Raw genomic sequence first — 64441 nt, forward strand, 5'->3', positions numbered from 1 at the left:
GAGATTCATTTGTTTAACTGTACAAATGCTACTCAATGATTGGCTGGAATTTCAGTTAGTAATCTCATTATTTTTCTTCTAACCTGTTTTGTTTGTTAAATTGTCAGCGTGAAAATTGCAGGTAGAACAATCATTAGAATGCCATTGCTAATTTCCATAAATGTAAGACTTGCAATGTGTAACATGCATGAGCAGAAATAGTAATATGTAACCATTGTTGCAAATATCACCTGATGAAATGACATGCCTGGACAAAGTGGATGATTTGGAAGAAATGGCCTGATGATACAATGCAAAACCTACCTTTCCACATTCTTCACCAACGTGGAGAAAACAAGTTTGAAAACAGAGGCGTGTTCAAGGTTAAAAGGGAAAATCTCTATTTCTGAAGAATGTTTTTATTCACTATTCTAGAACAGTGACATTCTCACACATTTGCCAGTGAGTCATAATTTCTCACTGTAACAAATATTCTGTCCAAGTTTTTCTTTAGTTGTTTTCTATAAATACATTTGACACCTTAATTTGTTTTTTGACCCTTTTATTTTGAGAAAAAGTTGAAATTAAAAACATGTTATGGTGACATCTTAATTTAACCTAATGTGGATGTAGTAGGATGGTGGACGTGGATCGCCCCCTAATATTATCAGTTGTAACGTTTGATCACCTGTGAAAATTGCAATAAAACCCACGAAAGAACAGCAACAAAGTGTAGGGATCAATACAAACCTTGAGGGGTTTGACAAAAACCTAAAAGCCAGAATATTGTAAAGACTTGGAAGAGATTTCATGTATTCATAATTAATAGTAGAGCATATTTCAGTGTGCACGCGCATCTGTCCTCTTCACAACACCATCCCTCCACCCATAATCTCCATTCTCTGCAGAGGACAGAAAAGGCGTGAGTAAGATTTCCAATGTATTCATTACACATGACAAATAAACCTGAAAACCATTATATAAAACACAAAACAAGTGCTAAAACAGGAAACTGAATTTAACAGCATAGCAAAAAATCTCACCATAGGCGGTTCTATGAAAGCGAGCCAATCAGAAGAGTGCGTTGGGAGGAGCCCCATTGATTGACACTTGTAGATAGCCAATGCAGAGCCAAGCAGGTTTCCTACAGAATAGACCAGCCCCTGAAGCCACTGCTGGTTAGAGTTCTCCAACAGCTTGAACGCTGAGAGGAAAGGCAACAGTGAGCAGTGGTAACATGCTTATAAAATACGTCAAATGAAATTGTATGTCACATGCGCCAAATACAACAGTGAAATGCTTACTTACAAGCCCTTAACCAACAGTGCAGTTAAGAAAAAGTATTTACGAAAATAAACTGAAGTAAAAAAAATAGAAAAATAACAGTAGCGAGGCTATATACAGGGGGTACCGGTACAGTCAATGTGCGGGGGGAACAGGTTAGTCGAGGTAATAATTCAATTATGATATGTAGGTTCAGGAGCTCAGGAGCTCCAGGAGAAAGGTTGACAACATTTGACATTTTAGTGATTTAGCAGACACTTGTCCAGAGTGACTTAGTTAGTGCATTCATCATAAGTAGCTAGGTGAGACAATCACAGTAAGTACATATTTCCTTAATAAAGTTGAGGTGACCACTACTGTAGTCTCAGAGGGCAAGGTAGAGCTACGCTTTTGCCATTTTGTGTATTTGTACAGATGTACAGTTGAAGACGGATGTTTACATACACCTTAGCCAAATACATTTAAACTCAGATTTACAATTCCTGACATTTAATGTTAGTAAAAAAAAAGATCTAGAAAAAAGAAACGCACACCTATAAAGGCGAGGTGCTGGCTAGCGGAGCAGAACACTAGAAAATAAAGGAAAGCCGCACACTCTAAGAGCTCAGATGCAAAAATTTTAATAACCAACGTTTCGACAGCTAAGCTGTCTTCATCAGGGTATCATCACAAACACTGAGAGATGAGTCATTTATATAGTGTCAAGAGACACACAGGTGTTTGTAATCATGGCCAAGTATGGCCTAATATCATTGGTTAACTGAAATATTTAAAAAATGGTATACAAGGAACATACAAAAAGACAAACAAATGGATAACATATGATCATAGCATTTGTAGTCTAAAAAGTATCTAACAAACAATTACAATGGCAAAATCACAATAATCACAAGAATGGCTTCAGATCAAAGTCTATGTTGAGACCGAAGGGAGCAAGTGTCTTTAAATTAAAGATCCAGGCAGCCTCTCGTTTTAACAATAAATTATCAACACCTGTGTGTCTCTTGACACTATATAAATGACTCATCTCTCAGTGTTTGTGATGATACCCTGATGAAGACAGCTTAGCTGTCGAAACGTTGGTTATTAAATTTTTTGCATCTGAGCTCTTAGAGTGTGCGGCTTTCCTTTATTTTCTAGTAAAAAAAAAGAACCCCGTTTTAGGTCAGTTAGGATCACCACTTTATTTAAAAAATGTGAAATGTCAGAATAATAGTAGAGAATGATTTATTTCAGCTTTTATTTCTTTCATCACATTCCCAGTGAGTGGGGAATGATACCACTCCTCTATGTATATTGTTACAGGGGAAAGCTCGTAGCAGAGGGAGGACGGCTAACTGTGCACAATATAGAGACTACTATGAAGTTAAATTGAACGTTACACACACACACACACACACACACACACACACACACACACACCTAGATCATGGTGAGAGTAGCAGAGATAGTGTAATCATTTCAGACACTACTGTCAACTTTCAGTGATTGGTTTGTCAAAGAAGGTACAGTGCTTGAAATAATAGCCACAGATCCCTGTATATAGGATGCCAAATCCCCAGAAGGGAAGTTAGCGGTAATAATAGCATCTCCTGCAGAGTGGGATTAAGAAACATGTGACTCAGAGTTTTGTTAGGTTGGATACTCTTCCAACGCCACTAATCTCTCCCCCATTTCTAACAGCCAGCAAACACTTGACACACCTCCCAGAAGATTGGGACCGAGTGACACAATTATTACACTGTAACGAGGGTGTTCACAAAGGGGTGGGGTGTAGATCGGCTTTGGGATGTGCGATGTGTACCTAACCTGAGCACAGGGAAGTATTATCCACAGGTACCAACTGTAGCAGAACACAGGAGGTCAGTGGAGATGTTGGTGGTTAGGGAACAGGGTATGAGTTGGGAGACAGGTAGGGAGTATCTGAAAAGGTTCAGTCCTAGACTTATCAGTAAACCCGAAGATAACAGGAGAGCAGGAGACAGATTCACGGGCAATAGCTATTCTCACGGCAGTCGCTGTAGGGACAATAACTGAAGGAGTTGTAGCAATGGCAAAGGATAATATAGCAACAGCATGGAACTGGACTACAGAGCAAATGAAGGGTATTGTGAAGTACGCGTCAGGGGCAGTGTTAGTAGTAGCAGGGGTTACTTTAGTAGCATTGTTGGGATATCATATTTTGAGGGCATTGATGTTGAAACGTATATACAGTGCTGAGTTACCTCAAGATGAAGTAAAGTTGATTATGGCCACCGCATGTGTATATCGGATGGACATGGAGGAGGAAAGAGATGGGGAGTGAAGTGAAAATGACATGGCTTGGGAACACCTATTGGAGCCTGTGGCCTGACAGGGGAAGCCTGGGTGAAAGCATGAGGCTTTATATGGCCTTAATTTTAGTGGAATCCAGCAGAAAAGTATCCCGAAGGCATAGAGTCAGACGAAGAGAGAGTGGGAATCGTCATGTTATCCAACTTGGGTTTTTCTTTGCATATAAACTCAGCAAAATAAGAAAACGTCCCTTTTTCAGGACCCTGTATTTCAAAGATAATTCGTAAAAATCCAAATAACTTCACAGATCTTCATTGTAAAGGGTTTAAGCACTGTTTCCCATGCTTGTCCAATGAACCATAAACAATTAATGAACTATGGAATGGTCGTTAAGACACTAACAGCTTACAGACAGTAGGCAATTAAGGTCACAGTTATGAAAACTTAGGACACTAAAGAGGCCTTTCTACGGACTCTGAAAAACTATAGGGAGACAGGACGGACAGCTGATCGTCCTCGCAGTGGCAGACCACGTGTAACAACACCTGCACAGGATCAGTACATCCGAACATCACACCTGCGGGACAGGTACAGGATGGCAACAACAACTACCCGAGTTACACCAGGAACGCACAATCCCTCCATCAGTGCTCAGACTGTCCGCAATAGGCTGAGAGGCTGGACTGAGGGCTTGTAGGCCTGTTGTAAGGCAGGTCCTCACCAGACATTACCGGCAACAACGTCGCCTGCAGGCACAAACCCACCGTCACTGGACCAGACAGGACTGGCAAAAAGTGCTCTTCTCTGATGAGTTGCGGTTTTGTCTCACCAGGGGTGATGGTCGGATTCGCGTTTAACGTCGAAGGAATGAGCGTTACACCGAGGCCTGTACTCTGGAGCGGGATCGATTTGGAGGTGGAAGGTTCGTCATGGTCTGGGGCGATGTGCCACAGCATCGTCGGACTGAGCTTGTTGTCATTGCAGGCAATCTCAACGCTGTGCGTTACAGGGAAGACATCCTCCTCCCTCATGATGTGGTACCCTTCCTGCAGGCTCATCCTGACATGACCCTCCAGCATGACAATGCCACCAACCATACTGCTCATTCTGTGCGTGATTTCCTGCAAGACAGGAATGTCAGTGTTCTGCCATGGCCAGTGAAGAGCCCGGATCTCAATCCCATTGAGCACGTCTGGGACCTGTTGGATCGAAGGGTGAGGGCTAGGGCCCCCCAGAAATGTCTGGGAACTTGCAGGTGCCTTGGTGGAAGAGTGGGGTAACATCTCACAGCAAGAACTGGCAAATCTGGTGCAGTCCATGAGGAGGAGATGCACTGCAGTACTTAATGCAGCTGCTGGCCACACCAGATACTGACTGTTACTTTTAATTTTGACCCCCCCCCCTTTGTTCAGGGACAAATTATTCAATTTCTGTTAGTCACATGTCTGTGGAACTTGTTCCGTTTATGTCTCAGTTGTTGAATCTTATGTTCATACAAATATTTACACATGTTAAGTTTGCTGAAAATAAACGCAGTTGACAGTGAGAGGACGTTTATTTTTTTGCAGAGTTCATATAATTATGCATACCATAGCACATTATTAATACTTGTTATTTTTCGTGTTTCTATTTGCTTTCAAGTCTTGTGCTGTCACTCTCTTAGGAACCAGAAGGAGGAAATTAAGAAAGTCAAAAGCTCCAGCTGAAATGTCATTATCAGTTGTCCAACGAGATATGAACATAAAAGTGTGCATAGTGTAGTTATATATCAGAGGCCACAAGTCTCAGAGGTGTAAACCTAATAATCAACTGTGTTGTTAATGTTTTATTTTTTGTTCATTCATAAGTCATTTCCAAGTTTATATAATGTTGAACAGTATGGAATTATTATTCAAATGGGTACTGACTTCTAAACTTGAAATATCCTTATTCATGTCACTGAGGGAGAGATTAGAATGCAGAGTTCTAACAGAACATGTTATTGTTAGATATTAGGAACCCTATGGAGTGGAGAAGGGCTACAGTCTGGTTTCAGTTGTTGGGTTATTATTTGAAATACACCAGAAGTTAATGGTTATACATAGGAGGAATGTATATGGTGGGGTCAATTAAGGGTGAATATGAGCCATGGGCTTGGAGAGTTACTAAGTAAGGGAAAAGGCAATCACATGGTTGCGGTCATTGATAAGGGTGGAGAGATGTGGTTTAGTGAGGAATGGGGGCCGAGGTCAGAACACATTAAGGGAGAAGGAACAATTTATTACACACATCACTTAACTTCCTGCCTAGCAACAAAGATGGCATGTTTAGAGAGGAGGAGACATCACCTAAAGTGGGGAATAAATACTTAAATACTGGTGGGAACATGTCTATGTTGTTCCAGCTGTCTGACCCATTGGGTGAATAAACTTGGTTTGAGCTTTTCCTAGTTCTCCGTTAGTTTTTCACTCTGCTTGTCAGAACCTAACAACGGCTATGGGCTGTATCCAGGCACTCTGCATTGCGTTGTGCTTAAGAACAGCCCTTAGTCGTGGTATATTGGCCATATACCACAAACCCACACAAGGTGCCTTATTGGTTAAATAAACACTCACTGGCAGACATGGACATGAGAGCCTGGATGGGCCTCCAGGCCATCATACAGACCATCATGATGGGGAAGATGGATATGGTGTTACCAGACATGTACATAATGAATAGATTCATAGGAATCTGCTTCAGGGGCCCCAGAGCTACGTCCCAGCAACGCTGTCATGGGGGTAGAGAGGTAGGGGGAAGAGCGAGAGAAAAGAAGTTAATAACAATCTGCAGGTAACTGCCAAAAAAAGGAAGCACCAACGTAAAGTGTCTTAAAAGGGCGTTGGGTTGCCAGAACAGCTTCAATGCACCTTGGCATAGATTCTACAAGTGTCTTGAACTCTATTGGAGGGATTTGACGCCATTCTTCAATGAGAAATTCCAAAGTCTTTTGTTGAATAAAAAAAATAAAAAAACAATTGCGGAAAAGGGGGATATTGTGCCGCTCAAGAATCTCCCGAAAGTGTTCAGTTGGGTTGAGTTCTGGAGACTGAGATAAACACCCTTTAAACCCCCTATGCTCCTTTGAGACCTCTCTTTCAAAGTTACTGAGATTTCTTCTTCTAGCCATGGTAGCTAAAACAATGGGCAACTGGGCATTTTTATACACAACCTTAACCAGGATGAGATGTTGATTGCTTAATTAACTCAGGAACCACACCTGTGTGGAAGCACCTGCTTTCAATGTACTTTGTATCCCTCATTTACTGAAATGTTTCCTTTAGTTTGGCAGTTACTTGTATATTCAAGGCATTTTCTTTTTTTAAGTACAATGTGCAAAGGGAGATTTGTTAATGCATCCTGATCATATGTAGCCCGAGGGCCAGTCTGTTTGTGCTACCATGCAAACTTCCTGTCACTCACTGACAATGACAGCAACGGATTTGGCAAAAGCACAAACAGATCAGATCATTTAAATTCCTCCTCTACACTACCTACCTTCTCCACCAGGTTTTTGTCTGATTCCTGGATGCTGGTGTCTGGGACTGGTTTGTCTGAATAGCCAATTGGAAACATCACATCTCCCTGGTTACTCTGTCTGTCACCACGGCCCCTGGAAGAGACAGAGGTCAGTTCAGTTCACTTTATTCAGAGGGCTATAGATGGTGAGAGAGGCTGTAGTATAGGATATACAGGTTATTCATAGTTCTAACAAGGTAGCTAGTTCTTCAAGCAGGTCATGCCTGTGTATCTGAATTCATGATCAAATGTGGGCTCTGGGCACAATAATCCACCATTTGTCAGGTAAAATAAACATGGCTGATAAGAGTTCCAATCCAAAAATCAACCACTAAACCATACGCACCTGTGGGTTTCTCTTCTTACCTGGCATTGCCCAATGTCAGCTCCAAAGCCCATTTCATCCTCCTAGCTCCTCCTCTTGTAGACAACGCCCCTGTCCCCTGTCCCCCGGGAGTCGCCATGGCAACGTAGAACTCTGCTGAACAACCACACAAAGTAGCACCAAACCCTGCAAAGCGAAAACACAACATTATTACATGAAAGGAACTGAAGTACATATTAACAATGACCAAAACGAACACAGATCTTTGTTTTTGCAGAACTTCATAGATCTTCCTTGTGTCAGAGACTATTACAAAACAATAAATATTTTCAGCTAAAGGAAAGGGAAAAGGCCTTGGTTTGACTTGACATACATCAAACAAGACTATTACAGGGGTGAAACGTATTGGTTTCGTTTTAAATGTGAAATAAACGCTAGATCTGGCTACAATCAAAATCAAAGTGTATTTGTCACATGCCAGATTACAGCAGGTGTAAACCATACAGGGAAATGTTTCCTTACAAGCTCTTCAACAATGCAGAGTTCAAAATCAGAGGCAAGACAGATAATCCAGAATAGGATATTTAAAAAAAAGTATCTGCTTACGATGTGTTTGAATGTTAACAAACGTTGATAGACGTCATTTACATTTAAAGGCGCTGTCAAGACATGTCCCTAATGTAAACTGGGACATCTGCTAATAGAGTATAAATGTGCTGATGCAGCTGGCTAGCTTGATAGCATGCAATCTTAGTTAGCTGCCGTTACTAGCTAGTTCCAGACATCTACTATAGTAAACAGAGGTTAAATAAATAAAATGACAACATTCCTTACCTTACAGACACGTTCCAACTACTGTTTAATATGCTTTTATATTACTATTGTGCAGAATTAGCAGGCAAATAATGGATAATCATCAAATTAAATCACAAGCAGTGAACACAACTTGAATGGACGACATATGATGGTCGAGAAAAAAAAACAATAACATACGATGGTCGGTCTCAAAATGATGACGTTTCATTATTGATGTCGCTCTTCACTGCCTTCTTGTGGGCAAACATAGTAGTAGAAAAATAAAACTTCTTCAATGGGGTTTTAAAGGCGGTTGGCATCCGATGTTAATGGCGCATTACCGCCACCAGCTAGAAGGGGTGTTGAATGAGGAAATAAAAAACATTACGGAAAAGGGGGATAACGACATCATATAAAATTAGACACGTCAACTAACAAAATCCATCCCACGTCTTCATTCAAAGTCCACTCCAAAATACATCCCTAGCAGGCTCAGGGGCCTGTGATGACATACACCACCCACAGGGTTTCTTGCAAGGCCTCTGCTGTGAAATTATGAAAAACCAAAAAACGTTCAGCTGCATTCACAATGATTCCAATTTTCTTTGACATCCTCTCCACTTGTGCTGTACAGTTTATGACCATTGCAATTAATAATACAAAGTCCACCTTTAACATGTTGCACTTCACTGTCCCTCGTTTGAGAAGAAACCTTCACTGGTGGTGGTGGCTCTACTAAAATAAAACGTGATGATAATAATAATAATCATTATTATTTGGAGGGGTGCATATACTTGTCCTGTTACACACAAGTGTGTAATGGAAATGTTTTTCTTGTATATCCCAACTCTCCCTGAGACACCTGCAGGGAGTGGGGTCACGGCCAGGGTAAACATTGTCCAGCAACCCTGGAGCAATTGAGGTTAAGTGCCTTGCTCAAGGGCATAGCAACAGATTTTTCACCTTGTTGGCTCCCGTATTCGAACCAGAGCCCTATTGGCTACTGGCCCAACACTCTAATCTCGGGACTACCTGGCGATGATAAGCATTTAGGGCTATTTTTCATACACCAGAATCATACTTTGACAATAACATGTTTCAAACAACATATTTCATTATAATTCTCTTTAATATATTCTCATGGTCATTTTCTCTATCTATGTATTACAACATAACCAATATGGAATTAAAAAGTGGTGTGTAAAATAAAAATATGCAAATTATATTTGATATATAATAATATTATATTATATCAAATTATGATATTATATACAATTATTCATAATTTTCTTCTCAGATTTCCATTGAACATAAGGATAAAGTAAACAGAAGAGTGAAAAACAGGTTGTTCGTGTTGCAAAGGCACATTTGGGCAGTGGTTAAGGCACATTTGGGCAGTGGTTGTTGTAGGAGTCTCTTTCTGTGTCGCTTGTTGGAGGCACATTGGTGCAATACTGGAACTTGTGCGTGTGTTACTTGAACAGGCACAACAGTGGTTAATGTACAATACTGCATGTCACTCATCCTGAAGGCACATTGGTGTGTGTGTTACTTGTACAGGCTGAGCTCGGGGCTGTGGTAGAGACACATGTAGGAGTCACACAGCAGCCGGCGGGCGGACTCTCTCAAGGAGGCGGGGTCTAGCCTGCCCAGCTCCTCCGCCGATAGGCTGAGGTAGCGGCCCACCTCTGGACACGCCCTCACCTGGGGAATGTTGAAACCGTTCTCCCCGCCTGGCCGTAACCATGGAAACAGAACATGGCAACTATTATGGGATGTCACGATCATATAAATTAAGAGTTTCATAGTTTCAAGGGCTATTTGAGATTTGCAGTACTGCAGATTTGCATTTGCCCTGTAATCAGGGAGTGATTCACATCTGGAACACCAGGTGAGTAGACTCTCTGGCCAATCAATGACATTATTCAATCAATTGACTAACAGGAAGAAATGAAAAGTAGCTGCAGGCCTTAAGGCCCCTTTTTAAAGTTGACATCTCTCACCTTCCCTATCGGCCATACTGTCAAAGAACAGCCAGTCGTCGGGGCGGGGCCCGTGCTTGACGAAGCTCACGTAGTGGCTGGTCTCGATGCACGTCACAGCAAAGAGAGCCAATCGCTGACGAGTTCCATGCAGTGGGCCGGTCCACGGACCACCAGCCACACCCACCTGACATGGACTGTGGGACTGGCGCTTCTTGTGGATGTGCACCTAATGGAAGGATGGAGGGAGAGAGGGAGAAGGAGGAAGTGAGAGAGAGGACATTGTTGGTCCTGCAGTGTGTAGATGTAAGGGACTTTTGAAGGAACTTTGAGAGCTGTACTATAGGTAATAATGGTGTGCTATGGTTACCTGAGTGTTGCAGGTGTGGCAGTACTGTTTAAGACAACCAGGTGTGATGTCCAAGTCGTCATAACACTCTAGACACTCCCATTCTGCTACTGCCTGGCAAATACTGCACTGTCTGAGAGCTAGAGAGAGGGAGGGAGAGATAGAGAGGAAGAGATAGCAATAGGGGGAGGGAGAGAGAGAGAGAGATGAGTGAAGAGAGAGAAAGAACGCATTAAATAGGCCATCAACAGGAAACCCGCCCGATAAAATGTCCTCATGTTTTAACATAGCAGGGTTCTTACCATAGACGTACACTGAGTACACCAAACACTAGAAACACCTTCCTAATATTGAGTTGTACTCCCTTTACCCTCAGAACAGACTCAATTTGTCGGGGCATAGACTCTGCAAGGTGCCGAAAGCGTTCCACAGGGATGCTGGTCCATGTTGACTCCAATGCTTTCCACAGTTGTGTCAAGTTGGCTGGATGTCCTTTGGGTGGTGGACCATTCTTGATACACACGATAAACTGTAGTGTGAAAAACTCAGTAGCGTTGCCGTTCTTGACACAAACCGGTGCGCCTGGCACCTACTACCATATCCCTTTCAAAGGCACTAAAATCTTTTGTCTTGCCCATTCACCCTCAGAGTGGCACACATATACAATCCATGCCTCAATTGTCTCAAGACTTCAAAATCCTTCTTTAACCCGTCTCCTCCCCTTCATCTACACTGATTGAAATGGATTTAACAAGTGACATCAATAAGGGATCATAGCTTTCACCTGGATTCACCTGGTCAGTCTATGTCATGGAAAGAACAGGTGTTCTTAAAGTGTTTTGTACACTCAGTGTACATTTTCATATATGAGTTTATATTGTAATGGGAATTTTAATGTTTGTGCTTTTCTAATAACCAATTTCTGTCTTCATGCAAGTGACCGATTTAACGAATCCTCACTATCAGAGGGTAGTGCGTACGGCCCAGTACATCACCGGGGACAAGCTTCCTGCCATCCAGGACCTCTATACCAGGTGGTGTCAGAGGAAGGCTCTAAAAATGGTCAAAGACTCAAGCCACCCTAGTCATAGACTGTTCTCTCTGCTACTGCACAGCAAGCGGTCCAAGAGGCTTCTAAACAGCTTCTACCCCCAAGCCATAAGACCCCTGAACAACTAATCATGACTACCCAGACTATTTGCATTGCCCCCCACCTCTTTTACGCCGCTGCTACTCTCTGTTATTATCTATGCATAGCCACTTTAATAACTCTACCTACATGTACATATTACCTCAATTACCTCGTCAAAAGTGCCACAGCGCAAAATAAGATGGCGCCGAAGAACATGGCTGACGTTTTACATTCTCCCAACCAATTGTGCTATTTAAAAAAATAAAAATGTGCGTAACTTATTTTTTACTTATTGTGTACATAATGTTGCTGCTACCGTCTCTTATGACCGAAAATAACTTCTGGACATCAGAACAGCGATTACTCACCGCGGACTGGAAGAAACTTTTTCCTTTAACGAGTCAGATGAGAAGGATATCCTGCTTTCACTGGAACAGGCCCAGATCCACGCCTTTTGCGTGAAGAAAAGATGACGAAAAAGGGGCCGCTGATCAGGCATCCTTCTGAGAATCCGGAGGCGAGCGAGTAAACTCCCACTGCCTTCCATTCTTCTGGCTAACGTGCAATCATTGGAAAATAAAATTGATGACCTACGATTAAGATTATCCTACCAACGGGACATTAAAAACTATAACATCTTATGTTTCACCGAGATGTGGCTGAACGAAGATATGGACAATATAGAGCTAGCGGGATTTTCCATGCACCGGCATAACAGAGACGCTACCTCTGGTAAGACGAGGGGTGGGGGTGTGTCTTTTTGTCAATAACAGCTGGTGTGCGATGTCTAATATTAAATAAGTCTCGAGGTATTGCTTGCCTGAGGTAGAGTACCTTATGATAAGCTGTAGACCACACTATCTACCAAGAGAGTTCTCATCTGTATTATTTGTAGCCTTCTATTTACCACCACAAAACGAGCTGGCACGAAGACCGCTCTCTAACCAACTCTATAAGGCCATAAGCAAAGAAGAAAATGCTCACCCAGAAGCGGCACTCCTAGTGGCCGGGGACTTTAATGCAGGCAAACTTAAATCCCTTTTACCACATTTTTACCAGCATGTCACATGTGCAACCAGGAGAATAAAAAAGATCCTAGACCACCTTTACTCCACACACAGAGATGCATACAAAGCTCTCCCCCGCCCTCCATTTGGCAAATCTGACCATAATTCTATCCTCCTGATTCCTGCTTACAAGCAAAAACTAAAAGCAGGAAGTACCAGTGATTTGCTCAATATGGAAGTGGTCAGATGATGCGGATGCTACACTACAGGACTGTTTTGCTAGCAGACTGGAATATTTTACGGGATTCATCCAATGGCATTGAGGAATACACCACCTCAGTCATCGGCTTCATCAATAAGTGCATCGATGACGTCGTCCCCACAGTGACTGTACGTACATATCCCAACCAGAAGCCATGGATTACAGGCAACATCCACATCGAGCTAAAGGCTAGAGCTGCCGCTTTCAAGGAGCAGGAGATTAATCCGGACGCTTATAAGAAATTCCGCTATGCCCTCAGACGAACCATCAAACAAGCAAAGCATCTATACAGGATTAAGATTGAATCCTACTACACCGGCTCTGACGCTCGTCGGATGTGGCAGGGCTTGGAAACTATTACGGACTACAAAGGGAAACCCAGACGCGAGCTGCCCAGTGACGCAAGCCTACCAGACGAGCTAAATGCCTTTTATGCTCGCTTCGAGGCAAGCAACGCTGAAGCATGTACAAGAGCACCAGCTGTTCTGGATGATTACGTGATAACGCTCTCGGTAGCCGATGTGAACAAAACCTTTAAACAGGTCAACATCAACAAAGCCGCTGGGCCAGATGGATTACCAGGACGTATACTCTAAGCATGCGCGGACCAACTGTCAAGTGTCTTCATTGACATTTTCAACCTCTCCCTGACAGAGTCTGTAATACCAACATGTTTCAAGCAGACCACCGGGTCCCTGTACACAAGGAAACGAAGGTAACCTGCTTAACCTGTTATGGATAGGGGGCAGTATTTTCACGGCCGGATAAAAAAACGTACCCGATTTAATCTGGTTATTACTACTGCCCAGAAACTAGAATATGCATATAATTGTTTGATTTGGATAGAAAACACCCTAAAGTTTCTAAAACTGTTTGAATGGTGTCTGTGAGTATAACAGAACTCATATGGCAGGCAAAAACCTGAGAAGATTCTGTACAGGAAGTGCCCTCTCTGACCATTTCTTGGCCTTCTACACTCTCTTTATTGAAAACTGAGGATCTCTTCTGTAACGTGACACTTCCTACGGCTCCCATAGGCTCTCAGAGGGCGCCAGAACGTTGAATGATGACTTTGCAGCCCATGGCTGAAAAACAGTAGCGCATTTGGTAAGTGGTCGATCTGAGAACAATGAGACGGGAGCGCGCATGCACGTGAAGAGGCCATTTTCAACTTTGAGTCTTTGAACGAAAACAGGGTTTCCCGGTTGGAATATTATCATTTTTTTACGAGAAAAATTGCATAAAAATTGATTTTAAACAGCGTTTGACATGCTTCGAAGTACGGTAATGGAATATTTAGATTTTTTTTGTCACGATACGCGTCCGCGCGTCACCCTTCGTCACCCTTCGGATAGTGTCTTGACCGCAAGAACAAAACAGAGGATATTTGAACATAACTATGGATTATTTTGAACCAAAACAACATTTGTGGATGAAGTAGAAGTCCTGGGAGTGCATTCTGACAAAGAACAGCAAAGGTAATCCAATTTTTCTTATAGTAAATCTGAGTTTGGTGAGTGCCAAACTTGGTGGGTGTCAAAATAGCTAGCCCGTGATGGCGAGCTATCTACTCAGAATATTGCAAAATGTGCTTTTGCCGAAAAGCTATTTTAAAATCGGACACCGCGATTGCATAAAGGAGTTCTGTATCTATAATTCTTAAAATAATTGTTATGTTTTTTTGTGAACGTTTATCGTGAGTAATTTAGTAAATTCACCGGAAGTTTGCGGTGGGTATGCTAGTTCTGAACGTCACATGCTAATGTAAAAAGCTGGTTTTTGATATAAATATGAACTTGATTGAACAAAACATGCATGTATTGTATAACATAATGTCCTAGGAGTGTCATCTGATGAAGATCATCAAAGGTTAGTGCTGCATTTAGCTGTGGTTTTGGTTTTTGTGACATTATATGCTAGCTTGAAAAATGGGTGTCTGATTATTTCTGGCTGGGTACTCTCCTGACATAATCTAATGTTTTGCTTTCGTTGTAAAGCCTTTTTGAAATCGGACAGTGTGGTTAGATTAACGAGAGTCTTGTCTTTAAAATGGTGTAAAATAGTCATATTATGCATAACCTCTCTAGGGTATGTGGGACGATTTCGTCCCACATACCCTAGAGAGGTTAAACATGTATGGCAATTTAGCTAGTTAGCTTGCTGTTGCTAGCTAATTTGTCCTGGGATATAAAGATTGAGTTGTTATTTTACCTGAAATGCACAAGCTCCTCTACTCAGCCAATTAATCCACACATAAAACGGCCAACCGAATCGTTTCTAGTCATCTCTCCTCCTTCCAGGCTTTTTCATATTTGAACTTATATGGTGATCGGCATCTACACTTTCATAGTATTACCATGACAACCGGCAAAACAGTTCGTCTTTCAATCACCCACCTGGGTATAACCAATGAGGAGATGGCACGTGGGTACTTGCTTCTATAAACCAATGAGGAGATGGGAGAGGCAGAACTTGCAGCGCGATCTGCGTCAGAAATAGAAAGGAGTTCTATTTTAGCCCTTGGCATCGCAGATGCTCGTTGGCGCACGCGAGCAATGTGGGTGCAATAATTGAATAACATGGATTTCTACATTTATTTTGCGATGCTCGCACACGTGACGTGTCCGGTCAGCATGTAAGGTCTACCTACACCTGTTGTATTCGGCGCATGTGACAAATAACATTTGATTTATCAGAATCCGCAATTTGGCAGTACGCCCAGACCTTGTTTTGAGAACGAAAAAAAGTGATCTTAGGTTCAAGGTCTCAGCTTAGAGAGAAGCCTCGTGAGGTGTTGGTCCGTTACATGTTATAAACCAGTATTAGTCTGTCACATGAATGAAACAAAACAGTAATGATTAATTCATTATGAAAATGTCTGTGTATAGTCGTACAGAAGACAACTGCTGGGACTGCCCAGGCAGAGCTCCTGACTGACATGTGTACTATGGTGCATTGAGTTGGTTGGAACCTCTCTCGCGCTCTGACAATAAACAATGATTCATTAAGATTGACTTCCAGTGACCCTGTGTAAGAATTTCCATGACAATATCTTTGTTTCTTACTGTCATCCAGCAGGTCTGTGATGTCGATGGTGAGTGAAGGCAAGATGACGTCAAACATCTTGAAGTCCTTCCCAAACCTAGGCATGAGGAGGGGGAGGCAGGAAGGGGCCTGGCGGAGGGGAGAGTCAATCCATCAACCCTTCAACGTTGAGTTTGTTTGTGTATCTACTATGTCGTCTTGTGTTGTTACCTCAGCAAACTTTAGTCCCGCGTGGAGGAAAGATTTCTCTAACAGAGTCTGAACACTGGCCACCCTCATGAGTACTGCAGGGGAGGAGAGAGGGATGGGACAGAGGGACGGAGACAGAGGGACAGGGGAAGAGGGAGAGAGGGGAACGGATGGAGGGAAGAGCTGGTAGAGGTGACACTCCTGAGGCTGCTGCTTCTGTGTCACTGACCTGAAAGGAATGAGGGGGAGCAGGAGAGAAAGTGTGTGTAACAGAGAATAAGAGAACGAGAGAGAGAGAAGGGGGAAGGGAAGGAGAGCGAGAGAGAGGAGAAGGAGAGAAAGTATACCTGATCTTCAGAAGAGGTTCGACCCGGAGGAGCTGGAAAAGCTTGTTGAGGAACTCTTCTGGGTCTGACAGAAAGAAGACAGACGTGTTTAAAAACACCACCAATGTTCCCTCAAATATCAGCCTGCGCAGAGTGGCACGAGATTCAACTTCACTCAACTTTCTAGAGTTAAATAACACTATCAACGTTTCCCCTTCACTATGGAAATTGTGATCAAATCAATGCAACATTAGCCACTTTCAATGCAACATACCAAAACAAAATGAACTATGCAGGACTTATTATGCAAAACTAACAATGCAAGAGATTTTGTTGTAGGCAGAACACATCGATCAGAGTAGGATTCTATTGCATTGACAGGCACGACTCAGGCCCTTATTCTAAATAGACTGATGTGCCATAACCAGAGTTGCAGTAGGCCTAGCTAAATAAAAAAAATAATATGCAAATAGACCAATGCCATATATGGATCTGTGATGTTCACTTTAAAACTGGACTGTTTTTACAGCTTGAACAGTCGTGAGTAGATGCACCTGTTTTGAGATCAAAGTGAAAGCTGCATGTAACCACACGTGCGTGCACATTTTGTTCATATCCTTTGCTAGTTAGTGAGTTATTAGCCCAGTCATAGATCATTTGTAGTCAGCAATGGGGGAGTGATTGCTTCCTACAAGAGCACAAAATGTATGCATTTCTAGATCTGTGAAAAGCGAGTCAGGTAATGAGCATTTTATGTCGAAGGGGCATTATTGTATTTTGAGACAAGCTTGAATAACCTAAGTAGCCAATAGGCAGAGGGTAGCTTAATTTGTAATAATGGCATGGGAATAATAATGCATTTTATTTTGTAAAGTGGTTTCTTGTATCAAAGAACACAATAACATTTTCAGTCACCTCCTTGTCTGAAGGACAAGTGGATAAACAGGTTAATTTCAAGCCCTGCATGTTTTTTTCCCCAAAGGTCTCATGGAATGTAGGTCTACATTGAACACTAGTGTAGGCTGAACGATAGAACAGCAATTTTCATGTAAAAATTTTACTGGATGCATTTTCTCCATTGTTTTTGATGGTAGGCCACTCTGGTAAACCTACATTATGATCAAATAGCCACATTAGTCTACCTGACCATTGTTAAAACTAACTTAAAGCGGGTACAACTTCACTGTTCACAGTAAACGCGCACCGGAAGTTGCACAGAATTTTCACAACTTTCGAGTTTGCGCTCAGCAGACCTGACATTTTCTCAGTGACAAAACAAACTAGAGGGAACATTGATCCACACATAGATGAACACACAGTCCCTTTCTCTCCCTCATGCCCCATCCTACTGACACGGATGGAGAGACAGACAGCCAAACACCCTCTCCCTCTCACACGGACACACACACCTTTCTCCTGGTTGGTGAAGCCTGTGTCACTACTCTCAGCCTCCAGTAGTCTTCTCAGGGCCATGGTTTTACTGGCACATACATAGCCAAACCTGAAAGACACACACAGCCCAGTACATTCATAAAAGCTATTCAAATACAAAGTGATACTGATCTACAACAGAACAATTTAAATCACAATATATGCCTATACATAAAATCCATTGTGAAGGAACACACACACACACACACCTGCGTAGGGGGTTGACGATCTCACAGCGAAGCAGGTCCTGGGCTTGGCTGCAGTGGGGGCCGTCTGAGGGGTTCGAGGGCCACAGCAACACCCAGTCTACTGAACTGCAGCACGAAAACAGACTGAGGGGGAGAGAGGGGGAGAAAAGAGTTTAATTAACATGAATGCATCCAGCATTTCTTCTAGTTTAAAAAACAACCTTAGATTCGATATGATAACATTCCCCAATTTTACATTTTTTTCACACAAAAAAAGCCTTTAACTGCATTATCTAATCCTTAATTCGGTTCTATCGGAGTGTTCCGGTTCTAACTGAGGGTTCCGGTTCTAACCGATGGTATCCAGTTCTAACTGAGGGTTCCGGTTCTCAACATCCTATTACATAACTGAATAACAATTATTGGCTTAATAATATTACAAACAGGACGGAGGGAGAATGCCAGTGTTAGTCACCTGAATAGTGAGGCGTCCAGGTAGCAGGAGTTGAGGTGGCCCTGGATGCCCCTCTTCCAGCCCTGGTACATATCTCTGGCCTCGTCCCCCTGGACTGGAGGGGTGTGCTCCTCGACACGCTCACTGCCCCACTCGGCAAACGCTGGTGGTTGGAGTGGTCATCATGTTACATGGTATGGGCACACACACGAATGCGCACACACACACACACACACACACACACACACGAGAACCCTGGGATGGATGTAACTCACCCCTGCTGAGACAACTGCTTCTGGGATGGAGAGAGCAGGAGGCCAAGAAAACAGACTCAATGGGGCGGGAGAAGGAACAGAAGGGAGAGAGCCGAGAGACACAGCAGCTAGCAGAAAGAGGAGGCAGCTAGGACTATTTCGGTGACCGTATTACCGCCGGTCACGAGTTATGACGGCAGTGAAATTTCACGTGACCGTTTAGTCATGGTAATTATGCTTCTCCAAGCTGTGATGCTGCTGATGGTCATTCTATTGTCCATCTAATCACTCTGACATCAATGCAAATGTAATCAAAAATCTAATCAAACACTTCATGAGAGCCCATGAGCTCATGTTGCGCAACATTTCTATAGGCTATGAAATTGTGTGAGAAAACAGAGTGATGGCCTCTATTAAAAAGAGGAGGATCACATCAGTTTTCTATAGGCTCGGCCAGGTATACCCAAACTGGGGTACGCGCAATGCCGCCTGAAGTACGCCAAATAAAAATGCGATTCATATATATATATATATATATATATATATATATATATATATATATAAATAATATTACCCCCCACACACATTTTCAAACAGTACATATATATTTTCCAATGGGGCTATACATTTGGGTGAGTTTTTTTTCCCTCGCCTGAGTAGCCTCGTTTCACTGCGAAAAATAAAATTGGTGGTCAAGATGTGTTGGTATCTGTACTGATGGTGCAAAAGCCATGACAGGGAGACATAGTGGAGAGGTAACGCGTGTGCAAGCAGTAGCTCCCGACGCCACTTGGGTACACTGCAGCATCCACTGAGAGGCTCTTGCTGCCAAGGGAATGCCCGACAACTTGAAAGACGTTTTGGACACTACAGTGAAAATGGTTAACTTTGTTAAAGCAAGGCCCCTGAACTCGTGTATTTTCTGCATTAGGCAATGATGTGGGCAGCGACCATGTAAAGCTTTTACAACATACAGAAGTGCGCTGGTTATCAAGGGGCAAAGTATTGAAACGTTTTTTTTTTTTTTTTCCATTGAGAGACGAGCTTAACGTTTTCTTTACTGACCATAATTTTCACTTGTCTGACCGCTTGCATGATGACAAGTTTCCTCACACGACTGGCCTATCTGGGTGATGTTTTTTCCTTGCCTGAATGATCTGAATCTAGGATTACAGGGAATCTCTGCAACTATATTCAACATGCGGGACAAAATTGAGGCTATGATTAAAAAGTTGGAGCTCGTTTCTGTCTGCATTAACAAGGACAACACACAGGTCTTTCCATCATTGTATGATTTTTGGTGTGCAAATGAACTCAAGCTTACGGACAATGTCAAATGTGCTATAGCGAAGCACCTGAGTGAGCTGGGTGCGCAATTACGCAGGTACTTCCCCGAAACGGACGACACAAACAACTGGATTCGTTATCCCTTTCATGCCCTGCCTCCAGTCCATTTACAATATCTGAACAAGAGAGCCTCATCGAAATTGCAACAAGCGGTTCTGTGAAAATTTAATTTAATCAAAAGCCACTGCCAGATTTCTGGATTGGGCTGCGCTCAGAGTTTCTTGCAATGGCAAATTGCACCGTTAAGACACTGATGCCCTTTGCAACCACGTACCTATACGAGAGTGAATTCTCGGCCCTCACTAGCATGAAAACTAAATACAGGGACAGATTGTTTGTGGAAAATGATTTAAGACTGAGACTCTCTCCAATACAACCCAACATTTCAGTGAGTTATGTGCATCCTTTCAAGCACACCCTTCTCATTAACCTGTGGTGAGTTATTTGTTCATCAAAAATTGTGAAAGGTTTTATATGCAAGATGGCTAAATAAAGAGCAAAATTATTGATTATATTACTATTTGTGCCCTGAGATTTTTGAGCTCTTTGTCACTTCCCACGAGCCAGGTTGTGACAAAAACTCACACTCATTCTTATGTTTAATAAATGTATCGTATAGTGTGTGTGTGGCAGGCTTACAATGATGGCAAAAAACAATATTTGAGAGTGCACTGACCCTGGTGCTAGAGGGGGTACGCAGCTGGAGGTTGAATGTTTGAAGGGGTATGGGACTATAAAAGGTTTGGGATCCACTGGGTTAGGTCTACAATATTTATTTCTCAACTTTCCTAATATTAAGTACATTTCTTCTCTTTACATCAGGAGTATAGCCTACCTGGCTGGCATGAAAATAAACCACGGGGAAAAGCAACCTCCATTTGCTATTTAAGTGCATAGATGACATGTAAAGCACATTAAATCTGCTTTACAACAGGTGTAGAGCCTAACTGGCATACATATGCAGCATGTGAGTTTCAAGTTTGGGAAAGATCATTTTCACCATAAAAATACAACTTTAAAATAAAAGCATTACACGCATAATCGCATTTGCGGTCACTTTTGAGAATAGTGTTTTCCAGCTAATGGAACATTTACACTTCTAGCCTACATCTGTGTGCGCATTGCTGCGCATATAATGTGAAGAAATAGCCTGATAGTTGATCAACATTTTAAGCTAAACGTTCTGCTCTGTTGCGTCAGGCTCATTGCTTTAAACAGTTTTTTTTATGCTAGTGGTTGTTCATTTGGGATCTATAGCATCCCACAACTGTACCAGACTTTGTTTGGAATATTTACTTCGCTCACAGAATTAGGTCAACTTTTGTTATTGTTGTTAATGTTGTAAATTACTATTGTAACTGGAAATGGCAGATTTTTTATGGAATATCTTCAGTTGAAGTCGGATGTTTACATACACCTTAGACAAATACATTTAAACTCAGTTTCACAATTCCTGACATTTAATCCTATTAAAAATCCCCTGTCTTGGGTCAGTTAGGATCACCACTTTATTTTAAGAATGTGAAATGTCAGAATAATAGTAGAGAGATTTATTTCAGCTTGGATTTCTTTCATCACATTCCCAGTGGGTCAGAAGTTTACATACACTCAATTAGTATTTGGTAGCATTGCCTTTAAATTGTTCATCTTGGGTTAAACGTTTTGCGTAGCCTTCCACAAGCTTCCCACAATAAGTTGGGTGAATTTTGGCCCATTCCTCCTGACAGAGCTGGTGGAACTGTGTCAGGTTTGTAGGCCTCCTTGCTCGCACATGCTTTTTCAGTTCTGCCTGCAAATTTTCCATGGGATTGAGGTCAGGGATTTGTGATGGCCACTCCAGCACCTTGACTTTGTTGTCCTTAAGCCATTTTGCCACAACTTTGTAAGTAGGCTTGGCGTCATTGTCCATTTGGAAGCCTCATTTGCAACCAAGCTTTAACTTCCTGACTGATGTCTTGAGATGTTGCTTCAATATATCCACATAATTTTCCTACCTCATGAAGCCATGTATTTTGTGAAGTGCACCAGTCCCTCCTGCTGCAAAGCACCCCCACAACATGATGCTGCCACCCCCGTGCTTCACGGTTGGGATGGTGTTCTTCGGCTTGCAAGCATCTCCCTTTTTCCTCCAAACATAACGATGGTCATTATGGCAAAACTGTCCTATTTTTGTTTCATCAGTCCAGAGGACATTTCTCCATAAAGTACGATCTTTGTCCCCATATGCAGTTGCAAACCATAGTCTGGCTTTTTTATGGCGGTTTTGGAGCAGTGGCTTCTTCCTTGCTGAGCAACCTTTCAGGTTATGTTGATATAGGACTCGTTTTACTGTGGATATAGATACTTTTATACCAGTTTCTTCCAGCATCTTCACAAGGTCCCTTGCTGTTGTTCTGGGATTGATTTGCACTTTTCGCACCAAAGTAAGTTAATCTCTAGGAGACAGAACGTGTCTCCTTCCTGAGCGGCTGCGTGGTCCCATGGTGTTTATACTTGCATACTATTGTTTGTGCAGATGAACGTGGTACCTTCAGGCATTTGGAAATTGCTCCCAAGGATGAACCAGACTTGTGGAGGTCTACAATGTTTTCTGAGGTCTTGGCTGATTTCTTTTGATTTTCCCATGATGTCAAGCAAAGAGGCACTGAGTTTGAAGGTAGGCCTTGAAATACATCCACAGGTACACCTCCAATTGACTCAAATGATGTCAATTAGCCTATCAGAAGCTTCTAAAGCCATGACATCATTTTCTGGAATTTTCAAGCTGTTTAAAGGCACAGTCAACTTAGTGTATGTAAACTTCTGACCCACTGGAATTGTGATACAGTGAATTATAAGTGAAATAATCTGTCTGTAAACAATTGTTGGAAAAATTACTTTTGTCATGCACAAAGTAGATGTCCTAACCGACTTGCCAAAACTATAGTTTGTTAACAAGACATTTGTGGAGTGGTTGAAAAACAAGTTTTAATGACTCCAACCTAAGTGTATGTAAACTTCCAACTTCAACTGTACATAGGTGTAGAGGCCCATTATCAGGAACCATCACTGCTGTGTTCCAATGGCACGTTGTGTTAGCTAATCCAAGTTCATCATTTTAAAAGGCTAATTGATCATTAGAAAACCCTTTTGCAATTATGTTAACACAGCTGAAAACTGTTGTTCTGATTAAAGAAGCAATACAACTGTCCTTCTTTAGACTAGTTGAGTATCTGGAGCATCAGTATTTGTGGGTTCGATTACAGGCTCAAAATGGCCAGAAACAAAGAACTTTCTTCTGAAACTCGCCAGTCTATTCTTGTTCTGAGAAATGAAGGCTATTTCATGCGAGAAATTGCCAAGAAACTGAAAATCTCGTACAACGCTGTGTACTACTTCCTTCACAGAACAGTGCAAACTGGCTCTAACCAGAATAGAAAGAGGAGTGGGATGCCCCAGTGCACAACTGAGCAAGAGGACAAGTACAGTAGAGTGCCTAGTTTGAGAAACAGACACCTCACAAGTCCTCACCTGGCAACTTCATTAAATAGTACCTGCAAAACACCAGTCTCAACGTCAACAGTGAAGAGGCGACTCTGGGATGCTGGCCTTCTAGGCAGAGTTGCAAAGAAACAGCCAAATCTCAGACTGGACAATAAAAATAAAAGATTAAGATGGGCAAAAGAAGACACTGGACAGACGAACTATGCCTCGAAGGCCAGCATCCCGGAGTCGCCTCTTCACTGTTGACGGTGAGACTGGTGTTTTGCGGGTACTATTTAATGAAGCTGCCAGTTGAGGACTTGTGAGGTGTCTGTTTCCTCAGGGTTGAGAGCTAGGGTATTCATAAGATAAGTAGAGTCTTTGTTTGAATAAATACAGGTGGTGTACTTCCTCTCAAGGGGCCACTGACCGAAATAGACCAGATGGTTTCCTCTCTTGGTAACTGTGTGGGTTCATGCTTGGGGTGTGTATGAAAATGTCTTAGGTGTGACTATACCTCTTCTGTCTCGTAGGACACTAGGTCCCGTTTTAGTGAGTAACTTCAGGTCCACAGGTTAACAGCTCGTGACGTGCACCCGTGGGTGTAAAACTAAGGTATCTATTTAATAAAAACAGTTGCAGAGAGGAGAAATTATACTTTCCCTCTAGTTCCCCTGGTCTTACGCTTCCCCTGGTCTTATAGCCCTAGGATAGCCTGATGAACTACAGGTTGCCCTACCCCGGAGTTGAATGCCCCGCTGAGTGGTTTTTAACAAAAAAAGGTTTCTCCCACTCCAGCTGTCGGCCGCCAAGAACTACGCCGGTGCCGCGGCTGGAATCAGCGGGTTGCTGGCATCCGGACTGGGCTGGAAGGGCGGCACCTGTAGGTCATAGACCTGAAGCAGTGGGAACCTAGACTAGCTCATTCATCTCAAGGGAGTGGCGTGAGTTGGGCAAGACAACACACACACACACGCACACACACAGACAGATAACACACCTATGGAGTTGCAACGCTCCACCTGATTGACCGGTGTCTCAGGGGCAGGGAATCTGGAATCCCGCCTACAGTTCCGGAGTTTGACGAACAGCCCCTTGTTGGCAGGGCAACGGAAGTGGCGTTCGCCAAGGTAACTGCCGTCTGTTCCAGCGGTCAGTTCCTGGTCCTGAGAGAGGAAAGTAAGCAGATAAATATGTTACAAACACACACTAGACATTTTGGAGTTTTTAAGGGGGCCTTAGTTGAAAATGTTTGAATACCGCTGCTTTACAATGTTGTTATACACTGATTGACTTGACACTGACACAATTAGAGTTGATGGAATTACAGGGAGTTGATGACACACAGTGACAGTGTTGACAGTGTTACCGTACCAGTTCGATTCCTGACACCAGTTGTGGAACTCCACTGATTCGTCCAATCCAACGAATCACTCCAAAAAGGGGCGGGTCATTCACCTCCACCATGGACCCCACCTCCAACTCAACCTCCAATCCCGCATCTCCGTTCTCCTCAGTGTCCAATCCGTCACCTCGACCCGGAGAGAGGGGCCCGGGCGAACCGTTCAAGAGCTGTGGTTGGTCAGTGGCGGTCGGGGAGGGCAGGGTTTGGGGTTTGATGGTGGGAGGGGTTGGGGGAAGGGGGTGAAGTTTTGTGAAAGGTTTGGGGCTGGGGAGGGGTGGAGGTTTTAAGGCCAGTTTGGCTGAGAGGAGTTGGGGGGGCATCAGAGCGATCTTTGGGGTGGAGGCAGGTGAGGATACAGGGGCAGGTGGTTGGGTGGGTTTGAGGACCGGTTTGGGGTTCCGGAGGGGAGGAGTATGGCGGCGTGACCTTGGTTCTGCGGGGGGGGGGGGGGGGGGGGGGGGGGGGGGGGGGGGGGGGGGGCAGTAGAGGTCAACGTTCAAACACAGCACACAATCCAAAGACCGGTAGGAGGAAAATGAAAGACAATCAGGGGTAAAGGATGGGAGGACGTCAGTCATCTAACAGTCATGATTTTCCACAACGTTTTGTTTTCCAATTACACCCTCTCTCATAACAGTAACTCAACAGTAAACTAAACAGTATCTCTGATCTGCCGTAACATTTGAACCAGGGAGTGACGTACCAGGGGACACCTTGGAGATGGGTAGCAGGCAACCATACACAGAAGAGGAGATGGAGCACAACTTCTCTCCTTTATATGAACCATCCCAGTTACCAACCGCATTGTCCTGCGTATAAACAAACTGATTAGCGCAAATATACAGGAAACATTGACTGTTAGATGAAGAATATAGCCTAAACGTGTGTGAATGTTATCCACAAAACACTATATTTTGGTTGTCTTCAAACACAATAATTACTATAAAATCTAAAATGTGTATAATCACACTGATTGCATTTCTATATACAGTCGCACCCTCCAGCAGTGATACTGACCAGCAGGATTCCTACAAACACCCCAGTGGAGGTCCGTCCAGGCAGGGCCCCACAGAACCTCACCTCTCCCCCATGGACAGTATCCTCCAGGGGGAAGCACACTCTGTGGCCCACCTGGAGGGGAGGTGGGGAGCTGGGGTTTCGAGCCAGGACTGGGACTGGGGCCAGGCTGGGAGACGATTCAGCCGTTCTAGCAATGATGTTACCAATGGGGGGTTGAGGTTGAGGTGGAAGAGCGTTGTTGTGATGGTCGTCATTGGCACGGGACCAGCGTCGTAGCCTGATCTGATTGGCCGGTAGGAAGAGGGCGGAGGCTTCGGGACAGGTGAAGAGCTGGTGGCCTTTGTAAGAACCATTACTGTTGCCTCTACCCACTGCTGAGTCCTGAGAGAGAGAGAAACACACAGAGACAGAGAGAGAAAGAGAGAAAGGTAGATCCGAGTCATTTGACAATTTGGGTACCACTGTGTGACAGTGGCTAACTAAAATACAAGTAAAATGACCTTCAAGACAATCATCAAAGAGTGAAAGTTTGTTGTTATGATCTGTTGTCTATAGCTAAAAACACCACGTTAGCAACAATACCTTCAGCTGCACCCCAAACAACACAGCAGTACTTCCTCTGGTCAGCGGTCCTCGATACCTCAGCTCCGCCTCCGCCAGCTCTCCTGGTTGGCCCATCTGGACATAGAGGGGGGTGCCTAGGGGCAAGGCAGCCAATCGGTAAAGTTGCTTGGGGTTAATGAGCAAATTGAGGCGGGACTCCGGATCAGATACAGGCTCCAATAGGCCGGTCAGGTCGGTGGGGACTTCTATAAGGAGCTGTTTGTCAATCTTTACCATACAACCATAGTCTAACACCTGAGGAGAGAGAAAGAAATGAAAGGAGTGTATAACTTGCCAATCTTCAGCTGCTTGACAGTCTTCAACATACTGGCATTGTCAAATACCTGATGGTGAGCGAGGGAGAGAAAGAGAGAGCGAGAGACGGTGGGTGGTGGGGAACAAGGAGAGAGAGGAAGGGCGAGAGAGAGGAAGGGCGAGAGAGAGGAAGGGCGAGAGAGAGGAAGGGCGAGAGAGAGGAAGGGCGAGAGACGGACGGTGGTAGGGGACAAGGAGAGAGGGAGGGAGAGCGAGAGAGAGGAAGGGAGAGAGAGGAAGGGAGAGAGAGAGGAAGGGAGAGAGAGAGAGAGGAAGGGTGAGAGAGGAAGGGAGAGAGAGAGAGAGAGAGAGAGAGGGGAAGGGAGAGAGGGGGAGAGAGACGGAGGGTGGTGGGGGACAAGAAGAGAGAGGGTGGAAGGGAGAGAGAGAGAGGAAGGGAGAGAGAGAGCAAGAGAGGATAGAGTGAGAGAGAGGGACAGAGGGTTGTGGGGGACAAGGAGAAAGAGAGTGCAGAGAGAGAGGAAGGGAGAGAGGGAGGGAGGGAGGGAGAGCAGAGAAAGAAAGAGAAAAAGGAGAAGTGAGAGAATATTCAAACAAGGAAGAGAGAAGACAGGCGTGATAAAGTATTAATTCATTTTCTTACCTTTACCCACAGTTGGTCACCCCTGCTCCTTCCCCCCTCTTGCTCCTGACAGAGGTTCCCCCGTAGCAGTCGAATGGTACCTTCCAACTGGTCCTGAATCTTTTGGTTGGATACCACCAAGTACATTTTCGGGGGTTGCCTTCTCTTGTGCTCCTGGGCCCCAGACATTGTGGTGTGAGTATGTCTCCTCAGTTGAGTGAGCTCACCAATTCATCAGCCCCAATCTCTGTGAATAGAGCAGGTGAGTGTATATCGTGGCATTGATGGTGCTGTCACTAAATGGCACAACATAGCCTCAAAAAGGTAGATTATAAACTAGTTATAAAACATAACCTGCACATTTTAAGATAACCTAATCTCGGACCAGAGCCGAATCTCGCGTGAATGTAGTTACAGGATATTGGGCGTCTAGCTAGATGTATGGTCATGGCTAGAAGGGTTCCAGTTTTTGTCAGATTAGACTTTCCCCAACAGGTTAGGAGAATTAACGTAACTGTTAGGATAATCAAGATAATTAAGGTTAGGAAAAGGGTTAGCTAATATATATATATACTTTTGACGTAAATTTGACAAAAGCTGGAATCCTTCTAGCCATAACCCTACAACAGCCCACATCGCAATGTTGAACATTTCTGACCAGCTAGCTACGGTCACGCTACCAAAACGAGTCATTCTACCGCACAAACCATGACGAAAAGGAAACAGGTGCCATCTCGGTTCAAAACTCGACTGAAACTGATATATTTGCACATTATTTGACAGTTAATAATATCAACACTTACCAATTTCACCAACTTTTCGATCTACCAAAACTTTCATAGAACATAACTCACGAAATGTCCCAAAACAGAATGAGGACCAATAACGAGCGAGAAGAGTTTTACATATAAATCGTTATGGCCATTCAGAGAGGTCTGTGGGTGTGGCTTAACAGAGGGGAAATTCCACAGCTCTCAGTTCATGTCGGAAACTGACGTTTCGAGAATAAAAAGGTAGACCTGGTTCTTTGTGCTTCATGACACGTTATGAGTACGAACTAATAGGCTACACATTATTATCATCTTAGTAAAGTAATAATGCACTAACAATATTTAAAGAATTTGGTCGCTTAGAAGTAATTATAAAATCTTCCACATCTTAGTTCATTTTTATGTGCATTTATTTATACTCAAGGATGTTTTTATTATAAAGTAGTTCAGAATAGACAACACATATTAGTCTCTTTAATACAAACTAAATACAAAACAAATAATTACATTATCAAAAGTTATATTGCATTCTCAGGCCACTAAAGTGGCAGCAGATGGATTCAAAAAGGTGTAGCTATGTGTGAATGTTTCAATAGCTTTGGCAGAGAAGCCTACTGGCCAGAACCTCCTCATCCATTGCAATAACATAACACCATTCTTATTATATGCAGCACCACTTATTTCAAACATCCCTTTTAGGGAATCAATCTAGAGTTCCCATATACTCTGGCATTTCCTAATAAGGCCCTTTCAATGTCATTTCTTGCCTTGAACCCACTCTGTGCATCTGTCATTAGTAATAAGAGGATGTTGCTAAAGGTCTTTGGTTAGGTGTCTGCCATACACAGATCACACATAGATACATACAGTAGTACATGAGTAGAGAGTCATTAAAAACACAATGAATAAATGATCACAAATTATCGCCAACCAAGTATATATATTTTGACAGTCTGGATTGTGGTATAACGTCTTCAGAAAACAGAAAGGAACCTACTGGAACCAGAAATCAACCTGGGCATTTCTAACACAAAATTGTTTGGTCAGATGAGTGTTGATGACTGGCTGGAGAGGTCAGAACAGAGGAGCTGATTGGTCAGTCGGTGTTGAGTTCCCCTTTGCCGGTGATGACTCATCTCTTGGTCACACCACCTGCAGTGGGATCTCTCTCTCTCTCAAGTTAAGGCTCAAAGCCTCTTTTAGTCTTTCCTTGATTCTGTGCATCCTCAACCGTACTGAAGGAGAAGGTCCCTTCCCTCTGACTTTCTTCTCCAATACACTTTGAGAATCAGGCAAGGAGAGACGACAAGGAATCGAGTAAAGATTAAATGAGTCAGTCCATATTTTTCTTGTCCCACTGGCCAGCCAGCCAGACAGACTCACCGATTCGTAGCTTGAAGCTGTTGAAGGAGTGTTGGTTGATGGACTCCAGGTTGTTCTTCAGAGCAATGGCAAACTCTACCATGCTGTGCACATGGCTGTAGGACACACCACAGCCCAACAGGGGGAGACAGAGAACAAGAGAACACTTCCATTTCATTGACAAGATTTGATTGGTGAAAACAATAACATGATAAGTGACCTTTCTTTCTCTTATCCAATCACATACACATCAATGACTACCTCAGAAAAGATAGTAAGTAAGGGCGTATTTTTTTAAGTATTTGAACTCGACCCAGTGACGCAGAACAGAGCTATCTATATACGACCTTTCACTCTTTCCCTATAGCAGGATTGGTCAGTCCAGCAGCTGCCATGTAGGTACTGCCATGTAGGTACTGCCATGTAGGTACTGCCAATAGTCTTAATCTTCTCCACAGAACAGAACTTTGGCTTAGAGAGAAGCTGCTAGAGACAGAGGGGTTGAGAGAGAAGCTGCTAGAGACAGAGGGGTTGAGAGAGAAGCTGCTAGAGACTGAGGGGTTGAGAGAGAAGCTGCTAGAGACAGAGGGGTTGAGAGAGAAGCTGCTAGAGACAGAGGGGTTGAGAGAGAAGCTGCTAGAGACAGAGGGGTTGAGAGAGAAGCTGCTAGAGACAGAGGGGTTGAGAGAGAAGCTGCTAGAGACAGAGGGGTTGAGAGAGAAGCTGCTAGAGACAGAGGGGTTGAGAGAGAAGCTGCTAGAGACAGAGGGGTTGAGAGAGAGGGGGAGGCAGAGAAAGGGTACGTTTGGTAACAAACTAATGGTCAGTTCATGGTCAGGTTACCAGTTGAGGAAAATCTCCAGGCCCTTCTTCCCTTCCGAGTTCTATTCCCTATAGTTCACTACTTTTGAACCTAGACCCTTTTTATTTAACCTTTATTTAATTAGGCAAGTCAGTTAAGAACAAATTCTTATTTACAATGACGGCCTACCCCGGCCAAAGGACGACGCTAGGCCAAATGTGCGCTGCCCTATGAGACTCCCAAACATGGTGATACAGCCTGGAATCGAACCAGGGTCTGTAGTGATGCCTCTAGCACTGAGATGCAGTGCTTTAGACCGCTGCGCCACTCGGGAATCCTGAGTGGCCCTAGTCAAAAGTAGTGCACTATATAGGGAATAGGGTGCCCTATTTGTACCTCATCAAAGTCTGAGATGATCTCGTTGAGGAAGTGCAGCCTCTGCAGTCCATCTCGGTTCACGCTGCGCTCGTTGTAGAAGTCCTTAAACTGGGGTACCGAGGTAAACACAACACACACACAATATATCATATAACACTGACACAACCACATTATATATACACACAAAACACGTCATAATGTCATATCACAACACACAGACACTATATCATATAACACTGACACAACCACATTATATATACACACAAAACACGTCATATCACAACACAAGATTACAGACGGACGGACGGACGGACAGACAGACAGGTGAAATAGAAGATGAACAACCAAACTCCAGCCATGATCTCAGGGTCCTTTAGGACTCCAGGCCTGGGGAAATACAAACACACACTTTGAGCCACCATGTAATCATCCGTCTTTCCCTTGTTCTCTCTCCACCTCTGTCATGTCAGTCTTTTAAAAAACATATTCAAACTCACTTTCCTGAGAGGGGGGGGGGGGAGAGAGAGGGGGTTCCACAATCTGGCCTCACAGAGTGACAGACAAAAGACATGTCTGACTCAACCCAGATTTGAGTTTCAAGCCTTTTGTCTGTCACTCTGTGAGTCCAGATTGTGGAACCCAGACGATAGTATCATTTTACCTTTATTTATTCACACTGCTTAAACAAAGGGCCAAGGAGATAACACCGCCTCAGGCTTCGTTGACTAATGTAATGAGGTTATGTGATACTGAAGTGGCTTTGATGAAAGCTGTTGCTAAAGGTGTGTGTTACTATGTTACTACCTGTTATCCAGTCTTACTTGGTGTCGTTGTAGAGCAACGTGTGTGTGTGTCTCTCTCTCGATGGCTGCGTTCACACAGACAGCCCAATTCGGATTCTTTTTTCCACTAATTGGAAAAAACTGAAAACCACACATTTTGACCAATCAGATCAGTTCTGAAAAAGATCTGATGGGGGAGAAAGAGAGTGATCACCGGTGACTGATATTAGACTAGATATTAAGCACCTTATGACAAACCTGGGTCGTCTGCAGGCCACAACTGTGTGTTAGGTTAGCCTACTGAGCTAAAGCCTAGGTATTTTCTCAGGGGGCTAACGAAAGTGTTCATGTCTCAGGTAAGGTTATAATTGATTGGTTGACTGCTTGATGGATTGAGGAGGTACTCACAGGGACAGTGTATAGGTGGAGGTTATTTAGTAGGAGATTGACGTACGGTTGTTTCCAGGTAAAAAAAACTGTAGAGTGAAAAACATAGTGAGTTAAAGTGTGTGTGTGTGTGTGTGTGTGTGTGTGTGTTTGTTTGTTTGTGAATTCCAGTATGTGTGTGTGTGTGTGTGTGTGTGTGTGTGTGTGTGTGTGTGTGTGTGTGTGTGTGTGTGTGTGTGTGACTTACAATGTTCAGTATAGCCATGAGCAGGGTGATGAGGAGACAGAAGCAGACCAGTAGTAGTTGTAGCGCCGCCCTGGTGGCCAATCTGTGCGATAGCGACAACATCCACTGGACACCTTAGAGCTCAACCTCTGAAACGCACACGTGCACACACCCACACACACATATACACATCAAATACCTTGCTAGAACACTCACACTGGAATTGTTAAAGAGAAACATTTAGGGTTAGGGTTGAACCGGGATTTGGACATGAAGCAAGGGTTAGGGTTGTGGTTGAGGCTAAGGTTAGGGTTGAACCAGGATGTGGACTTGAAGCTAGGTTTAGGGTTGTGGATACAGTGTTACCTTGAGGTATCCGGTGTAGACCACAGAGAGGAGTAGCACCTCAACAGGAAAGGTAACTCCATATGACACAGCCATAGCAATGTTTCTGAGAGAGAGATAGAAAGAGAGCAACAACATCTATTCTCCATCTCTCTCCATTAATCCTTTTAGACCCTATATACCTCCTTTCCCCCTCCCTCTTTTTCCCCTTCCTCCTTTCCCCCTCCCTCCTGTTCTCCTCCCTCCTTAACCCCTCCCTCCTTTTCTCCTCCCTTCTTTTCTCCTCCCTCCTTTTCCCCTTCCTCCTTTTCCCCTTCCTCCTTTTCCCCTTCCTCCTTTACCCCTCCCTCCTTTTCTCCTCCCTTCTTTTCTCATCCCTCCTTTCCCCTCCCTCCTTTCCCCTCCCTCTCTTTCTCTGGATGTTACAGTAAATGCAAAACAAGAACTCTTTCTTTCCTTTGATCTCTGCTAGATTTACATGTGACCTTTCATTTGAAGCACAACAGTAGTGTCTGTGTGTCTGTGTGTCTGTGTGTGTGTGTGTGTGTGTGTGTGTGTGTGTGTGTGTGTGTGTGTGTGTGTGTGTGTGTGTGTGTGTGTGTGTGTGTGTGTGTGTGTGATGGTACTCACTTCTGGGAGACTTGCATTTGGAAGGTAAACAGAGACACGAAGATGAGAGCCATGCAGCCACCTGACTGGTGGAGACCTTTCACCTTCGAGAGACGGAACTGCAACACACACACAACCCTATAGCACATCACACAACTCAGACATACAGATGTAGGATCTTCATTTGAGCCAGTTTTCTACAGAAGGAAAATAATCATGCAGCAACAGGAAATGTAAATTATTATGTGGATTATAATTATAATTTTTTTGTGGGGGTTGATACATTTTAAAGGGGAAATTACAAACTTTAGAAACTTTTTTAAAACTTGAATACACTACAAGTTTGCATTTCCTGCTGTGCAGGAAAATCCTCGGCAACAAACGAGTGATCAAATTAAGATCCTACATCTGTAACCCCCATTATTAAATCGGACAAAACACCAGATGCAACACACACCACCATTACACCAGACAAACCAACCATAATGCATCAGTCAGCCATAAAATACACTACACTGCTAGAGGAAATAGTTCTATATAGCACCTAAAAGGGTTCAATGGCTCGATTCATGGCCCTCAAAAAGCTGCAAACCCTTCCTTTTAGGAGTGTACTTTATTTAATACAAGACCTATCGGAACATACAACACTGACATTAACACCACACTTCAAAAGACAAGCCTTAACACACAGACATGTCACAAAACATGCCCGTAACTATGACACAACAAACAAAACACAGCAGTAAAAAACTCCCACCTGTTTCTCCAGCTTTAGGTGGTTGAATAACAGGGTTAGGCAGTTCAGCTTCTTGGCTCTCCGCCTGTGAAAGAAAGAATAAGAGACGAGAGGAGACAGTCTGAGGAGAGAAATAACATATAGGTATAATGTCATAAGCATGTACGAGCCTTTATAATGTCTTATAACAAGGCTTATAATATGTTATGTCAGTTGGCAGAGAAAAGAACAGAACACAACAGAAAAGTGTTAGAGCTAGGGGAAAACACTTACCCTGCAGCGTCTGTGGTATTTAACGACTCTCTTATGCCATCGTCCAGGACCTGATTGGTACTAAGAAAGATTCATTCATTAAATCTACAGTAATACAACAATGGGAAAAAATGGTTGAAAATAAAATACAAATAAAAAGCTGGTTTACCTGTTGGAATCGGTCTGAGTAGGAGTTCTGTCCTAGAAACACACACACACGCAAAACCACATAGTCAACAAAACACAGAGTTCATTCTCAATACACATACAATTTTATTTATTTATTTATTTACTTCACCTTTATTTAACCTGGTAGGCTAGTTGAGAACAAGTTCTCATTTGCAACTGTGACCTGGACAAGATAAAGCATAGCAGTTCGACACATACAACAACACAGAGTTACACATGGGATAAACAAACATACAGTCAATAATACAGTAGAAAAAAAGAAAACAAAAGGTCTATATACAGTGAGTGCAAATGAGGTAAGATAAGGGAGTTAAGGCAATAAATAGGCCATCGTGGCTAAGTAATTACAATATAGCAATTAAACACTTGAATGGTAGATGTGCAGAAGATGAATGTGCAAGTAGAGAAATTGGGGTGCAAAGGAGCAAGATAAATAAATAAATACAGTATGGGGATGAGGTAGATGGATGGGCTGTTTACAGATTGGCTATGTACAGGTGCAGTGATCTGTGAGCTGCTCTGACAGCTGGTGCTTAAAGCTAGTGAGGAAGATATGAGTCTCCAGCTTCAGTGATTTTTGCAGTTCATTCCAGTCATTGGCAGCAGAGAAATGGAAGGAAAGGCAGCCAAAGGATGAATTGACTTTGGGGGTGACCAGTGAGATATACCTGCTGGAGCGTGTGCTACGAGTGGGTGCTGCTATGGTGACCAGTGAGCTGAGACAAGGCGGGGCTTTACCTAGCAGAGACTTGTAGATGACCTGGAGCCAGTGGGTTTGGCGACGAGAGTGAAGCGATGGCCAGCCAACGAGAGCGTACAGGTTGCAGTGGTGGATAGTATATGGGGCTTTGGTGACAAAACGGATGGCACTGTGATAGACTGCATCCAATTTCTTGAGTAGAGTGTTGAAGGCTATTTTATAAATGACATCGCCGAAGTCGAGGATCGGTAGGATGGTCAGTTTTACGAGGGTATGTTTTGCAGCATGAGTGAAGGATGCTTTGTTGCGAAATAGGAAGCCGATTCTAGATTTAATTTTGGATTGGAGATGCTTAATTTGAGTCTGGAAGGAGAGTTTACAGTCTAACCAGCCACCTAGGTATTTGTAGTTATCCACACATTCTAAGTCAGAGCCGTCCAGAGTAGTGATGCTGGACGGGCGGACAGGTGCAGGCAGTGATCGGTTGAAGAGCATGCATTTAGTTTTACTTGTATTTAAGAGCAGTTGGAGGTCACGGAAGGAGAGTTGACAATTAACTCTGTCAGCAGTGAAAGATTGACAGAAGAGAAAGTAAGCTGTTCAATGATTTGTTTTCTAAGATAAAATAGACGTTTGTGTCCTTTGTGAGGACGGCTAAGTAATCAAGTTAGTGAATGGAAAAAGAGTGGGTGGGAGAAAGGCTTAGGGTGTGAATACCATGTTATGCATGGCGGTGTGAGTGTGTGTGAATACCATGTCATGCATGGCGGTGTGAGTGTGTGTGAATACCATGTCATGCATGGCGGTGTGAGTGTGTGTGAATACCATGTCAGGCATGGCGGTGTGAGTGTGTGTGAATACCATGTCATGCATGGCGGTGTGAGTGTGTGTGAATACCATGTCAGGCATGGCGGTGTGAGTGTGTGTGAATACCATGTCATGCATGGCGGTGTGAGTGTGTGTGAATACCATGTCAGGCATGGCGGTGTGTGTGAATACCATGTCATGCATGGCGGTGTGAGTGTGTGTGAATTCCATGTCATGCATGGCTGTGTGAGTGTGTGTGAATACCATGTCATGCATGGCGGTGTGAGTGTGTGTGAATACCACTTCATGCATGGCGGTGTGAGTGTTTGTGAATACCACTTCATGCATGGCGGTGTGAGTGTCGGTGAATACCACGTCATGCATGGCGGTGTGAGTGTGTGTGAACACCACTTCATGCATGGTGGTGTGAGTGTCTGTGAACACCATGTCATGCATGGCGCCAGTCGGTTTGATTGGCGGCCGGGTGGGTGTGGCGTAAAGGTTGCTGAGGTCAGAGAAGGGGACGATGCACTTTGGTCTACTCCTTTCGACAGCCGTGACACCACCCTTTGCCTTGATGACAGCTTTGCACACTCTTGGCATTCTCTCAACCAGCTTCATGAGGTAGTCACCTGGAATTAACGTGTGCTTTGTTAAAAGTTAATTTGTGGAATTTCTTTCCTTCTTAATGCGTTTCAGCCAATCAGTTGTGATGTGACACAACAGAAGACAGCCCTATTTGGTAAAAGACCAAGTCCATATTATGGCAAGAACAGCTCAAATTAGCAAAAAGAAACAACAGTCTATCATTATTTTATTAAGACATGAAGGTCAGTCAATCTAGAAAATGTAAAGAACTTTGAATGTTTCTTCAAGTGCAGTCGCAAAAACCATGAAGCGCTATGATGAAACTGGCTCTCATGAGGACCGCCACAGGAAAGGAAGACCCAGTGTTAACTCTGCTGCAGAGGATAAGTTCATTAGAGTTAACTGCACCTCAGATTGCAGCCCAAATAAATGCTTCACAGAGTGCAAGTAACAGACGCATCTCAACATCAACTGTTCAGAGGAGACTGCGTGAATCAGGCCTTCATGGTGGAATTGCTGCAAAGAAACCACTACTAAAGGACACCAATAAGAAGAGACTTGCTCGGGCCAAGAAACACGAGCATTGGACAATAGCCCGGTGGAAATCTGTCCTTTGGTCTGAACCACCATGTCTTTGTGAGACGCAGAGTAGGTGAACAGATGATCTCCGCATGTGTATTTCCAACCGCAAAGCATGGAGGAGGAGGTGTGATGGTGTGGGGGTGCTTTGCTGGTGACACGGTCAGTGATTTATTTAGAATTCAAGGCAGACTTAACCAGCATGGCTACCACAGCATTCTGCAGCGATACGCCATTCCTATCTGGTTTGCGCTTAGTGGGACTATCATTTGTTTTTCAACAGGACAATGGCCAAAACACACCTGCAGGCTGTGTAAGCGCTATTTGACCAAGAAGGAGAGTGATGGAGCTGCATCAGATGACCTGACCTCCACAATCACCTGACCTCAACCCAATTGAGATGGTTTGGGATGAGTTGGACCGCAGAGTGAAGGAAAAACAGCCAACAAGTGCTCAGTATATGTGGGAACTCCTTCAAGGCTGTTGGAAAAACATTCCTCATGAAGCTGGTTGAGAGAATGCCAAGAGTGTGCAAAGCTGTCATCAAGGCAAAAGGTGGCTACTTTGAAGAATCTAAAATCTAAAATTTGTTTAACACTTTTTGGTTCCTACATGATTCCATGTGTTATTTCATAGTTTTGATATTTTCACTATTATTCTGCAATGTAGAAAACAGTAAAAATAAAGAAAAACCCTGGAATGAGTAGGTATGTCCAAACTTTTGACTGGTACTGTACATAAACACATCAATACACACAACAACAGGTTCTAAAACATGCACATTGCACACACCTCTTCCTTCTTCTTAGAGGTGGTATCTTCCTTATGGGGGTTGACCACCAGGTAGGTTTTCCTCCCCTTTAGCAGAGAGTCCCAGCTCCCCCCGTCAGTGTCCTCCACTTAGTATACCCCATCTAAGTGACCCAGTGTATCCTCTGTGATGTGGACACGCCTTGGGTGGGAAACATTGCAGGTAGAATTGTACTGAATAGAACTGACACAATGCCACATTCTGCATGGTAAACAATCATATCTGTTCTACCTAAGAAATTTCTGTCTGAAAGATCTGTAACATTGTGCCCACCTGAACACACACTTGCATAAAGCTATCATAACACACACATACCACATGGGTTTTTAACCCAGGTATGACATGTCTTAAAAAGCTTATTACACATTTATAACAGTTCATAAAACAAACACACCAGCATCCTGGTTCCTTACCCTGGCATGCCCCCAGACTCCATATGATTGGCCAGGGTCACGTCATGTGACCAGACATCGTACTGCCACTTCTGTAGACCAATTACGCCACAGAGAATGCTGCCGGAGTGCACGCCCACTCTCATACTGATCTCCACACCTGTAGCCTCCCGTAGTTTACTACAGAGATATGACAAGGTTATAACAATCAGTCTTGATCACAAACCACATCATACAGACTATGTTAAATTATCTCTGCATTGGCAGTGTCATGACTGTCCTGATCAGGTCAGGGTACAGGAGACCACCACCCTACAGATTATCTCCCAAACCCCCAACAGAGGAGGAGAGATCTAGGGGTCTGAAGATGTGGGGGTTTTATGACACCTCATGCCCATAATACAGAGAAATTCCTTTGTCCTAACAATGGAGAACTGGCCTCAGAACCTTAAACATGCAATAAAGGGACTTTGGAACAATGGTTTCCGTCAGCCACAATGGTGGTTATGACGAAAAGTGGAATATTAAAAGATAGGACTAGGCCGCACTGTTGTGTTATTCCATATCAATTGTGTAGCAATATATATACATTCCATTAATAGCTATAGGCAGGACTAGTGCGGGAGAGAAGTGGGTGTGTGTCGTTCCATTTAACCCAGATACTGGTCGGGAGAGAACGACCCCTGTTGTATATCTGACCAAAGCCAGTGTGAAGGGGGTCTACTGAATGCTACGAGCTAGGGCATATGTACCAGCCGATGCAGGCATTCTGAGAAATAATACTAGTTGGGCCTAACGTAGTGTTATTTCTGTCGATCGCTTTCAGGAGTGATCTGACTCGGTCATAAGTAATTCCTAGAGCAGAGGACATATGAGCCAGCCATTACGGAAATTAGAGTAGATATATTCGTTTGACCGAAGCGAAGTTATTATCTCTCTACCTCTCGCGTTGGGTAACGGGGAGAGGTTAAGGGTTGAACGTGAGACGTCACCAAGTAAACCCGTTCCCTTGTTGGAGGGAACATCCCTTGTGCGGCGAGGGGGAAACCCCGCGCAAGGAAAGCTAAGCATTGCGCCAGATGCTAAGCTAACAAAGGGGAGCCGCCATTTTTGTTTTCCTCTTTGTTCATAGTGAATTCCCGCGTTAGACGGGAATCCTGTGTGACCTCAGCTTGGGCTATCCGTAACCTCTGGCGAAGAATCGCCAGTCATTTTTCGTGAAATAAGTCAGGTTACGCTGTAGGATATCAAACCAGTCTTAACTGATTAGATATCATTGTCTTGTTCAATTTTATACATACATTAAATTGATACACTACCTCTCCAGGTTGGTTATGGGAATAATACACACACGAATGTGCCATAACCAATGAGACATGGTTAAACTGTTCCACGTTAACTTAGATATAGCAACTATTTCAGGTTAATTAAAGCTAATTCCTTTAGCCTATACGGGGTTGACTAATCATTCAAATTGATTAATAGATTAAAGCTGTTTTACCAGCTTAATGGTGTTTAGGTAGACTTTTTAACAGTTTTGTAAAATTCTATTTTCACTGGTACCCTGTCAATTTTAGCTTGTGTTAACAGTGACCTCCGGTGGTGAAGAATCACCAGTAATTATTTTTAAATAATTCAGGTTATGCTGTACGATATCTAACCGGTCTCAACTGATTGGATATCATTGTCTCGTTCAATTTAATATACATTAAATTGCTACACTACCGTCCAGGTTGGTTATTGGAATAATACGCAAACTAATGTGTTCTAACCAATGAGACATAGTTAAACTTTTCAATGTTAACTTAGATATAGCAATTACTTCAGGTTAATTAAAGCTAATAACTTTAGCCTATACGGGGTTGACTAATCATTCAAATTGATTAATAGATTAAAGCTGTTTTACCAGCTTAATGGTGTTTAGGTAGACTTTTTAACAGTATTGTAAAATTCTATTTTCACTGGTACCCTGTCGATTTTAGCTTGTGTTAACAGTGACCTCCGGTGGTGAAGAATCACCAGTAATTATTATTTTTTAAATAATTCAGGTTATGCTGTACGATATCTAACCAGTCGCAACTGATTGGATATCATTGTCTCGTTCAATTTAATATACATTAAATTGCTACACTACCGCCCAGGTTGGTTATTGGAATAATACGCAAACTAATGTGTACTAACCAATGAGACATAGTTAAACTTTTCAACGTTAACTTAGAGATAGCAACTCTTTCAGGTGAATTAAAATTAAAATTCCCAAATAGCCGATACAGGTTAGATTTATCATTAAAATCGATTTAATCAATTAAACCTGTTTTGGCAAGTTCAGTAATAACCAACTCACATTACTGACCCAGTCTTGATGATTCATTGACGTTTACAAACTGAGTTAAATCGTGTTTGCAGCCTCCAACTAAAAACCCCAAACATTACGTAAATTGAAATAACTGACAATCATAATAATGAGCAATCCATCAGATGGGTTTCCACCCATTTCCCCTCTAATCAGTGGACCTTCACCCACGGAAAGATTGATCGCGGACCTCAGCAACGATGCAAATCCTAACTATGCCGAGGGGCTGAAAATGTTAGATTTCAATGCCATAAGCGAGAAAAATGCAGACATTGCGACAGACGCTCTTCAAAATAGACCATCAGGCGGAGGCCTTGTGAAGGTTCTCTCCAGTTTAGCCCTCAACTATGCCCACCAGCAGAGATGGACAGTGCACCAGTACCTCAGTGCCCAGCAGAGGCACGAGCAGGAACCTGGGGAGTTCAAGGTACAGGTGGAGAGAACCAGGGAGCTGGCATCGAAAGCCGAAAAAGATAAGCTACTGCTAGCTGAGGAACTGTGTGTGAGAACAGATAAATTGGAAGACCTGTCTAACACTTATAACAAAGAACGCGAACAATCTCTTGACCAAGTCCGTATTCTAAAAGAACAACTCGGTTTAGCCAAAACTAAATACGATGAAGTCCACGCGAAACTAGATGAGTCGGAAGAGCTAGTTAGAAAACGGGGCGAGCAAATTGATGCCCTACAAACGGTTGTGAATGAAACCACTCAAAGCAATAATGCTCTATTCCAAAAGCTGCAGACCAAAGACGATCAGTTAATGAACACAATGACCAAGTTGGAGGACAAAACAGCAGAACTCATTGAAGTCGCTGATTTAATGAAGGATGAGAAAGACCAGGTGAGAAAGTTGGAAAATGTGACCTCTAAACAAAAGGAGGACATCGCATCACTGGATCTCTCACTCCACACTCGCGACCTCTCCCTGCAAACCATGACAGACAAGTATGAGGCCGAGCGAAAAAAGGGCGACACCTACGTGTCGAAAATAAACACCCTCAACTCCCAGGTGGACTCTGCGATGCAGCATAACACCACCCTTAGGTATCATCTGGAGGAACTCCAGAACAGTCACGCGCTATCGCGGGACAACCAAACCAAGCAACCTAGCTCACATCCGGAGCTAAGAGAACGAGGGAATGTAGATGACAGGAGATTTCAGCCTCTTTCTCTTGGCCATTCGGCCCACAGTGAATTGGGGCCTCCTCGCCAACACAACCACAGCTTGACTTTTCCTCTTGGCCTCTCGGCCGACAATTCTCCACGGGAGAGTGCAGATGCTCCCCGCGCACTTGGCGGGGATCGCCTTGACAAAATCGTCAAAAACTTCCGCCTCTTCAACCCCGTTCCGGGAAAGCCAAACGACACTGAGACATTCTTAGCAGACATAGAGGACGCCTTGGATGGCTACCCAAACGCTACGAATGCAGACAGGCTCTATCTTTTGAAGCGAACGTCCAACAGACACGTGACAAGGTTCATCCGTCTACAAGAGCAACACGTGCAAAACGACTATGCTAAACTTGCCACGGTTTTGAAAATAGAATTCAGTGGTTCTGCGACTCGCAAACACGATAGTTCGTTGGCTAACAATATCAGACAAGCTCGAAATGAACACCCACAAGCCTACTATCACCGGCTTCGTTCAGCTTACTTTGGCATGCTCACTGAAACAGGAATGGAAGACCTATTGCCGTTCAAACAACTTTTTCTGTCAAACATGTCTCCCAACTTCATTAACTACTTGGGCCCTACTGCCCACGTCGGGTTGCCAATCTCGACGCTCCGAGAGCTGGCAAGCACCGCTTTTGAAGCATCAAAAGCAAGCCGGGCTAAGAGCCCGGACACCTCGACTTTCGAGCTTAGGCGGGAACCATCACTCGAATTAGAAGGGGCTGCATCAGGGACATATGCTGTAAAAGAGGACGATCAAAGGGGGTGGCTACCAAGTAACCACCACCCTGACAACCACCGCCGTAACAATAGCTACGATGAACGTCCCCAATCTAACAGGTCCCGTAGAGATCAACCTAGCCGACATGCCCCTCCGCCTAACTCTCACAAAGGGTCAGGACACAAGGGTAATAAGCGTAACAAGGGCAACAAAGTGTTCAACAATGATTTAAACGCTAACCGAAATGATATAGAAGCTCTGATAAAAGATGTACTGCATCGTAAGAAATTTGAGAAAGAGGACAAGGATAAATCCTCATGACTAGGCGTAAAATCGTTGGAAACCGAGTCCGCCGAAATTCATGCAATTCAAGAGGACGCAAACATTTCCATTACCCCCGCCCCCACTCGAATCCCTGTCCAGGTACCGCCCGTTCTAGACACAAGCCCGCAGGTTTTGTCTACAGACTTGGACACGGAGGTGGAGATGCACGAGATAAGCAGCTTTGTAACAGATGATTCCTCTACCATTCCGATAGAGGACCCACTGGGTCACGTAGGTAACTTATCTGTCTTGGAAATCGACGCAGATTACAAACCGCTCCGTTCTCCCAACCCACTCCATTTTGTGGGGGATATGACGAGAAAAACCAACTCGAACAGGCCATACCTTAGAACAGTCCTGGAGGACTGTGTGACCTGTCACGCTCTGATAGATTCGGGTTCAACAATTTCCCTCATATCCGAAACCTTGCTGGATGAACTAAAAAGGGCAGTGGACCCAACAAAACGTTGGTTGAAAACGGAACATTGCGATATGAATCTTCGAGGTTTCACTCAAGCTACCTCGCCCCTAACCAAACGTCTCCTACTTAAACTCAACTTCGAAAGCGTGTCACTGATACACCCCGTGTATGTGACTAGCATCGAAATCGAACGAATGCTGATTGGGAGTGATTTAATTGACCGTTTGGTACCACTAATGGATTGGAAAACCAATCAAATCTGGTCACAAATACCTATGCCAACTCCGTTGACTTCGCCGCATTCTTCCAAGGCTACCTGCCATACATTGTGCAACGATGTGGGTCCGACGTCAGCATCTGACGCAAACCTGGTGAACTTGGCCATGAGCCCGCCATTTGTGGCAAAGGACAATGTGAGTTCGACTCGGAACTTAACCGAACATGTGGTTTTCTTGTGCGGCTTGGGTGATTCACCAACCGACACTTACCGCCCTCCTCTGATAGGGGGCGTGTGCCTAAACGACACTATGGCTGAGGATACCAGGCTGGCCACCTGGTCAGAAAAATCCGCAATCAGTTTGGAAATGTTCAACGAAATTTCGAAAACGGCTAACTGCCATCCCCTTGTGCCGAAAACGTTTAGATTTCCACTGGGAACGACTCCCCAGACAACACTCACCGCAATAGGGGTGTGTGCGCTATCGATCCGCATTGGAACCAAGGAATTATCCCACTACCTACTGGTTGTCGCGGACCTCCCACATACAGTCTATTTGGGAGCGGACATTTTGGTAAGATTGGGTGTTAAACTTGATACCATACACCAAGTTCTTTGGTCTTTGGCGCAGCCAAACCAACATGCCTTGTCTTTCGACCCGGTGCGAATGGCTTCCGGGCAGACTATTCCTGAAGCTTGCAAGACGATAACTGAGTCCGCCATGTTGATACCGGCAAGAACCACAGAGGTTTCTGTAAGACTGAACCTGGCGCCCGGATACCGGATGGAAGGCACCACTGCGTTCTTCCAACCCTCTCCAAAACTATTCGACTTGGGGCTAACTATCAATGGCAACCCACTGTTGGAACTAACCGCTAGATCCACCTACCTCCTGGTACAAAATCTGACTCAAGCGGATATTTCCATTCCTCGGCACACTCAGCTAGGAACATTGATCGATTACGCCTTCCATGATTTTGAACTAGTTGTTCCTGTGATTGGGCCTCTTCCGTCCTCCCTAGACCTAGATGGCGAGGGAGGTACGCTGTTTACTTGTCAGTCAAAAGCAATAGCACTAACTCCCGTATTGCCACTGGACGACACATCGGCATTCCGGCTGGATGCCGATCCTGACAGCAACCTGTTAATATACTCCATCGTCACGGAGGATGATATTGCGTCACCTCCTGCATGCGAAGTACACTCTTGTGAGAAAACAACCGATGACTCTTCCAAAGGTGACATGCCGTCACCACCCGATGAAGACCTGTACAATGTCGCCGAACCATATCCTGGTTTCCGTGCACAGGTAATACAACTACTGTCGGAGGCTGATGCTCTTGTCAATGACACTGAACGCCATCAGTTGAGAGAATTGTTTAACAAACACAGTGAGATCTGGTCGACAGACTCGCTGGATTGCGGGGTTACGGGTATCCATGTGGTGCGTATTCCTACGCCACCCGGAGCAACTCCTACGTTCGTTAGACAATACAAAATCCCGCTCGCAGCATACGCAGCAGTACAAGAGATTATCGATTCCTTATTAGCTAAACGGATAATCAGGGAATGTAACAGTACGTACAGCGCTCCCGTGTGGCCCGTTCTGAAACCAACGGGTAAATGGCGTCTTACCATTGACTATAGACAACTCAACAAACTGGTTCCGTTGTCTCGTTGGCAAATGACACAGCTCGACCAAGAGTTGCCAAAGGTGGCAAACGCCAAGTACTTCTCCACCGTCGACGTGGCAAATGGTTTCTGGACCATGACAGTCGACCCGCGTGACCAACACAAGTTGGCTTTCTCTTTCTCGAACAAGCTCTTCACGTTCAATCGTTGCCCATTCGGGTATGCGAACTCCCCCTCAGAGTTCAACATCTTCCTGCACAAGGCGATGCCAGACGCAGCCTCTAGGGGGACGATAATTTACGTGGACGACGTTCTCATGAGAAGTGAGACTTGGTCACATCACCTCAATGAAATGGACCACGTTCTCACCCAACTCGGGACTGCAGGGGCTAAGTTGGCCATCATGAAAGGACAATGGTGCAGGACCAAGGTAAAATACGTTGGGCTTCTGGTGGGTGCCGAGGGCATCCTGCCACAGTCTAACCGAATCCAAGCAGTCCGCAACATCAAAACACCTACAAACCTTCACGAGGTGCGCAGCTTCTTGGGAGTATGTAATTACTCCCGTCAATTCATCGAAAACTACGCCGACTTGTCAAAACCGTTGACTCACCTTCTTCAGAAAGACACCCCATTCGTTTGGGATGTCACTCACAACGAAGCGGTGGCTTCCTTGAAAAACATGCTTTGCGAGGCACCCTGCCTGGTATACCCCAACAAAGACAAGACATTCTTTTTGGAAGTCGGTTTCTCAGAGCACTGCCTTAGCGCTGGGTTGTACCAAAAATACGACCAAGACAAACGTGTGGTTGCTTACGCGAGCAAAACACTCAACCCCGCCGAACACAAATACTCAGACTGCGAAAAAGCGCTGCTGTCGACAGTCTGGGCGATCAAACACTTCACCAGTTATGTCGGCGGACAAAAGGTGATCATAGAAACATGTCACCAGCCTGTGACTTTTCTGAAAAGCCAACGAATCCGTGAGGGTGCTGTACACAACAGCAGGATAGCGGCTTGGCTCATGACGCTGCAGTGCCATGATGTAGTAATCAACTACGCAAAAGCAAAGAACCTGCCTTTGGGCAGTGCTTTGGCGGTGTGTCAACACTGTGGTGACGATGAAACCGACTCCGGACCACCCCCGCGTGACATCGCTCCGCCATTGCCTTCGAACCATCACTATTTCGAAGAGAACGTGTGTCTCGACATGCCGATGGCATTTGTAGATGGCTGTTCTTACCGCCATCTAGACCACTTGCAAGCTGGGGTGGGATTGGTATGGCACAACGACATTCCGTGCAAACCACTTCAATTTCAGCTTGGCAACAAGACCAGCCAGTTTGCAGAAGTGGCTGGCGTGCTGATCACCCTGCAAACAGCGGTGAAACACGAATTGGCAGAACTGGCGATCTGCACCGACTCTAACTACGCAAGACTCACCTTTTTATGCCACTTGCCGTTTTGGAAACAAAAGCACATGACTACTTCAAGTGGTAAAGAGGTGAAAAACAAAGAGCTCATTCTAGCTTGTGATGATCTCATCACCAAACACGACATACAGGTGTATTGGAAGAAAGTCAAGGGACACTCCAAATCACCTGGTCGTGACAAACTTGGCAACGACCATGCTGACAACATGGCGAAATCTGGTGCAATTCACGGCACCCCTTGGGTGTTTGCTGCTCGAGACGAAAAACCCACTGAGGAAGCTATGGTGTCTGCGGTAACGCGTAGCAATGTAGCACCACGGAAAACGTCGTCGCACAAACATAATGTGTTGCTAACGCATTCATTCATGAATGGCGACCTGGTAGCAATGCAACACCAAGATGAGTCCCTCGCCACTTTGATGGCATTCCTGTCGGATCCTGTCAACCACCCAGTGTCCGAACTGGCTTTGGCAGGTTCACACGACTTGCGTTCGCTGTACGCAACTAAACAGCACCTCACACTTGTAGATGACCTATTGGTGTATGTTTCAGAAACCGACACCGCTCGAAGGTGGGTGGTTCCTAAAACACAGAGGGGGATAATGATAGCTCATGCCCACGACGAGCCATGTGGAGGCCATAGGGGGGTCAAGGCTACATGTGAAACATTGCGACAGGTGGCCCACTGGCCTCACATGGAACAAGACGTTGCACGATACGTGAGGGGGTGTCTAGTTTGCTGCCAGTTTCAACCCACCAAGCCACTTCACAGAGCACCCCTGCAACGCAAGGGTGTGTCTTACCCCCGGAGCTCGATCCAGATCGACTGGGTCGGCCCAGTTGCCAGGTCTGCCAGAGGCAACAAGTACCTCCTCACAGTGACTTGCGCATTTACAAAGTGGGTGGAGTGCCTGCCGGCGACTAATGACACAGCGGAAACCACTGCCGTTCTTTTGCTAAACCACGTTTTCAGTCGTTTCGGCCTGCCAGGAGAAACCGTGGACAGCGACAGAGGAACCCACTTTTCGGCAGCTGTAATGACCGAACTGTGGAAGCTCCTGGGAGTCAAAGCTAAACTCCACATCGCGTACCACCCTAGGAGCTCGGGGGGGGTAGAAAGGAGCAACCAATCAATTGTCAGAATCTTGAGGAAATATGTGGCAGCCAACCACAAAGATTGGGACCTCAAACTCCCATTGGTACTGATGGCAATCAGAGCCACACGCAACAGGTCTACGGGAATGACACCCTTTGAGATGATGACGGGCCGGCAAATGACCCTTCCACTGCATCTCCTGTACCAACCGGGAGATGTCGCCGCAGCCACCGCCTACACGGCTCACCAATACGTGACCGACTTGCGGAACCATCTCCAGACTACCTTTGCGTACGCTCAAGGACAATTGGAAAGAAGTGCAGAAGGTGACAAGACCTATTACGACAAAAAAGCCTCACACCAGATGTTCGAGGTCGGAGATAAGGTGTGGTACTACATATACACCAAACCCGCGGGCGTCGCAACAAAGTTCCTGCCCCACTGGACGGGGCCACACGAGATTGTGGTGAAGCTATCACCTGTAGCTTACCAGATCAAAATCAGCAAAGGTCGACAAAACGCCACATTAAAGTGGGTCCACCGGAACCAAATCAAGTTGTACACTCCCCCCATGGGAATAGAAGGGGTGCTAGCCAGCACCGAATAGATAAAAACCCTAGAAAAAAACAGAGGTACTAAGAAAATTCTTAAGTACCCTCAGCTGATCCCTTCCAGGAGACCAGTACGTTGCACCTAATATCTTTTATTCTCTTCCCAGCTACCAGATATACATCTGTTGTCACTAGTGATATCGTCCTGCGCTGTACTGATTAAAAATAAGAAAAACAGAAAAATAGTTGTCAAAACAATTTTTGTTTACGAATACAAATAACTGAAATAATCCAACAATCTCTGATTATGCGTTTCTGTAGGATGGAGTCCCTTTGGATGATCCTGACACTCTGCGCCCTGGTCAAAACCAACCCAGCAGACGTAATCACGAACGGACCCCCTACGGGAATCGTTCTCCGCGACGATCCAGGACTCCTCATAACTAACTGCAGAGTACACACGCAGAGGGTATATGTCCGCCTAGATGCAGAGAATGTGTACCGCCAACACATTCCACCTGCGGCGCATTTGAGTTGGGCCGGGGCTGACTGGACCAGCCAGGCAATTAAGCACGCCCAGCTAGACACTGCCCATATGTTGGCCCAACTCCAAAAGTTCACAGTAACCCAGTCAGAACTAGCTGAGCCCAGGCGAGAAAAACGATTCGTCGGGGCGCTACTATCGATAGGGGCAGCCGTAGGGTCACTATTTGCCCTAGGTACCACTGCCGTCAACGCAGTCAGTCTAGCCACAGTCAAGAGGAATGTTAGGGAGATTACTGAAGAGATGCCACTTATCCAGCAGCAGATGAAGGCACAGGCCCTTAGGTTGCAACATGTGGGAAAGTCTCTCCAGGACACTATTCTGGTGGTCAACACACACGCTACTCTCCTGAACAAAACTATCCTGTCTGTAGGAAAGCTAGCAGAGGTCATGAACCATGACTATGCCCATGTCCAATTGGTTCGATTGTTACTGGAGGATTTTCTCCGTGAAGTTAGCTCTTCTATGGAACACTTGGCCATGAATAGAATCCCCTCATATCTAGTGCCCCTCTCAATGGTGCACGACATATTGACCTCAGCTACTTCAACCACACTAAGGCCGTTACAATCACATTTGGCCTATAGTCTGGGGTCGGCCATCCCAATACACATTGATGTTGATCGTAATGAAGTGGGTTTTCTACTGACGCTGCCGGTTGTTGAACTAGAGAATATCTATAGATTGAAAACGGTTCTCAATGTAGGATTTTGGCGCGACAGTACCCACGTAAAGATTGCCACGCCCCCAGTTGTAGCTTACCAGGAAAACAACCCAGATTTCTATCTCACCCCTAACCTGCTAATGTGTACTCTAACCAAAGATGTCCACTACCTTTGTCCTAGCAAACCATTTGTCAGGGATAACACTGAGCGTCTTTGTGGTATTAAAGCTATCACCAGCAAAGAACGCTGTAGAGCCAAACTAACAGCCAGGGATGGGGCCACCACCACACAAGTGGAGGTGGTAGGGAACCGATGGTTGGTCAACACACCGTTCGCGTCCGCCACTATGACTTACGAACGCCATGACTCCATCACCCAATTAAACCTCCCCAACCAGACTGTTTTTGTTACGGTACCAGAGGGGGCGATTATTCACGTAGACGACCTCGCTCTATACCACCTTCCCGACGACCGGATAGACACAGAGATTGAAATGCCGGACGCTTTTGCTAAACGTTCCCTTGAGTTACCACAAGCCATTCAATACCAAATCCAGTACGAGGGACCCATGACTGTCGATCTTAGCGTACTGGATGAGGCACTGTTAGTCGACCCGACTGACTACAGACCAAAAGATTGGTCTGTCGCCCGCTCTTGGACGGTGCCGGACAGTATCCTGACTGTTACCATGATCCTTGGTCTCATTTCCCTTGGCGTGTGCACCTACTACGTACACAGGCGCACACGTGCAATGGAAGACCTAATGAGGTCTTATACTAGGATCACCCGTGGGACGGAAGCGATCCCGATTTTTGGAAAGGTGGCAATGGATCCGGAAACCCTCTTACAGGGCCCAGTCCCAGCCTCCTCTCCCGAACTCGCTAGGTTAGCCCAGTAATGTCCCTAATGTAAGCTTGGCCTTCAGGGGCCAAGTTTTTCCAAGTGCCTTAACTACCCACCTGCAAGTAGGATCAACCTAGACATGACATTAGAGACAATGCCATGATAGAGCTATTTAGCCAAGGCCTTGGACATATATAGAACATAGTCCATATTAGATGATTAAGGTGTGGTAGACATATTTTGTATACTTTTATGTTTTTATTCCAATTTTTCGTTTCATTACCTTTGACACTTAGGAAGCCTTAGAGCCAAGACACCGCTCCTTTGGGGAGGAAGTGTAATGATGTATTGCCTGAGTGTTGTGCGTTATTAACGTCTGCCAAGTTACTGCCTAGGTCCACTAACCGGGATAACCGGACGACGGGCCGGAACACAGAGCCACTGCCAGACCTCCTTGATCCATTCTGGTGGTGATCCACAGCTTGCGGAAAGCCTACCAGGGGAACCACTAAAGGGGGGGGGGCTGCTCTGATGATCCACAGACCAGGACATCCGATGGTCATTCTTATGGTGGGTTGCAACATGCAGAATCATTCCAAGTTGAACCTACCAGAGGGGGACTGTCATGACTGTCCTGATCAGGTCAGGGTACAGGAGACCACCACCCTACAGATTATCTCCCAAACCCCCAACAGAGGAGGAGAGATCTAGGGGTCTGAAGATGTGGGGGTTTTATGACACCTCATGCCCATAATACAGAGAAATTCCTTTGTCCTAACAATGGAGAACTGGCCTCAGAACCTTAAACATGCAATAAAGGGACTTTGGAACAATGGTTTCCGTCAGCCACAATGGTGGTTATGACGAAAAGTGGAATATTAAAATGTATGTAACTTTTGTATTTGTTTTTAAAGGTTAAGAGATGACGTTATTATGAAAACATTGTACCTTTAAGAGTTTTCCCAGTATATGCCTGATGTTTATACATTGTACGCTGTTTGGAAAATATCCAAATCAAACAGAATGTTTTGATAAAGATGAAATGTGAAGTTAGTGTCTAAAATCGGATTTTTAGCCAAATCTAAGCCTTGCCCCCCTTGACTTGGTCCGCCCAGAGAATCGCCCTAAAGGCTGTTACACCCACTTCTGACCCGAGGGTATAAGACAGGAGAGTGAAGAATTAACATAGAAGACTATTGACCCCAAGCTGCAGCCAAGGTCTAACAAAGTCGACGAACCCCAAAACGAAACACAAGGTTGAAGACAAAGAAATATTTTTCTACACGAACTACGGACGAGTAGCTGTGTCTAAGCGGGTGAATTCAAGCCGAACCACCCAGCCTCCACTCTCCATTGAATCGTGGTATCGACACCATTCGAGCCGAAGCTGTGAGCTCTGAGCTACAGAGCTGTCTGTCCTCAGAAGACCCCTTTCCGATCAAGGGTGAGGATCAGACCACTTAGCCAAGAAGGACACTGACATCGTGAGGACAACCAGAGAGTTGCGCCGGAGAACTGCGTCATTTAGAAGCCTAAACGACCCACGCGGAGCTTCCCACCTGAGAACTCCAACACGTAATTACACCATTATATTCTGACCCATAAGAGCGGCAGTTCGGGGCAAGGCTAATTTTAAATAAGCATGGCTGACAAATGAACCCAAATGTATATTTCTCTCGTGTACTTCCTTTATTTCTCTCTCTTTAAAATCCCCATTTTGGGTAACAAGCGCCATAGTGTGTTGGCCCGTTATACTAAGTCCTAATCGATAGCTAGACTGTGTTTTGTGTATGTGCATTTTTATCATCATTTTAGCTTGCTAGTAAATAAATAATCAACTAAGATTGGTGTGGTAAATTCAGTGGTAAAGCCCGGGTCCGTGCAGATTCCCGGATTATACGACTTTCAGATTATGAGACTGTAGAGGAAATTGATTAATTTAGCGACTGTTGTAATCGATATTCTGATATCCTTTGAGTTAATTTGGGAAATAGAAACTCAATCAAAACAATGTTCCCATGGTGCCCCAGGTTAATGAGTTAATAATTGCTTGATTCATTGCTTAATTCATTTAATCACGTAATTATAAACCGTTAATCATTCGATGAGCAACAGTCGTCACATTAACTAATACAACGTCACGACAGCAGCGAGACAAGGTGATTTATCAGAAACAGAGTCAATAAAATAATGAATAGAGAAAGTAGATTAGCGATTGAGATAAATTATTGCTTTACCTACATGATACAGATTTATACTGTATATATATATGTATATATATATATATATATATATATACATATATATATATTTTTTACCTTTATTTAACTAGGCAAGTCAGTTAAGAATCAATTCTTATTTTCAATGACGGCCTAGGAACAGTGGGTTAACTGCCTTGTTCAGGATCAGAACGACAGATTTTTACCTTGTCAGCTCAGGAATTCGATCTTGCAACCTTTTGGTTACTAGTCCAATGCTCTAACCAGTAGGCTACCTGCCGCCCAAATGATAACCTGTATGATAAAAGCAGTTCACAAAAGTGATTGTCAGATGTGATACATGGAGGTGATACATGGAAGTGATACATGGAGTTGATACATGGAGGTGATACATGGAGGTGATACATGGAGGTGATACATGGAGGTTATACATGGAGGTTATACATGGAGTTGATAGATGGAGGTGATACATGGAGTTGATACATGGAGGTGATACATGGAGTTGATACATGGAGGTGATACATGGAGGTGATACATGGAGTTGATAGATGGAGGTGATACATGGAGTTGATACATGGAGGTGATACATGGAGGTGATACATGGAGTTGATAGATGGAGGTGATCGATGGAGGCGATAGTTGGAAGCGATACATGGAGGCGATACATGGAGGCGATACATGGAGGCGATACATGGAAGCGATACATGGAGGTGATACATGGAGGTGATACATGGGGTTCATACATGGAGTTGATACACGGTGGTGATACATGGAGGTGATGCATGAAGATGATACATGGAGGTCATACATGGAGGTGATAGATGGAGGTGACACATGGAGTTGAATGACAGGCAGATACAGATGAAGGAGAGAGCATGATATGTGAGAGGTGATGAAGAGCAGTGATTGGTTGGTTGGCAGACTGACATGTCAAGACCCATCTGAACACAGTTCCTAGCATGGGTGGGGATGTGGTCAGGCTGACCTGGCACAAAGTAGTAACAATCACCCAGGATCTTGATACGCAAACACTCCTTCTTCTGGAGAGAGATAAGGAGGGTGTGAGGGAAAGAGAGTGAGTGTAACGATCGTCGTATGCAGTAGACCAAGGCGCAGCGGGTTGAATGCTCATTTTAAACTTTTATAGAACACTAAATAAACAAAACGTACGCACGAACAGTATTGCAGGCTAACACAGTAGTGCAACAACAACTTCCCACAAGGGACAGGTAAAAACAGGGCTACCTAAGTATGACTGTCAATCAGCAACAATGATGTACAGCTGTTCCTGATTGAGAGCCATACCAGGCCAACACAAAGAAATACACAACATAGATAGAGCATAGAAATACAAAACATAGAACATAACCAAAACCCTGGAATACTCTAAACAAACACCCCTCTACATAAACACATATATCAACACACCCCGAACCACATAAAACAAACACCCCTCTGCCACGTCCTGACCAAACTACAATAACAGGACGTGACAGTGAGAGAGGGAGGTAAGGAGGATGTGAGGAAGGGAGAGAAAGAGAGGGCGGGAAGTGGAGAAAGAGAGAAAGAGAGAGAGAGAGGGGGAAGAGGAAGGGAGAGGGGGCGGGGAGAGGGAGGGGGTGAGAGAGATCCAGAGATTTAGGCAGGGAGGGAGGAAGGGAGAGAGAGGGGGACGGAGACAAGGGGAGAGGGTGGGAAGGTAGAGGGGAGAGAGAGAGATGGAGAAAGAGTCAGAGAGTCAGTGATGGAGAGTTTTTAGTATGTGATGGTGTTTGAGTGAACGTTCGCCATCGGGATCTATTGAGCTGTTGTTGAAATTATATTTCATCCTGACAATGTCATCAAACCTGCTGAAGAGTTTGTTGAGGACTCCCACCAGCTCCTCTGGAGAAAATGTACTGGCCAGCTTAGTAAACCCCACGATGTCAGAATACAGAATATTACACAGAGCCAAGTAGATACAGTAGGGGAATCAATGTGACTCTGCTAAGTCCTCTGATAGTATTTAGGTGTGCTGGCCAAAGTAACAGATCATTGGTGTTTCAGAAAAGGGAAGATGATAGCAACTCCCCCAAAAAAGCAGGTTGATGTTTATTGGGATGAATCTTGAGCGGTTTCCGCTAAATCGTTAAGCTGCGAAGTCAGATTTGGCTATTTCGTAAATAGTTTATAAAAACAAAAATTCGATTTTTGGTCTTAATTTAAGGTTAGGATTAGGCATAAAGTTAGCAGTGTGGTTGAGGTTAGGGTTAATGCTAGGATTACTGTAGGTTTGAAATCAGATTGTATGACTTTGTGGCTAAGCCAGATGGTGACCACTCTGCAGAGCTGCCTCCAGGACAAGACTCATCCCAATAAATGCAAACCTGCCAAAAAAAGACTGCAACAACCTGTGTGCAATGTCATCATCACCTTTCCTTTTTTGAAATACCAAGGATCTAAAAAGTCCTTAACGATCACACAAAGCAATATTCATTGGTGCACATTCATTCAAGTGCACATTTCCTGACCTGACGTCTTTGTGTTGGCGGATGTACAGACACATTTCCTGACCTGATGTCTTTGTGTTGGCGCATGTACAGACACATTTCCTGACCTGATGTCTTTGTGTTGGCGCATGTACAGACTGTGAAAGTGCTGTCCTTTGTCTTTATTCTCTGACAGTCATTTGATGATCTCTGTCTTCAGCTCCATGGCGATGTACCGTGGAAACACAGACAGGAGGAGATTGCTCCTGTTGTCAGGGGGAGGGGCATGAGGAGGGTTTGTGTGTAACTATCAAACTGAGGGAAATGATGAATAGGACTGTAGAATTGAATTGACTTGAGCTGAATTGAGTTGAGTTCGGTTGAATTTGAACTGAATCGAACTGAACTGTACTGAACTGAGTTGACTTGACTTTAAGTGAGTTGAATTGAACTGAACTGAATTTAAAACTGATGCGAACTCAACTCAACTCAACAACTTGACTTCTCTACCTGCTGGTGTTTCTGTATGACTCTTTGTGAGCGCACAGCGCTGAACCTCTCTCTCTTCTTACTGGACTTCCTGTGGGCATGCTCAGTCAGCCACAGGGGAACACGCCCACACAGATCACACATACACACAATACTGCATTGACCTCCAGCTGTCAGGGAGAGAGATGGGGGGAGGGGGAGAGAGACACATTTTTTATAAATGTTTTATTTAACGTATATTTAACCAGGCAAGTCCATTAAGAACACATTCTTATTTACAATGAGAGAGTGGGGAAGAGGGGGAAGAGAGGAAGGGAGTGAGAAAGAGAGAGAGAAAGTGAGACAGAGGGTTTGGAGAAAGAAAGTTAGCAAATCGTTCAGCAAAATAACAGAATCAACATACCGTGTGAGGAGAAATTAGATACACAGTGTGTTGTGGGCTGTGGTATCGTGTACATTGTCCTGGTAAGATTTTAATAGGGACGCTATGTTTCAGACGATGCAAATGTGTGTGTGTGTGTGCGTGTGTGCTTACATTAACTCTTTCATTCATTCATTGCAGCTCATTTGCAAGAGTTTGCCCGTGACCTTTCTATTCGCAATACATTTAGTGTGGGTGTTTTTTTTCATACTACTGCAAATAGTCTGGGTAGCCATTTGACTAGATGTTCAGGAGTCTTATGGGTTTGGCGTAGAAGGTGTTTAGAAGCCTCTTGGACCTAGACTTGGTGCAACGTTACCGCTTGCCGTGTGGTAGCAGAGAGAACAGTCTATGACTTGGGTGGCTGGAGTCATTGACAATTTTTAGGGCCTTCCTCTGACACCGCCTGGTATAGAGGTCCTGGATGGCAGGAAGCTTGGCCCCAGTGATGTACTGGGCCATTCGCACCCTCTGTAGTGCCTTGCGGTCGGAGGCCGAGCAGTTGCCACACCAGGTGGTGATGCCACCAGTCAGGATGCTCTCGATGGTACAGCTGTAGAACCTTTTGAGGATCTGAGGAGGAATAGGTTTTGTCGTGCCTTCTTCACGACTGTCTTGGTGTACTTGGACCATGTTAGTTTGTTGGTGATGTGGACATCAAGGAACTTGAAGCTCTCAACCTGCTCCACTGCAGCCCCGTTGATGAGAATGGGGGCGTGCTCTTTCCTCTTTTTCCTGTAGTCCAGAATCATCTTCTTTGTCTTGATCATGTTGAGGGAGAGGTTGTTGTCCTGGCACCACATGGCCAGGTCTCTGACCTCCTCCCTATAGGAGGTCATCGGCAAATTTAATGATGGTGTTGGAGTTGTGCCTGGCCGTGCAGTCATGAGTGAACAGGGAGTACAGGAGGGGGCTGAGCACGCACTCCTGATGGGCCCCTGTGTTAAGGATCAGCATTGCGGATGTGTTGTTACCTACCCTTACCACCTGGGGGCGGCCTGTCAGGAAGTCCAGGATCCAGTTGCAGATGGAGGTGTTTAGTCCCAGGGTCCTTATCTTATTGATGAGCTTTGAGGGCTCTATGGTGTTGAAGGATGAGCTGTAGTCAATGAATAACATTCTCACATAGGTGTTCCTTTTGTCCAGGTGGGAAAGGGCAGTGTGGAGTGCAATAGAGACTGCAACATCTGTGGATCTGTTGGGTTGGTTTGCAAATTGGAGTGGGTCTAGGGTTTCTGGGATGATGGTGTTGATGTGAGCCATGACCAGCCTTTCAAAGTACTTCATGGCTACATACGTGAGTGCTACGGGTCGGTAGTCATTTAGACTGGTTACCTTAGTGTTCTTGGGCACAGGCGCTATAGCGGTCAGCTTATTAAACATGTTGGTATTACAGACTTGGACAGGAAGAGGTTGAAAATGTCAGTGAAGACACTTGCTAGTTGGTCAGCGCATGCCCATCGTACACGTCCTGGTAGTCTGTCTGGCACAGCGGCCTTGTGAATGTTGACCTGTGTAAAGGTCTTAATCACATCGGTTGCGGAGAGCGTGATCACACAGTCTTCCGGTACAGATGGTGCTCTCATACATGTTTCAGTGTTATTTGCCTCGAAGCGAGCATAGAAGTAGTTTAGCTTGTCTGGTAGGCTCGTGTCACTGGGCAGCTCTCGGCTGTGCTTCCCTTTGTAGTCTGCAATGGTTTGCAGGCCCTGTCACATCCGACAAGCATCAGAGCCGGTGTAGTACGACTCGATCTTAGTCCTGTATTGACTCTTTGCCTGTTTGATGGTTCGTCGGAGGGCGTAGCGGGATTTCTTATAAGCTTCCGGGTTAGAGTCCCGCTCCTTGGAAGCAGCAGCTCTAGCCTTTACCTCAGTGCGGATGCTGCCTGTAATCCATGTCTTCTGGTTGGGGTATGTATGTACAGTCACTGTGGGGACGATGTCATCGATTCACTTATTGATGAAGCCAATGACAGATGTAGTGTACTCCTCAATGCCACTGGAGGAATCCCGGAACATATTCCAGTCTGTGCTAGCAAAACAGTCCTGTAGCTTTGCATCTGCTTCGTCTGACTACTTTTTTATTCATCTAGTCACTGGTGCTTCCTGCTTTAATTTTAGCTTGTTAACAGGAATCAGGAGGATGGAATTATGGTAACATTTGCCAAATGGAGGGCGAGGGAGAGCTTTGTATGCGTCTCTGTGTGTGGAGTATAGGTGGTCCAGAGTTTTTTCTCTCTGATTGCATATTTAACATGCTGATAGAAATTTGGTAAAACTGATTTAAAGTCCCCGGCTACTATGAGCGCCGCCTCTGGGTGAACGTTTTCTTGTTTGCTTATGGCGGAATACAGCTCAATCAATGCTATCTTAGTACCAGCCTCTGACTGCGGTGGTATGTAAACAGCTACAAAGAATATAGATAAAAACTCTCTCGGTAGTTAGTGTGGCCTGCAGCTTATCATGAAAAACTCTACCTCAGGCGAGCAATAGCTCGAGACTTCCTTTGACATCATCCACCAGCTGTTGTTTACAAAAATACATAGACCTCCGCCCCTTGTCTTACCAGATGCCGCTGTTCTATCCTGCCGGTACATCGTATAGCCATTAGCTGTATGTTGATATTGTTGTCGTTCAGCCACGACTCCGTGAAGCATAAGATGTTACAGTTTTTAATGTCCCGTTGGTAGTTTATTCTTCCCTATAACTTGTCCATTTTATTGTCCAAAGATGTCATGTTTGCTAGCAGAATTGAGGGGAGCGGGGGTTTATTCGATCTCTTTCGACTTTCTAGAAGGCAGCATACTGATGGTGGTCACTGATGATGATAATGTGTGACACGTTGGTCCCTATGCCCACCATTAAGGCCCAGGCTAGGGACATGGGCAGCACCGTGTAGACACACAGAGACAGAAACAGGAAGAACGCTACCTGTAGAGGTAGAGCGAAAGGGACAAAGGGGGAGAAAAAGAGGGAGGGAAAGACAGAGTTAGACCCATATGAACTGAAATATAATTAGTATAAAGATGCATTTAATACACAACACTTCAAACCAGAGAGCTCCTCCACATTGTAGATCAATTAAAGTTGTCATAAATGTGAAAAATAAACACACACCAGCTCCTCCACATTGTAGATCAATTTAAAATGGTCATAAATATGAAAAATGAATAGCGTAATCCAACGACACTGTACACACTACACATTTAAAATGGATATTTAGTGCAGTGTATTTTTCATATTTATGTCAATTTTAATTTGCAGCAAATAATTGTATCAAAACTATTGACACCTAATGTTTCCTTTATTGAAATAAAGTAAGAGAATCAAGTGGGGAGACTGGCCAGTGGGAGAAACAGTGGGAAGGGTGGACACAGTGATTGTTGGATATTTCTATTGTTTGTTTATTCTTCCTATTTATGTAAATCGTCAATTGTATCATATTACCTCAGCCTTCGCTGTTATTGACACCAAGGTAATGTTTCCATTATTTTCTCTCATAAGATGTCTGGAGGAGACACCAGCCTGGACTGATGCTGACCATAGGCTTCTGTGTGGCTATCCTCATCCGCCTTCCACCTACCGAGAGCAGTGGTCGAGGGCTAACAGGTTACTACTTCCCCCCACCGGAGACCAGGGTTCAATCCCTGGATTTAAAATGTCCAAATCATTCACACCTTATGAATGCCTTGTGTACGCCTTTGTAGCAGCAGCACACCCCCTTTACTACACTCTTCTGTGAGGACCGTCCCCCATTGCCTTTGGCCCCCTCCCTGAGGTGCGGGGTGTTGTCCCATGTGATGTCAGGTGCAGGGTCTGATTGGTTCACAGGGATGGAATTATCTGATCTGGAAGTGTCATTGGTCAGAATGTCGTGGTTATGGCTGCAGAGGGTTACTGTGGAGTCCATCACGGCCAGATTAAAGTTGTGATTGTAGGGATTTGTTTTTCATTTCAAAGTGTCATTGTTAAAGTCTGTGATGAATTCATCATTGTCAGGACTGGCAGTGTATTTACAGTGCCTTGCAAAAGTATTCATCCCCCTTGGCATTTATCCTATTTTGTTGCATTACAACCTGTAATTTAAATAGATTTTTATTTGGATTTCATGTAATGGACATACACAAAATAGTCCAAATTGGTGAAGTGAAATGAAAAAATAACATGTTTAAAAAAATAAAAATAAATGAAAAGTGGTGCATACATGTGTATTCACCCCCTTAACCATGAAGCCCCTAAATTTTTAGTACATTTTTTTAGTTCACCTTTATTTAACCAGGTACGCTAGTTGAGAACAAGTTCTCATTTACAACTGCGACCTGGCCAAGATAAAGCAAAGCAGTGTGACACTGACAACAACACAGTTACACATGGAGTAAACAATAAACAAGCCAATAACACAATAAACAAGTCAATGACACAGTAGAAAAAAAGAAAGTCTATAAACAGTGTGTGCAAAAGGCATGAGGAGGTAGGCAATAAATATGCCATAGGAGCGAATAATTACAATTTAGCAGATTAACACTGGAGTGATAAATGAGCATATGATGATGTGCAAGTAGAGATACTGGTGTGCAAAAGAGCAGAAAAGTAAATAAAATAAAAACAGTATGGGGATGAGGTAGGTAGATTGGGTGGGCAATTTACAGATGGACTATGTACAGCTGCAGTGATCGGTTAGCTGCTCAGATAGCTGATGTTTAAAGTTGGTGAGGGAAATAAAAGTCTCCAACTTCAGACATTTTTGCAATTAGTTCCAGTCACTGGCAGCAGAGAACTGGAAGGAAAGGCGGCCAAATGAGGTGTTGGCTTTGGGGATGATCAGTGAGATATACCTGCTGGAACGTGTGCTACAGGTGAGTGTTGTTATCGTGACCAGTGAACTGAGATAAGGCGGATCTTTACCTAGCATAGACTTATAGATGACCTGGAGCCAGTGGGTCTGGCGACGAATATGTAGCGAGGGCCAGCAGACTAGAGCATACAGGTCGCAGTGTTGGATGATGTAAGGTGATTTGGTAACAAAACAGATGGCACTGTGATAGACTGCATCCAGTTTGCTGAGTAGAGTATTGGAAGCTATTTTGTAGATGACATCGCCAAAGTCGAGGATCGGTAGGATAGTCAGCTTTACTAGGGTAAGTTTGGCGGCGTGAGTGAAGGAGGCTTTGTTGCGAAATAGAAAGCCTAGATCTAATTATAGATTTGATTTTGGATTGGAGATGTTTAATATGAGTCTGGAAGGAGAGTAAATAAGATCTGGTGCAACCAATTACCTTCAGAAGTCACATCATTTGTTAAAAAAAGTTCACCTGTGTTCAATCTAAGTGTCACATGATCTGTCACATGATCTCAGTATGTATAAACCTGTTCTGAAAGGCAACACCACCAAGCAAGGGGCACCACCAAGCAAGCGGCACCATGAAGACCAAGGAGCTCTCCAAATAGTTCAGGGACAAAGTTATGGAGAAGTACAGATCAAGGTTGACTTATAAAAAAATATCCTAAACTTTGAACATCCCACGGAGCACCATTAAATCCATTATTAAAAACTGTAAAGAATATGGCACCCCAACGAACCTGCCACTTTAAGCCGTACACTCCACAGAGCTGGGCTTTACGGAAGTGTGGCCAGAAAAAAGCCCTTGCTTAAAGAAAAAAATAAGAAAACATGTTTGGTGTTCACCAAAAGGCATGTGGGAGACTCCCCAAACATATGGAAGAAGGTACTCTGGTCAGATGAGACTAGAATTTAGCTTTTTGGCCATCAAGGAAAACGCTATGTCTGGCGCAAAACCAACACCTCTCTTCACCCCGAGAACACAATCCCCACAGTGAAATAGAGTGGTGGTAGCATCATGCTGTGGGGATGTTTTTTATTGGCAGGGACTGGGAAACTGGTCAGAATTGAAGGAATGATGGATGGCACTAAATACAGGGAAATTCATGAGGGAAAACTATTTCAGTCTTCCAGAGATTTGAGACTGGGACGGAAGTTCACTTCCAGCAGAACAATGACCCTAAGCATACTGCTAAAGCAACACTTGAGTGGTTTAAGGGGAAATATTTAAATATATTGGAATGGCCTAGTCATGGCCCAGACCTCAATCCAATTGAGAATCTATGGCATGACCTTAAAGATTGCAGTAAACCAGCTGGAGCAGTTTTGCCTTGAAGAATGGGTAAAAATCCCAGTGGCTAGATGTTGTGGTGGCTAATTTCTGCAATACCAAATAAGGAGAGTTACAAACTTCACACACCAGTCAGAGTTATACTTAAACTATATATTTAATAATAAGAGCTTTGCAAAAGCCCCTTGATTTTCAATGATGCGCTATCTCTAATGAACCATTGAAAAATGTCAACACAAAAGTACAAAGATCTTTTATAGCCAAGATACACCCCTCTCAATGTACATGACGAACCACAGATACATAGAATGGGTCACAAGGTTAAGTTTTGTATGAAAGATATCTATAAAACATAACAGACAGCAACTGCTTTGTCAACAGTTTTCATTGTATAGACCAGTGTCTGGTCCTCCTACTCCAAACTGGAACCGTCTCACCCTGGTACGGTATAGAACAGAAACATTAGCTCATGTCCCCTGGAATGCTCTTTAGGCGTTATTACCCAAAGACATCATAAATCTCCTCTGTCAGTGCTATCTCATAGAGGCCCATCCTCAGTAAAACACACACACATATGTAGACAATGTTCCATTCTGTCCTCTACCCTCTCAGGGCCCCAAGTGACTGAGCCCCAGCTAAGGAAAAAGTGCAACTGCCAACATTCATTATCCAAAGGGATACATTCTAATGACAAGTATCTCACATAAGCATATTATGCAAATAAAACATATTAATTATCTATTATCTATGTTACCCAACTAATTCTGATTCATCCGCCAAGCAAAAGGTGGCTCTACAAAGTATTGACTTTGGGGGGGGGTGTATAGTAATGCATGCTCAAGTTTTCATTTTTTTGGTCTTATTTCTTGTTGGTTTCACAATAAAAAATATTTGGATCTTCAAAGTGGTAGACATGTTGTGTAAATCAAATGATACAAACTCCCCAAAAAAACTCCTTTTTAATTCCAGGTTGTAAGGCAACTAAATAGGAAAAATGGGGGGTGAATACTTTCGCAAGCCACTGCATCCACATTGAATTTTCACAGTGTCTGGTTTGAATTCAGTGCCATGGTTATCACCAGGAGGTGGGGCCTCCAGAGATTCTCTGAAAGACAATTGGGCCTTGAGGGGTTCCGGGGCTAGCTCCACCTTAGCCACGCCCACCTCTCTGTAGACACGAGGCTCACCGTGTACTGATTGGCTCTTGGAATCTCTGCTGACCTCATCTCTGATGTCATTACTGTGAGTCCTGATGCCAAATGTTTTCGCTGGGATGTCATTCCTTTGCTTGCTGATGTCACCATCCTCTTCTTCCTCTGCAATCAGACATTCTCTAGAGTCAGCGTTGTCTTTTGTGCTGCTGGTCAAATCTGTCAGCTCCAGGCTTGTCTCTCTCCCATATCCCCTGTCTCCTCCGTCATCTCCTCCCTTGTCTCCCCCGTCTCCTCTGTCTCCACCACCAGCGAACCCACTACCAGTCCTGTTCATGTCTCCAGTTCTGTTTCCCCTGACCACCAAGTATCCCTAAGGGTTGTCCTGCATGGTGGTTAAATCCTGCATCTCTGTCCTTGTTGCCAGGGATACTGAAGGACAAAGGAGGGACAGAGTCAGGGTATAGTCCATTCAGGTTCTCTGAATAACTTTAAGACATTTTACAATCATGATGTTGTCTTCCTTGGATGACTGACTGTAAATCCATGTGGAAAGGGAGGAACTTCTCTGCCAAAATGGATAGAGATTAAAACTCCAACCCCCCCACATAATCCTCAATGCTAAATCATGCTAACCATAACTACTAATGCTAACCAGGTCCGAATGCTATAACCACGTCTAATATGCTATCCAGTGCTAACCAAACCATAATGCTATAACATTAACCACTTCTGCTATGCTAACCATTTATGCTTACCAGGTCATAGGCTAATGCTATACCCACTGACTATACCCACTGATGCTAAAGCTAAGCATTTGTTATTTACGCTAACCAAGCCATAATGCTAACCACTTCTGTCCTAAACACAAGCTAAACTAAATGTAATGCTAAACCCTTCTGCTTAACCAGTTTCCCCTTGGTACAGATCTAGGATCAGCTTCCCCATTCCCCAATCCTAACCTTAACCAATAGTTGGGGAAAAGCAAAACTGACCGAGGATCAGCGTCTAGGGGCAACTTCACCCCTCACCCACTGATGACTCCTCTGATGCAGACCTGGTTTCAAATGCATCTGTGCTTCCTTGAGCTTGCCGGGCTTATTGGACCAATAGAATAGTCCCAGAACTATAAACCTCACCCATCTGGCACTCTGGGCAGGCTAGAGCAAACGCTGAAAGAGTTTAAGTAGTATTTGAACCACAGGCTGCCGGTGGCACCTTAAATGGAGAGGACGGGTTCATAGTAACGGCTTGTTGGCTAGCGGAACGCCTAGCCAACAAGGAGATGTGTCACAAAAACCCAAAATACAGCTAAATGAAG

General features: G+C 44.3%; 2 protein-coding genes and 1 long non-coding RNA gene across 5 annotated transcripts; all 3 read right to left on the reverse strand.

The window, feature by feature from the left end:
- Positions 1 to 524: 524 nt before the first annotated feature.
- LOC115194579 (ER membrane protein complex subunit 4) lies at positions 525 to 8439 on the reverse strand. The gene is made up of 6 exons (XM_029754397.1): positions 8234 to 8439; positions 7441 to 7585; positions 7054 to 7168; positions 6132 to 6285; positions 1023 to 1183; positions 525 to 881 (listed from the first exon to the last, which is right to left on the reverse strand). The coding sequence occupies exons 2-6, from the start codon at positions 7536 to 7538 to the stop codon at positions 846 to 848; spliced, it is 564 nt and encodes a 187-aa protein (XP_029610257.1). The 5' UTR covers positions 7539 to 7585; positions 8234 to 8439; the 3' UTR covers positions 525 to 845.
- An 865-nt stretch (positions 8440 to 9304) lies between these two features.
- Positions 9305 to 28454, reverse strand: cyld3 (cylindromatosis (turban tumor syndrome) 3). 2 transcript variants are annotated; one of them, XM_029754390.1, is made up of 16 exons: positions 28352 to 28454; positions 27570 to 27795; positions 26630 to 26905; positions 26045 to 26428; positions 25731 to 25836; positions 24997 to 25460; positions 24623 to 24788; positions 18581 to 18722; positions 18127 to 18249; positions 17896 to 17987; positions 16508 to 16571; positions 16182 to 16389; positions 15992 to 16100; positions 10547 to 10665; positions 10198 to 10405; positions 9305 to 9927 (listed from the first exon to the last, which is right to left on the reverse strand). In XM_029754390.1, the coding sequence occupies exons 2-16, from the start codon at positions 27735 to 27737 to the stop codon at positions 9743 to 9745; spliced, it is 2814 nt and encodes a 937-aa protein (XP_029610250.1). In that variant the 5' UTR covers positions 27738 to 27795; positions 28352 to 28454; the 3' UTR covers positions 9305 to 9742. The 2 variants fall into 2 exon arrangements, with proteins under 2 accessions (XP_029610250.1, XP_029610251.1); XM_029754391.1 differs by lacking the exon at positions 28352 to 28454 and having other exon boundaries at positions 26630 to 26745; positions 27570 to 27690.
- A 256-nt stretch (positions 28455 to 28710) lies between these two features.
- On the reverse strand, positions 28711 to 31328 carry LOC115194580 (uncharacterized). Of its 2 annotated transcripts, XR_003878405.1 has the most exons (4): positions 31206 to 31328; positions 30879 to 30968; positions 29702 to 29796; positions 28711 to 29597 (listed from the first exon to the last, which is right to left on the reverse strand). It is a non-coding gene; the product is annotated as an uncharacterized LOC115194580 (long non-coding RNA). The 2 variants fall into 2 exon arrangements; XR_003878404.1 differs by lacking the exon at positions 31206 to 31328 and having other exon boundaries at positions 30879 to 31040.
- Positions 31329 to 64441: the final 33113 nt, after the last annotated feature.

This window comes from Salmo trutta, chromosome 5 (assembly GCF_901001165.1).
Source record: "Salmo trutta chromosome 5, fSalTru1.1, whole genome shotgun sequence".
Taxonomy (NCBI): Eukaryota; Metazoa; Chordata; class Actinopteri; order Salmoniformes; family Salmonidae; genus Salmo; species Salmo trutta.

What these genes read in the sequence shown, in the direction of transcription:
- LOC115194579 (XM_029754397.1), bottom strand. Translation starts at nt 7,538, where the DNA reads ATGGCGACTCCCGGGGGACAGGGGACAGGGGCGTTGTCTACAAGAGGA. An exon ending in ACAAAAACCTGGTGGAGAAG is followed by an intron (nt 6,286 to 7,053) that starts GTAGGTAGTGTA and finishes CCCCCATGACAG; the next exon opens with CGTTGCTGGGACGTAGCTCT. An exon ending in TCTCATGTCCATGTCTGCCA is followed by an intron (nt 1,184 to 6,131) that starts GTGAGTGTTTAT and finishes CTTTCCTCTCAG; the next exon opens with CGTTCAAGCTGTTGGAGAAC.
- cyld3 (XM_029754390.1), bottom strand. Translation starts at nt 27,737, where the DNA reads ATGTCTGGGGCCCAGGAGCACAAGAGAAGGCAACCCCCGAAAATGTAC. An exon ending in TGTTTGGGGTGCAGCTGAAG is followed by an intron (nt 26,429 to 26,629) that starts GTATTGTTGCTA and finishes TCTCTCTCTCAG; the next exon opens with GACTCAGCAGTGGGTAGAGG. An exon ending in GCCACACCTGCAACACTCAG is followed by an intron (nt 10,406 to 10,546) that starts GTAACCATAGCA and finishes TCCTTCCATTAG; the next exon opens with GTGCACATCCACAAGAAGCG.